Source organism: Phaseolus vulgaris, chromosome 4 (assembly GCF_051622355.1).
Source record: "Phaseolus vulgaris cultivar YP4 chromosome 4, ASM5162235v1, whole genome shotgun sequence".
Classification (NCBI taxonomy): Eukaryota; Viridiplantae; Streptophyta; class Magnoliopsida; order Fabales; family Fabaceae; genus Phaseolus; species Phaseolus vulgaris.
In genome coordinates, this window is record NC_143501.1 from 22,485,136 (window position 1) to 22,557,224 (window position 72,089).

General features: G+C 39.9%; 2 protein-coding genes and 1 pseudogene across 3 annotated transcripts in view; 2 read left to right on the forward strand and 1 right to left on the reverse strand.

Annotated features, from left to right (window-relative positions):
* The first annotated feature begins 14,146 nt into the window (after positions 1-14,146).
* On the forward strand, positions 14,147-15,784 carry LOC150027968 (uncharacterized; annotated as a pseudogene).
* Positions 15,785-24,957: 9,173 nt separating this feature from the next.
* On the forward strand, positions 24,958-26,052 carry LOC137838330 (uncharacterized). The gene is made up of 2 exons (XM_068647576.1): positions 24,958-25,319; positions 25,401-26,052. Exons 1-2 carry the CDS (start codon positions 24,958-24,960, stop codon positions 26,050-26,052), a joined length of 1,014 nt encoding a protein of 337 aa, XP_068503677.1.
* A 39,441-nt stretch (positions 26,053-65,493) lies between these two features.
* The window catches only part of LOC137837351 (protein GIGANTEA), an 18,062-nt gene continuing 11,466 nt past the window's right edge, over positions 65,494-72,089 (reverse strand). For both annotated transcript variants that reach the window (XM_068646331.2, XM_068646332.2), the window contains exons 10-15: positions 71,380-71,589; positions 69,739-71,271; positions 67,999-68,067; positions 67,571-67,789; positions 66,844-66,936; positions 65,494-66,257 (exon numbers count right to left, since the gene is read on the reverse strand). In XM_068646331.2, coding sequence (XP_068502432.2) covers positions 65,964-66,257; positions 66,844-66,936; positions 67,571-67,789; positions 67,999-68,067; positions 69,739-71,271; positions 71,380-71,589 — 2,418 coding nt within the window. In that variant the 3' untranslated portion in view covers positions 65,494-65,963. The remainder of the gene's footprint in view (positions 66,258-66,843; positions 66,937-67,570; positions 67,790-67,998; positions 68,068-69,738; positions 71,272-71,379; positions 71,590-72,089) is intronic.

Consider the following 72,089-nt stretch of genomic DNA (forward strand, 5'->3'; position numbering starts at 1 on the left):
CATAAATATTAACTAGTTGTCAAAATATATAATATAAAGTCATTACATTTGATCCGGAAAAAGATAAAAACATGTTAATTTGTTTGTAATTTTGAAATTATGTGAAAATGAAGAACATAATAATGTTAATTAGAAAAAGTAAAAACATCCCCACTAATAACATTTTAATCCTGGCTAGAATTTAAATATTTAAATAAATTTTGTATTCTCATTAATAAATCAAAATCTAGATTATTATAATATATAATTTAAATAAAATAAATTTTATTATTATAAATATATAAATATATTTTTAGGTATATAAATATTTTTATTTTATTAAAAATATATTTAATATTTAATATTTTTATTTTTATTATGAATATATTAAATATTTTTTGGATATTTACAGTTTATTTAGAATAAAATTAAGTGATTTTAATTTATATTTATTATTATTATTTAAATATATTTGGAATAAAATATATTTAATATTTTTTTATATGTGCAGTACGATTTAAAAAAAAAGAATGTAAATAATTTATAGTAAATATTGTGATAGAATAAGGGTATATAAGTCATTTTACATATTTATGAATCACTTTCTCTCTTCTCCTCCTCATTTCTATGCTACTTTGCGAAGAAGCATTTGACCTCCTCTCCCACCCTTCCGCGCCCTCCCACCTTCTCTCATTTGCGGATCCAAACAGGGGGCCTTCTTACTTTCCATCTTCGCCAACAGTAAATCTGTTGAAATAAACACACGGTTAGTGATCACAAATATCTTAAAGTAAAAATAGTTATAACACTTTATCTTAAGTGAAATTGTTGACACATCTCATGCTTGATTTCTTTTACTATCATGTTTTTTTTTAGTAAAGTAGGACTGCTTTTAAAAAATTTATAGATTTGGAAAAGTCGTGTCAGTTGACACGATTTTAACATCAACCTAAACTCGTGTTAAGTTGACACGATTTCTGTCATGTCAATATGAAGTCGTATCAAGTTTGCACGACTTTGTCCATGTCCTAAATTTTTCTTTGTATTTTTAAATTTTTTTATTTTTAAATAAATATATATTATTAATTATTTAATTATAATTAATTAAAATTGAGTAGTAAGTTATGTAATATTTAAAATTAATTTGATAAATAAATTTTTATGGAGGAATATTTGTTGATTAATTTAGGTTGTTAGTTGAATAAGATAAAGGAAGGCATAAATACATAGGTAAAGAAAATGAGGAAATTAATAATCAAAGTTGAGATTAAATTTTATTATCAAACTTGTCTGTATGAACAATTGCTTCTATTGTGACCTTCAGTTCTACAATATGAACATTTTTTTGCTTATTTGGAATTGGATCATCCATTTCGTTATAGATACTTTAAGTGTAAGGTCTTCTTGATTGACGTCGACGCATCATAGGGAATGTAACAAATTTGGTCCCATGTAAGTGGACCAATAATCCTGATTTCAAATTGGATTAAATTGGACCTCATAAGCCTTGAAAATATTGTGGAGACTGTAGACAAGGGTCACAAATGTCGTTTTTCTTTAAAGAGCTTGATTGATTTAGTTTTGGATTAAGCTAAGAGTGGATTGACAAATTCTAATCTACCCAGAACCCATGCTCATATTTGATGAAGACAAATCCTTGGTTTGCTTGGGATGTTCTATTTGAATTTGACAATACCTGCAAAACACAAAATATGCATGTACCAAAGGTAATTCTTTCCAGATTTCATTAGCACCACAAAACCATTTTTCACTTACTAATTTCCATAAGGAAAATAAGCAAAATCAGTGTGAATTTTTTTTTATTAAAGCAAGGGTGCAAATCAGAGTTTTATGCAGCAGTTTAATCAAAGTGAGCAACATATAAACCAAGTTAAAACAGAATTTAAGCACACAATACAAACCATAAACTTCTCCCCCTATTTGTCTTCACAATAGATTAAAGGAGATATAAAAACAACATTAAAATAAAGATTGTTCAAATGATAAACCATAAATAGAAAGAAAGCTTTAAATTTACTTCACTCTTCTTGTTCATATTGCAGTTCAAATAGCTGATTCTGCACAGCTTCAATCTGCTCATCTAAAACTTTGCCACACAGAATTCATGATGAGCTCTTCGTTCATGTGCAAAATTGTCCAACCTATAAACCACAAGCCTTTCAAATGGAGACATGGATGTGATCCTTTCTTCCATGTTCACATTACTTAGACTAGTTTCATGTGCACCAACAAATTCATTTACAGTAGCAGCAACTTCACCTTCATTTCCTTCTCCAACGTGAGCTTCACTTGATGCACCAACTTCACCTTCTTTGCTCACCCAAATTCCACCAATCTTGGTGAATCCTATTTTACTTAGGGACCCATTGTTGATTTCACTTGAGGTTTTGACAAGTTCAGATTGTTCTCCTTCCAGATCCACTTTAAAATAGTGTATAAATTTAGTGATTAAGACAGCATAAGGGTAATGATAGTCACCTAACCTTATGGACTTCTGCGTATGCTCCTTTATGATGTGAATCCAGTTAATCTTCACTTTATTCATAACACAGTAGATGAGCACAATGTCCTCTTTAGTTATAATGGAGTGATTGTTGCCTCTTGGGGTTAACATCCATGTGATAATGAAGGCAATGAGACTTTCATTCAGTTTCAGTCCTCCCACAAAGAAATTTCTTACTCTTGATCGAGGATTCTCTAAGCAACTTTTGTAGAACTGCATATTGTTGAATTCATCAACAACACCAATATTCCCTTTGTTGATCCTCAAACTAGCATGCTTTAAGTCAGTGATTGCAGCCCAAACTTCTTTAGTGAGCTCCATGTCTACTCCTTTCACATGTGAACAAATCTTGTCACCAATGATTTGAAAGTTAGTGTAAAAGACTCTTACCAAAAGGAACCTTTTCAGCATTTGTTCCTTCAGAAGATTCCTCACTTCCATTAGTTTTTGTTTCTTTAGCCAGTTGAAGGTGACAAGCTTTGGATTGTTGATCATCTTCCTGCTGGTTTCATGTAGATACTTCTCAATTTTCTCATCCTCTCCCAAGAACCATCCTTATAAGCGTTCACCTCTTTTCACACCACGAGTTTTCATTCTTTTGGAAGAACGAGGTGTAGAATCCATGGAGGAAGGAGAGAGTAACAGGAGCAAAGAGAGGAAGAAAACATATTTGATATGAGGGCTGAGAGGTAATCAATGAGTTGATTATGTGAAGAAAAACAACTGCACAAATATGGTTATATAGCAGTAAAAGTAGTTACACAATTTGGCTTTTAGTGGGTTGATTTCATCAGAAAAAAATTGTTCAGAAAAATAACTGACCCACGTCAGCCTTGACCAGAATTCACATGACTAGCACATGGAAAATTGACTAGTCATAAAAGCACTTAAACTTCCAATATTTATAGAATATATTCCCTTTAATACCAAGAATAACTTCCAATCAAGTTATTTTCAAAGAAAAAATAAATGCAACTTTGACCCAGTACTATTTGGAATTAAGAGAAACAGTTGTACCCAAGTACAAGATTTCAAAACAGCTTTAGAAGAAAACTGACAGAGTACAAACAATCGGTTGTTTCGTAAAAACAATCAATTGTTTTTCTACACCTGAGAAAAAAAAAACCTTTACGGATTAAAAAAAACTTTGGCAGTGTTAAACAAGCACTTTGATGATTTGACAAACCATAAAGTAGAGATATTTTTCACAACAGATGTACACAAGAGAAGCAATTCAATCAATGTCAAATCAAATCATAATAAACCAAGTACACATAGTGAAAGACAAGAGTTTCAATATTTGAGTGTTTGACTCTTATAACAGTAGTGTTATATAGCATAAATTGTATTTGTTCATTAAATTAGTCATCAAAGCATTCACACCAGATTTCTTTCTCAATTTGAGGCACCATCCTTTCCATCAAAAGAGTTTAAGCAGTCATGAACTCCTGCAAGGTACAAATATCAGCAGAAAAGATTTGGTCCCTTTTTGAATTAAGGTCCATTTGAGTTAAATTGGTTATAAGAACCCTTAAGATTCTTGGGAACCCATTTTAAAATTCCTCTGGGAACAAGAACTTTCCTCAATTTACAGAATCTGATAGAATGGCCTTTTCTCATACAATAAAAATAAAAAACAACCGGTTGTTTCAAATTTTCAATCGGTTGTTTTTCTGTAATGGTTGAAAAAGGTTTTGAAAATGTATTCTTTTTCCTTTGTGGATTAAAACCAAGTCCAGATTTTCCAAAGCCACACATTTGAGATGCTAAGACATTCTCAAAGTTGGATTTTCCTTTTGAAAGTTTGTCCACAGTTTTCACAAGATAATGAATCTTATTTTCAAGAGATTCATAGTTTTTACAAAACTTGAGTTACATTCATAAGAAGAGTTTTTGTAAAAATGTTCAAGAGTTTCAAAATCATTTCTGGAGTTTTCCAACTCTTCTTCTAAGGTTTTGACTTTGTTTTCCAACCAATTATTTAAACCTTTCAACCTATTGCTTATGAGGGCCAATCTATTAACTTCTTCATGAGTTTCTTTGAAAGATTCAAGAAGCTAACTATATTTTTCAACATTAATGGAAGAATTTGAACTTACAGTATGTGATTTATGTTCTTCCTTTGCCTTCAAACACAGATTTACTTCTGCATCTTCTAATGAGGAGCTAGAGGAAGACACCTCATTGTCTTGCCAAGCTATGTATGCCTTCTTGGCTTTGCCTCTTTTCTCACTTTTCTTGATTTCTGTTTTCTCTTTGTTCTCACTGTTGAGGCAATCTGCTTTGATACGTCCCTGCTCACCACATCCAAAACATGTACTTGTTAGTGTTAAAATCCTTTGACTTCTTGTTACTGTACCTATTAAAGGAGTGATTCTTGTTGGTGTTCTTCTTTAAGAATTTGTTGAATTTCTTGGACAACAAACTGAAGGTATCTTCATCACTATCATCACTTGATTCTTGACACCTCATTTGATCAGCAGTCTTTAGAGCAATGCTTCTAATATGTTTGTCTTCATTTTCTTGACAAACAACCTGTCATGGAAGTCAAATCTCTAGATTCTGAGATTGTTGTGACCTTTGGCTGTCGTGTTCTATCAAGACATTTGAGGATCTTGATATTGAGTTCCTCTTTCTCAAAAGTCTTTCCTAGGCTCATGAGATGATTAACAATATGAACATTTCATACTCTTGAATGAAAGCATGCTTCCTTGCCCTCTTCACATCATTTGTCCCTTCATGAGTGACTTCAAAGATGTCCCACATCTCCTTTGTAAATTTATATTGCGATACCTTGAATAATTCATCCGAACTCAAAGCAGATGTTATTATATTTTTTGCAATCCAAACAAATTTAACTTTCTTGCTATCAGACTCAGTCCATTCAGACCAAGGTTTTTCAACACACCATCTTTTTCAGTTTTTGAAATGAAAAGGTCGTTTTCAATAGCATCCCAAATTCCTTTATTTGTTGATTGTACAAAAAAATTCATTCTAATATTCCAGAATTGATAGTTTATACCACAAAACAGAGGAGGTCTATTTATAGAACCACCCTCCCTAAGTTTGTCAGCCATGAAGAAAAAAAAATTGAATCAAAACTTGAGTAACTTTCAAGCACCTAGCTCTTGATGCTAATTGTTAGAATTAGAGGCCTTAAACAAGATGGGAGGTGAATTGTTTAATGAAGCATTTTCGAAAATTCTGGACAAGAATGAATATTAGTGCAGAATCACAGAAGAAGCAATCAGATCAGCCAAACAAAAAAACTGCTTTAATTTGATTCCATAAAATCAATCGATTGTTTATACGAATCAATCGATTGTTTTTATCAACACTTTGGAAAATCACAGATCAAATAGTTTTAAAAACAGTGAGGGATAAAGAGATTAACACACAAGGATTATACTGGTTCACCCTCAACCTGAGCTACATTCAGTCCCATAAACCCATGGGTATTTTACTAAGCAATCAAATACAAATTACACAACACAAGCACATAAGAGGTGATCTTGAACCCTTCAAGAAAACTCAACCTCTTTGAAACACAACCACTACAGGTAAAAACACCCTCTAACTGTAGACACTAGTTTTTTACACTTTTACAATATGAATTGAAGAACAACAAAGAATAGGAAGGATCACACCTGATACAAAAATGAATACAGTAGATCCTCTTCCACTCTTAACCAATGCAGAGCTTTAAGGAATCTTGCAATATTTGGAAAACCTTTTTGATCTTTTGTAATTTGATCTCTCTGTTTAATTAGAGATTCAAAAACCAATTATATAGCCTAAAAAATAGCCGTTTCAGACTATCAATCAGGGATCAAAACAGATTTGAAATAAGCAAAAACCGTTTTAACATATTTAACCAATTCTGTTAAGTTTTCGAAAAAATCAACTGATTGAAAGTGCGAATCAATCGATTGAATTGGCTTTGACTGTGAGGTCAGCCAATTTCAGCTTTTTCAAATCCTTTCCAAAAATACCAAGTGTAAAACAACCGATTGAAACGACAAATCAACAGGTTGTTTTTCACTTTCTTTGAAAAGCACTTTTCTTTAAAGAGCTTGATTGATTTAGTTTTGGATTAAGCTAAGAGTGGATTGACAAATTCTAATCTACCTAGAACCCATGCCCACACGCAACAACCTAGTCCTTCAAGCAATCTTCATGGATTTGGAGACATCAAAGCTTCAAGTTCAATAAATAATCAATCAAGAACAAAATATTATACTATATTTAAATATCACCTTAATACATAAGAGATCGAACATATTACTCCCAATCCCAAAGGGTAGAATTAGCCACACATCTTCTAGCACCTTCTATTCTCCCAATTGGGTTACAAGTCACTCAATGGTATTTTCCTCTCAATCTGGAACTCTAGGGTTGAGCCTCTAGTCCCCTATTTAACTTAATTTGCTACGGTTATGTAACTTCCTACGTCACGCTAATGGGATTATTGATGAAAACATAAAATGGCCCAATTTTTATAATGCATTCTCACTCAAGCAAGATGTATCTCGCTCAAGCGAGAAAGACATCGATTTTCGAAAACATCACTGGAGCATGTTTATGCTTAATCCTCTTTTCATAAGTAGTCCTCCAGCTTTGTGTTAAAATCTTCATTTATAGTTGTAGATGGTCGTGCTTCAATTGTTGGATCTGCCCCCTTGAGATAGAACTTGTGATGGAGTTGTGCCTTCATCCCTTTGCAATTTCTTTGGTGGAGTAGTGGAAGCTTCAATGGAGGAGAATGAGCAAGGATCTCACGTAGAGAGCCGGACTCCTTGAAGGTGCATGCTAGTTGTGGAAAGTGAGTGGTGAGACCATCTCACTTGAAATAGGTGAAGAATGAAGACTAAAATGTTTATCCTAGGGAGGTAGGAGACAAAGAGCAAAATTGGCACAATTTTGGCAGCAATTCACTCTAGATTTAATCTTGCCATTTCATGAACCAAGCACCTCCTTTTATAGCAATGGAAGGCCGGAATTTGAAGAGCCAAATACAAGTGAAATGAAAAACTAAATTCAAATGAAGGTTGCATTTGAATTTGGCGCCTATTTGGACATAACACATGGAGCATGTGATGGAAAGCTTTTAGCACATGTAGAACATGTGCACTCTTCTCCATGGCTTAGTCATAACCGACCTTGGTTAAATTAGGTGTTCAAGGAACCCTAATTTAACCTAGGTTAGTTTTTAGGTACCAAATTTCACCTAAAAAAATAACAAATAAAATTTCCTATTCTACTTTGACAAAAATTAAATGCTACTTTACACTAGAGTTATGGAATTTTAAACATGCATAAGAAGGTTTCCCTGCCATCAATAGCAGTATTCCAATCTTCTTGATTCTTCTTGGCCATGACTCTAGTGGTAGGCCCAGATCTTCTCTTTGTTGGGCTTGTCCTTGGGCCTCTTCCATCATACCCTCCATCTTGAAAAGGATTTGTCCTCAAATCCAATGCTTCTACTTCTTTTTCTTCATTACTTCTTGCAAAAGGCATTAGATCCATAACATTAAAAGTATTATGAACTCCATATTCTTCAGGTAAATCAATAATGTATGCGTTGTTGTTGATTCTTTTGAGAACTTGGAAGGGTCCATCACCCTGGGGACTAAGTTTGGACTTTCTCTTAGTTGGAAATCTATCTTTCCTAAGATGAAGCCAAACTAAATGTCCTTCTTCAAAGATTATCTCTCTTTTCCCCTTATTGTTATGTTTTATATATTTCTCTATTTGTTGTTGTATTTGTTCTTTAATCCTCTCATGCATTTTCTTAACAAATTCAGCTTTTGTTACTCCTTCCTTATGCCAAATTCTTGTGGATTAGGAAGTGGCAACAAATCTAAAGGGGTAAGAGGATTAAACCCATAAACAGGCTCAAATGGAGAAATATTAGTAGTTTTATGGACTACTTTATTGTATGCAAACTCAATATGGGGAAGATACTCATCCCAAGATCTATGGTTGCCTTTCATGACTGCCCTAAGCATAGTACCAAGAGATCGATTTACAACTTTGGTTTATCCATTCGTTTGAGGATGACAAGAAGTTGAAAAATTCAATTTCGTTCCAAGTCTTGCCCAAATGGTTCTCCAAAAATGACTTATAAATTTTGGATCTCTATTAGACACTATGCTTCTAGGTAGACCATGAAGTCTTACCACGTCTCTAAAGAAGAGTCTAGAGATATTATTAGCATCATCCACCTTGTGGCATGGAATAAAATGTGTCATTTTGCTAAACTGGTCCACAACCACAAAAATGGAATCAAAACCTCTTGTTGTCCTAGGAAGTCCTAGAATAAAATCCATGTTAATGTTTTCCCACGGAGCACTTGCAAAAGGTAAAGGAGTATATAGTCCATGAGGCATTGTTTTAGATTTAGCTTTTAAACATGATATGCATCTAAAACAATGTCTCTGAACGTCTCTTCTCATATGTGGCCAACAGAATGATTCTTTGACATTTTATGGAATCAACTTGAGTTGGAGATTGAATAGGCACTTTTATAGAAATGGATCAATGTTCTATGTTTCAAGAACTCACCAAAACTTACACCAAACACCAAAACTCATATGGAAGCTCCATTGAACCGATTAAAAGATGCAAGAATTCAAATGAACCGATTAAATTGCCTTAAAAGTGAAATGAACCGAACAAAGCCATAAAAAAGGAAGATGAACCGATTATATTCAGCAAAGAAGAAGATGAACCGAACAAAATAGCCAAAGAAGCTTAAACACCGAATAGAAATACAAGAAAAGTCCTAAGACATGTTTAAGGAGTTCATATGGACATGGAAATGGAAGAAATAGATGGAGAAGAAGGAAGACTTATGTGGTTGTAGTTCTTGGTTGATGAACTCGCCACTTGAAGTATGAAAGCTCCAAGATAAGTGTGAATTGCCGCCACTTGAGGGAACCAAGACTCTCAAGATGAGACTTGGAAGAGGAGAAGGCAAGTTCTCACTACACTCAATCACCAATTTGGGAGAGTTTTGTTACTTCAAATATCAATTATGTTTTATGAAGACTCTAGCCCCTCCTTTTATAGAAGGATGATCGATCATGAAAGTTTAAAGAAGCTTACAAAGGAAGCTACCTAAAGTCCCTTGCACATGTCTCACTTATAACGCCTATAGTGAGCTATGAAGGGTCAATCTACTAGAATGTTCTAAAACTAATATCTAAAGATGCCTTTACATAAGAGGTGTCTTTAGGTTACCCTCTTTGCACCTACCTAAACACTATTCTATATTATTTACAAATTTATACAAAAGAAACTATAAAGAGAGATATTAATTGAAGCCTATTCCTGAGTCCTCTTTTGGCTTTAGGCTTGGTTCTCTCCTAATTTTAATTCTTCTTTAATATTTGAGAAGACTAGAAGGAAGAACTTCAAATGTGTGGGTGAATAACCTCTTCCTTCAATAATAAAAGCCTCTCCTATGTGATCTCCATCACATCTAAAACAATGTCTCTGAACGTCTCTTCTCATATGTGGCCAACAAAATTTTCCTTTTAAAAGCTCTAGAGTTTTGTCAACTCCAAAATGGCCCATGAGACCTCCTTCATGAGATTATTTTACAAGAAGTTTTCTATATGTTCCTTGAGGTATGCAGAGTTTTCTTCTTTAAAAAGATACCCCTCAAACACATAAAACCCTCCTTGTGCTCTATGTTCACATTTAGAAAAAATGGATTCAAAATCATGATCTTCTTTGTAAAGTTCAATTTTGTTTTCAAATCCAAGAATTTGGGCTCCAAGTTTTGAAAATAAGGCATGTCTCCTTGAGAGAGCATCAACCACAATGTTTGTACTGCCCTTCTTATATTTGATAACATAAGGGAATTGTTCAAGAAACTCCATCCATTTTGCACGACGTTTGTTCAACTTATGTTGACCTTTCAAATACTGTAAAGAATCATGATCACTATGAATGACAAATTCTTTAAGGCCCTCAGAAGTGCATAAAGCTCCTTATCATAGGTTGGATAGTTGAGGGTGGCACCATGAAGTTTTTCACTAAAATAAGCAATTGGGTGTCCACCTTGAAACAACATTGCTCATATGCCTAATCCCGATGCATCACACTCTAGCTCAAAAGTTTTTGCAAAAATTTGGTAAAGCTAGAATGGGTGCATTAGTGAAGCCTCTTGAAGGCTTGATCTTGCTTCTCGGTCCAACAAAATGGAGCATCTTTCTTCACTGACTCGTTGAGTTGTGAAGCTAGATTTGAGAAGTTAGGCACAAATCTCCTATAAAAGCTTGTTAATCCATGAAAACTTCTAACCTCTCCTACATTTTGTGGAATTGACCATTCTTGGATGACTTTGATTTTTTCGGGGTCAAGATGTACCCCATTTTGGTTAACTATAAATCCTAAAAAAACTACACTATCAACACAAAAAGTACATTTATCTCTATTAGCAAACAAACTATTGTTCCTAAGCACTAGGAGAACTTCTCTAAGGTGACTTAGGTGAGATTCTAGGCTTTGGCTATATACTAATATGTCATCAAAATAAACTACTACATATTTACCTATACAATCCCTTAAGACATGATTCATTAGCATCATGAAGGTGTTAGGTGCATTAGTGAGCCCAAAAGGCATCACTAACCACTCATATAGTCCAAATTGGGTTTTAAAAGCGGTTTTCCACTCATCACCTTCTTTAATTCTAATTTGGTGATATCCACTTTTAAGATCAATTTTAGAAAATATAGTGGACCCATGCAATTCATCAAACATGTCATCTAGTATTGGAATTGGATGCCTATACTTGATGGTGATGTTATTGATGGCTCTACAATCACAACACATTCTCCACTTGCCATCTTTTTTGGGCACCAACAAGGTACAACACAAGGACTTTGGCTCTTTTGAACCCAACCCTTATTGATGGAAGAGGGTCAAGCATAACCTCCCATGAAAGACAAGAGCCAAGACAAGAGCGTCTAGGGCCAAGTCAAGACTGTCTAGAGCCAAGCCAAGAGCGTCTAAACCAAGACCGTTTAGGACCAAGGCAAGGGCGTCTAGGACAAGGGCAAGAGCACCATGGACCAATTGCTGGTCCATGGCCAAAAGACTAAACGAAGACTTGGGTCAAGCTACGGATGGAAGAGAGGCCAATTTGTATATGTTCCATGAAGGCCCATCAAGTGTAGCTTAGTCTTAATTATGGTGTAAATAACATAGCCTTGTGAACCTTTGTTTAAATTCTGCAAATTAAGATTAAGGAGGAGTTAACCTAGATTAGCTACGGTTTCTAGAACCTCCCCACTAATCTAGTGCCGGCCATGTGCAAGTTAGAAGGCCATGTGCACCCATGTGCCATGTGCTCCATGTGCCTCCATGTGCTCCATGTGCCTCCATGTGCTCCATGTGCTACTCTTTTACATTTCATTTGGCTTGCATTTGCTCATCATTTAGGTCATCATTTACGGTCCTCCTTAGCCTATAAAAGGAGGAGCCAACCTCATGTATTGGAAGATTAAATTGAGTATTGTTATGCTGCCAAACTTGAGCCATAATCTCTACTCCTTGCCTAGCATCTAGGTTTTAGTCTTCAATCCCTACACCTTCAAAGGGGCTGGCCGAACCTCCCTAATCTCACACTCTTCATGCACCTTCAAGGCACCCACACTTCCTAGGAAGGCCTTGTTCCATCAACAACTATAAGCTTCCGCAAATCTCACCCCAAAATACACCAAAAGAAGACCTCAATGCCATCATTTGGTATCATGAGCTATGGTCTTCAAGAGAGAAGTATCTCTTCTCATTTTTGTGCTTGAGTTCTTCTTATTTTCAATTTGTTCATCTCGTGTTCATCTTGTCTTGCTGTTTTTATGAATATGATTTGAATGCTTTTCTATTCAATTCAATCGGTAGTTTTTGTTCAAATTGTGCTTGAACATCTTATTTCAATTTGTGTAGGATTCTTGATACTTTGTGTTGCTATTTTTAAATTTTTTAGGTTGCTTGAGTCTTGATTGCAATTTCATTCGGTTCATATTAATGTGTTTGAGTCATTTTATTTTATGAATCTATAAGTTTTGTCTAAGTCATGTGTTTCCAAATTTGTCAACAAATCCTAGTAGTACTCTTCTTGATTTAAATTGTTTCTTGTTTTTGGTTTGAGTGCTTGATATGAAATATATATTGTTTTGATCCTTTGGTGCATTTTTCTTTTTAGTTTGAGTTCATATTTTTGTGTTAGATCCACACAAATTCCATCACATCAATTCCATTGTGTTTTTGAAGTATATCTTTCTGTTTTGATTTTAGATTTCAGAATCCTCTGCTTTTCACAATTCTGTTTTGGCTGTTTTGCTTTATGAAAATTAAATACATCATAAGAAAATTATGAGCCTAGCAAAAGAACAAAAAAAAAGAATCAGTTTGATTTCACTAGTTTAAGGTGCTAGCAAAAGAACAAAAAAAAAGAATCAGTTGAAAAAAAGAAATAGAAAAAAAAGATAAATCACACAAGAAAAGTGTGTATTCTGGCGCTGGAACTAATAGTTTCGGACACTGATTTTAAAAAATTATCAAACTTAAATGGCGCATGTGATTTAAGTGAAACCAACGCCAGAAGTTTGTTCATAAATTGAATTAAGTGTGTTTAAATTTTCAGAAACCAATACAAAATAGCCAGCTCAATATAAATCTTTGAAGTCACGCATTCTGGACCACAATATCTTTTTTTTTTCAGTGGTGCTGTTTTTGGTTTTTTAAATCAAATCTAGTGCTATTCCTTAGGTTCCTTTTGTGTGCCATCCATTATTTGAGTGCCTATTTTTTTATTTGCTTGTCCAATTCATTCTGAATTCCTTCTAGTTGTGTCACAATTTTAATTCCAATTGTAGTGGTGTTGTTTTCAAAAGTTTATTTGTTTCTTGCTTTCTTTTCTTGACCTCTAAGCTTTGTTGGTGGATTATTATCAATTGGTGCTTGTTGAGTTGGATTTGACTTGAGGAGAGTCTAGATTTACTTAATAGGTGCTGTATTGAAGAATCTAATTAGCTAATTCCAAGAGGATCAAGGCAAGGGGCAGCAACAAACACCATATCAAAATACACCATACACTTTTGAAGGTCACAACCAAGAAGATCAACAACAAGCCAAGGGAGTGCACTTTAACTTGTGCAACTTAATTTCTTTGCAAATTACTTTTGTTAATTAGTAGCTTAACCACGCAATTAGACAGTGAGTGTGTCTTCAAAGGCTCCAAGTGTCTAAGAAGCCTCACCTAGGATCGACTAGTCTAAACTTTCTAGCTTAGCATTTGTTAATTGCTTTAATTACGCCAATTGCTTTTGTTCAGTTTAGCTTAATTGCTTTTGTTTAACCTTGTTTAAAGCTTTGATAATTTGCTTTATTTGCTAGATAGCTTGCATTGTTTTCTTGCATAAAATTTGATTTCTACATCCTCTTTGTGTTTTAAGTGATTTACCTAAAGAAAGATTTGTGTGAAGATCTTGAGGGATAGTTTTTGGCTAAGGCAAAGACTTGGTATTTAAGTAGTCCATTGTGATTCACCTCTCTTACCTGGAAAACTACCTTCATTAGCTTTCCTCATCTTTCTTAAAGTAAAACATTTCTATACACAAAGCTTTAGTCATGTCTTCTCACTCCTCTAAATCTATTGAAAGTGATGTGAAGTCCTTAACTTCTCTTTTAAAACAACTTGCAAAGGACGTTCAATTAATTTCATATAGACAATTGGAGAATGAGGCAAAAATTAATGAATTGACTAGAGCAAAGGAAGAGAAATATCAAAAAAAAAAAACACATACTCGTGGATCTAACTCCAAAGATCAAGATTCTCTAGGGGAGGAAAGCCTTAGAATTAATGATTACTATCAACCACCCCCTAGAAGAAATAGAAGACATGAGAAAGAAAGCCCAAGAGAGGTTAGGGTAGACCTACCCCATTTCCATGGTAAAAAAAACGTAGAAGTTTACCTAGATTGGGAGATAAAGGTAGAGCAACTCTTTGCTTGCCATAGGATGAGTGAAGAAAGAAAGGTGCCCTTAGCCACCCTTAGCTTTCAAGGAAATGCCATGTATTGGTGGACCTCTTTAGAGAGGGATAGACGTTTTCATAGGGAACCTCCCATTGAATATTGGAATGACCTTAGGGGAGCCCTAAGACATCGTCACATACCCTTCTACTACAATAGGGAGTTAATGGACAAGCTCCAAAGACTCCAACAAAGGAATATGAGTGTAGAAGTGTATAGACAAAAAATGGAGCTTTACATGATGAGAGCATCTATTAGAGAAGAAGAGGACACAACCATAGCAAGATTCCTAAGTGGCCTCTCTCTTGAGATAAGAGATAGAGTAGAACTCCTTCCCTATCAAGACTTGAATGATTTGGTTTAACTTTACATTAAAGTTGAACAACAAAATTTGCGCAAAACTTCAAGTCAAAGGATGGGTTCTTACTCCAACTTTTATCCCAAGAAAGACTTTAAAAAGGAAGGTAGCACATCTAGAGAAAAACCAAAGGAAGCTACCAAACCTTTTTCCAAAGACACCTCTACCCCACCCATCCGAGCTAGGGACACCGAGTGCTTTAAGTGCTTTGGAAGAGGGCATGTGCAAGCACAATGCCCAAACCAAAGATCTTTGTTCTTAAAGGGTGTAGACGAGTACACTAGTGGTGAGGATGAGCCAAGTGAGAGAGAAGAAGGGGGAGAGGATGAGAGGGTAAGTCCATTAGAGGGAGAATTGTTAATGATTAGGAGAACCCTCAACAATCAACCTAGCACATCCATGGAAACACAAAGGGAGAACATCTTTCATACAAGATGTAATGTTTTAGAAAATATATGTTCCCTCATTGTGGATAGTGGATCTAGTTGCAATTGTTGTAGTGCTAGGATGGTTGATAAGCTCAATCTACAAGTAGTTCCTCATCCCAAACCTTATAAACTACAATGGATCAATGAGAATGGGGAACTAAGTGTAGATAAGCAAGTGGAAATCAAGTTCTCTATAGGTAACTACAAAGACAAGGTTTTATGTGATGTAGTACCTATGGAAACTTGCCATATCTTATTAGGTAGACCATGGCAATTTGATAAGAAAACCTTGCATGATGGTCTAACTAACGAGATTTCCTTCACCCATAAGCATAGGAAGTTTGTACTTAGTCCTTTATCACATTCTCAAGTGGTAAACGACCAAATACAAATGAAACATAAGAGGGATGAGGAAAAAAAAAGCGCTAGAAAAAGAGAAAATCCTTAGGGATAGAAAGGCGTGGGAGAAGAGTGTTCCTTCCCACAAGGTTGTTCAACAAGAAAAACCTTTGAAAAATACCTTGGAAAATTTGCTTCTTGTTGAAAAACCTAGCCTAGTCTTTTGTAAAGGAACACTTACATGCATAATAGCTGTCGTTTTGCTGTCAAATTAATATGATTCTAGCGTAGACTTGTCTAACACTAGAGAAATGATAATATAGTTGTGGTCAGATGACCCCAAGTTGTCTCCCAATGAATCCAATAGTAATTTCAGTGAATAGAATTCAAAACCTATCTGCAAACAATGAAAATTAGCAATAATGGTAAAGAAATAGGGGTTGTGATCGCTTAGCAAGAAAATATAAATGATGATTTGAATCAGTAAAGAATGCAGATTGACTCCCAAGTTCTTCCACCAATGAATTCTTCACAGGCTCTCTAAAGATTATTCTTTTCTCAATCCTCAGCAGAGCTAAACTAGATTGAACATGCGCCAAACCTAATTCAACTGAAGCTCACCAGTAAAGCATGCGTCTACCGGTTTAATCAATACCCACTTTGTTCCATGCGTATACTCCATGGGAATGCTTATCTCCTCTCTCTTGAATCATGCGCCCAAGAAATTAATTAGAACAATACGAACTAACTAAGAAACCAAAGTTTAAGATAAGGAAGACTCTCAATCATGCGTTCAAGTACAACCTCTCACAAAAACTAGTTTTCCAGGAGATTAGACAATAAAAACAACTGCTATAGAGAATTAAAAATAGAAACTTTTATTGATCAAAACCTTAGAACTCAATGGGGAATCACAAATGAATCAACCAAAAGGTTTAGCTTTCCATGCGGAGGCAAAAGAATTACAAATAAGAAAAGAAACTAAGAAAACCCTATGAAGCTCCTTCTTTCTCCTTGATGCTTGTGTCCTTTTATAGGCTTTTCTGCTCCAAGGATCTTGGGAAAATATTGCAGTTTAGATTTTGTAAACAGTTCCCACTTTCCATAATTCTTTTTATTTTGCAGAAGATTTGCTTCCAATTCTGTTTCTGGAATCTTGTAGCTTTTATTTTCTCTTTCTTCTCCTCAGAATTTGTTTTCTGTTTTGATTCAAAGAAGCAACCTGGACTTTTGCATATTTGGCCCATTCACAAGGGTAGATGCTTCAGATCATTTACCCTAAAAACACAAAATTAACAATAATAATATATAAGGCCCAAATAAACCCAATTATAAGAATATTAATTAAAACAATGGATTTATTTATTATTATAGTCCAATAATCTATGATTAAGGCTATTGAGTGTGAATAAATATATGCTCATCAAATACCCCCACACTTATCCTTTTTGCACTCCTGGGAAAAACACTCTACAAATATTTAGAAAGCTAAAAGGAAAAATAATGAAAACTAAAATGCAGCAAATCAGAACAACTATATCAGCATGATACATTTTCAAGACAATCAAGGAATCAAAACTAGCGTGAATGGAATCCTATGAATTGAACTACAAATAGGTAATTGAATTCAAAGGTGAATCCAAATTTGATAAACTTCTCACCAAATGCTCTCTAACTCTCAAGTGTTTAGGTTTGTATTTACACTCAGCACCCATGCAGACAAACACTACCATATGCTTAGCAGGACTCTAATATTCACAACCATTGAAAAATATGCAATCAAAGATCAAGAGGACTTTATAAGGGATGTAATGGGGCTAAGGTAAAGGTAGGTAAAAGTGGGAAAATAGGCTTAAAAACCATAGAAAAACAAAGGAGCAATGAAGGATAAGTCTAAAAACAAGTGTAAGTATTATCACAATTCAACTCCTCTTTTTATTTCAAGATATAATTGTTTTTCATATAGTAGATAGTCAATCAATGTATTAGAAGATATACTCTTATTTTGTTTATTTTGCTTTGCTTTTCTTTTTCTTTTTGTATTCTTTTTTTTTTCTATCCCTTTTTTTTAAAAAAAAAAACTGAAGAGGTAAACTATGAAAATGGCATACACCCCCACACTTATTCAAAAATCTATTCCCAAATGATTTCAAAGTTCCTTTATCTTCTAAGGTAGGGACAAACATGGTTTTTCTTGTTTTGAGGCTGGGTTAAAAATAAGAAAAAGGTTATAGGCTCAAGGGGCTAACAAATGGATTATCATAAAGGTAGGCTAATATGGCTAGTGGGTTAATTTAAACAAAGAATGCCTCTATCATATCAGTTCATGCACGTAAATCACAGTTGTAAAACAAAGAATCAAGCTAAGTTCTAGAGTATAAGCAGACACAAGTGAAAACACACTAAAAAGAATATTAGACAATCTGTCAAGGAAGCTCAAAATCTCACCTGGGACAGTTTATCACAAAAGATTCAACTCTAAATTTCTCATAACCAACTTATTTTTCAAAACTTTTCTAAGAAATCCACACAACAAAGATCAAGAAACTCAAAATTTATCTAGAAACATGCATAATGCTTGTATTAGATGCTCTAAATGTTTGCTAGAAGAAAACAAAAAATATTAAGGAAATTTTATTTGAAAGCAAACCAAGTAAACTCCCAGGAAAGAGAGGTGAGTCACAAATGGACAAACTTAAATACCAAGTCTTTCCTAGCCAGAGTCTTCCCTGGATCACTTTTCAAAATAATTTTTTCTTTTTAAAAAAAAACATAAATAATGAATAAAAGAAAATAAAAATAAAAATAAAACAGTAAAACAAATCTTAACTACAATTCTCCCCCCCCCCCCCCCCCCCCCCACACTTAAATCATACATTGTCCTCAATGTAAAAACAATTAATATATGTGTATGATAAAAGCAAGGGTTGGGTTCAAAAGAGCCTAAGCCCTTGTGATGTACCTGTCTTATTGATGCCAAAAAAAGATGGAAAATGGAGAATGTGTTGTGATTGTAGGGCGATCAACAACATCACCATCAAGTATAGACATCCAATCCCAAGGCTTGATGACATGCTTGATGAGTTACATGGGTCAATTATATTCTCTAAAATTGATCTTAAAAGTGGGTATCACCAAATTCGAATCAAAGAGGGTGATGAATGGAAAACCGCTTTTAAGACCAAGTTTGGATTATATGAATGGTTGGTGATGCCTTTTGGTCTCACTAACGCACCTAGTACATTCATGAGGCTCATGAATCATGCCTTGCGAGATTGTATAGGTAAATATGTAGTAGTTTACTTTGATGATATCTTAGTGTATAGCAAGAACCTAGAAGACCATCTAAGTCACCTTAGGGAAGTTCTTCTAGTGCTTAGGAAAAATAGTTTATTTGCCAATAGTGATAAATGTACCTTTTGTGTAGATAGCATAGTTTTCCTAGGTTTCATAGTTAATAAAAGGGGGGTGCATGTTGACCCCGAGAAAATCAAAGCCATCCAAGAGTGGCCAACTCCGCAAAATGTAAGTGATGTAAGAAGTTTTCATGGGCTAGCTAGCTTTTATAGACGTTTTGTACCTAATTTTTCAAGCTTAGCTTCCCCTCTCAATGAACTTGTAAAAAAAGATGTTGCATTTTGTTGGAGTTAAAAGCATGAGCAAGTCTTTCAAAGGCTAAAAGCTCAACTCACCAATGCACCAATTCTAGCTCTCCCAATTTTTTCTAAAACTTTTGAGATAGAATGTGATGCATCGGGAGTGGGCATAGGTGCAGTTTTGTTCCAAGGTGGACACCCAATTGCGTATTTTAGAAAAAAACTTCATGGTGTCACCTTTAACTATCCCACCTATGACAAAGAGCTCTATGCACTTGTGAGGGCCTTAAAGACTTGGGAACACTATCTTGTGTCCAAAGAATTTGTTATCCATAGTTTTCACGAGTCTTTAAAATATTTGAAAGGCCAACAGAAACTCAATAAGAGACATGCAAAATGGATGGAATTTCTTGAACAATTTCCTTATGTGATCAAATACAAGAAAGGGAGCACAAACATAGTGGCAGATGCTCTCTCAAGGAGACATATGCTCTTTTCCAAACTTGGTGCCCACATTATTGGATTTGACCACATAAAAGAACTTTATCAAGAAGATCAAGACTTTGCATCCATCTATGCTAAGTGTGAACATAGGGCACAAGAAGGTTACTATGTGACCGAGGGATATCTCTTTAAAGAAGGAAAACTTTGTATTCCCCAAGGTACACATAGTAAGCTTCTTGTAAAGGAATCACATGAGGGGGGGTCTCATGGGCCATTTTGGAGTTGATAAAACTCTTGATCTTTTGAAAGAAAATTTTTTTTGGCCACACATGAGAAAAGATGTTCAAAGACATTGTTCTAGATGCATTTAATGTTTAAAAGCCAAATCTAGAACAATGCCTCATGGACTATATACCCCTTTACCGATTGCAAATGCTCATCGGGAAGACATTAGCATGGATTTCATTTTAGGACTTCTTAGGATTGCAAGAGGTCATGACTCTATTTTGTGGTAGTGGATCGATTTAGCAAAATGTCACATTTTATTCCTTGCCACAAAGTAGATGATGCTCAAAATATTTCTAGACTTTTCTTTAGAGAAGTGGTGCGACTTCATGGGTTGCCTAGAAGTATAGTATCTGATAGAGATCTCAAGTTCATAAGCAATTTTTGGAAAACTCTTTGTGGCAAACTTGGCACAAGACTACAATTTTCAACATCTTGTCATCCTCAAACGGATGGCCAAACCGAAGTAGTCAATCGATCTCTTGGTACTATGCTTAGGGCTATCATGAAAGGAAACCACAAATCTTGGGATGAGTACCTTCCCCACATTCAATTCGCTTATAATAGAGTAGTTCACAAAACTACTAATGCTTCTCCTTTTGAAGTTGTCTATGGATTTAACCCTCTTACACCCTTGGATTTGATACCTCTTCCTAATCCACAAGAATTTGTGCATAAGGAAGGAATTATCAAAGCCGACTTTGTTAAAAAACTACATGAGAGGGTTAAACTCCAAATTTAACAACAAAATGAAAAGTATGCAAAATACAACAATAAAGGGAAGAGAGAAATACTTTTTGAGGAAGGAGACTTAGTTTGGCTTCATCTTCGAAAAGATAGATTTCCCACTCAAAGGAAGTCCAAACTAAGTCCCCGAGGTGATGGACCCTTTCAAGTCCTCAAGAAAGTCAACAACAATGCTTACAAGTTGGATTTACCTATTGAATATGGAGTGCATGATACTTTTAATGTAATTGACTTAACTCCATTTGTAAGTACCAATGAAGACGATTTGGATTTGAGGACAAATCCTTTCCAAGGGGGAGGGGATGATGGAAGAGGGCCAAGCACAACCTCCCATGAAAGACAAGAGCCAAGACAAGAACGTCTAGGGCCAAGTCAAGACCGTCTAGAGCCAAGCCAAGAGCGTCTAAACCAAGACTGTCTAGGACCAAGGCAAGGGCGTCTAGGACAAGGGAAAGAGCACCATGGACCAATTACTAGGTCCATGGCCAAGAGACTAAACGAAGACTTGGGTCAAGCTACGGATGGAAGAGAGACTAATTTGTATATGTTCCATGAAGGCCCATCAAGTGTAGCTTAGTCTTAATTATGGTGTAAATAACATAGCCTTGTGAACCTTTGTTTAAATTCTACAAATTAGGATTAAAGAGGAGTTAACCTAGATTAGCTACGGTTTCTAGAACCTCCCCACTAATCTAGGGCCGACCATGTGCAAGTTAGAAGGCCATGTGCCTCCATGTGCTCCATGTGCCTCCATGTGCTACTCTTTTACATTTCATTTGGCTTGCATTTGCTCATCATTTAGGTCATCATTTACGGTCCTCCTTAGCCTATAAAAGGAGGAGCCAACCTCATGTATTGGAAGATTAAATTGAGTATTGTTATGCTGCCAAACTTGAGCCATAATCTCTACTCCTTGCCTAGCATCTAGGTTTTAGTCTTCAATCCCTACACCTTCAAAGGGGCTGGCCGAACCTCCCTAATCTCACACTCTTCATGAACCTTCAAGGCACCCACACTTCCTAGGAAGTCCTTGTTCCATCAAAAACCATAAGCTTCTGCAAATCTCACCCCAAAATACACCAAAAGAAGACCTCAATGCCATCACTTATCCAATAAATCCTGCACTTGTGATTCTATCTCCTTAGTTTCTTCAAGATTAGTTCTATAAGTTGGTCTATTAGGTAGACTAGCTCTCGGAACTAAATCTATTTGATGTGCAATTCCTCTAAAAGGGGGAAGTCCATTATGGTCTTCCTTAGAGAATATTTCATCAAATTCTTTTAAAAGATCTTTTACTTGAGGAGGTAGAACACAAGTTTCAGTAAGTGTGGCAATGCATGTAAGTGTTCCTTTACAAAATAGAAGGCTTGAAGGTTGTTCAGAGAGAAGTATTTTTTTAAATTTGTCTTCTTCTTTCTGAATGACCTTGTGGAAAGGAACACTCTTCTCCCACGCCTCTTTTTCCCTAAGGGCTTTTTCTTGGTTTTCTATTTCTTTTTTTCTCTTCCTCTTTTTTTTTTCTCATTTGCACTTGGTCCTTTACCACCTGAAAAGGTGATAAGGGATAAAGTACAAACTTCTTTTCTTTTTGAGTGAAATTAGTCTCATTGGTGAGACCATTGTGCATAGTTTTCTTATCAAATTGCCAAGGTCTTCCCAACAAAATATGACAAGCTTCCATGGGAACTATATCACATAAAACTTTGTCTTTATAGTTTCCCGCAGAAAACTCGACTTTTACTTGTTGATCAACTTCTCAACCATCCTAGCGCTACAACAGTTGCAGCAAGAACCACTATTGACAATGAAAGGACAAACATTTTCAAAAACTTTACACCTTGTGTGAAAAATGTTCTCCCTTTGTGTCTCTTGCTTCATACTAGGTTGGTTGTTGAGGGTTCTACGGATCATCACTAACTCACCCTCACATGGATAGGCCCCTTCACTATTTTCTTTTTCTTCTTCCCCACTAGCTTCATCACTTTGGCTACTATATACATCCTTACCTCTTAAGAATATGGTTCTCCTATTTGGGCATCGAGCATCTATATGACCTCTTCCAAAGCATTTAAAACATTTGGTATTTCGGCTACGGGGTTGTGGGGTTAACACTTCTTTATCTATATTTTTTGGGAGTTTCCTTAAATTTTTTTTTTTTTGTGATTTCCTCCCTTTTACACTCTTTCTTGGGATAGGAGTTAGAGTATGAACCTTCCCTGCGACTTGAAGTTTTCCTTTAATTTTGTTGTTCAACTTTGATACAAAGTTGAATTAAATCATTCAAGTCTCTATAGGGTAAGAGTTCAACTCTATCTCTAATCTCAAGATTGAGTCCAGTTAAAAATCTTGCTATGGTGGTGGACTCAGACTCCCTAATTGAGGCTCTCATCATATATAATTCCATTTTCTGCCTATATTCCTTTACACTCATAATCTTTTGTTGGAATCTTTGAAGCTTGTCCATTAACTCCCTATTATAATAGGAGGGAATATGGCGGCGTCTTACGGCTCCCCTAAGATCATTCCAATATTCTATGGGAGGGTCCTTATGAAGTCGCCTATCTTGCTCAAGGGCAGTCCACCAATACATAGCATTACCTTGAAAGCTTAGGGTGGCTAGGGGTACCTTTCTTTGCTCACTTACTTTATGGCAAGCAAACAATTGTTCTACCTTCATTTCCCAATCTAGGTAAGCTTCTACATTTTCTTTCCCATGGAAAGAAGGTAGATCTACCCTAACCTCCTTAGTGTTTTCTTTTCTAGCTCTCCTAGGGGGTGGTTAATAGTCATTAATTCTAAGGCTTTGTTCCCCAAAAGAATCATTTTCCCTAGAGCTAGATGCATGAGAACTTTTTTTTTATTTGTTGTATTCATCCCTTTCTTTAACCATTTTCAACTCTTCTTGCATCAAAGCAAAATGAGCATCCCTCTCTTTGAGTTGGGCCTCATGTTGCATTTGTCTATATGAAAGTGATTGAAAGTCTTGTGCTAGTTGTTTCAAAAGAGATTTAATAGACTCTCTATCATTTTCACTAGAGTGATGAGAATGAGAAGACATGGTTAAAGTTATGTGTTGAAAGAAATTTACCAAAAGAAAGATAAGTTGAGTATTATAGGTAGTGATCCGATCGGTCATCGGTAGTCGGTGACATCAGCAACAGATAGCCACGTGGACCGTTCTTAGTGGGACACGTGGGCCAGGGAAGCGGATGTGTCATTGAGAGAGTCACCCAGGGTGGTGATCGGTGATCAGTGGGCGGTGATTAGAGAGGATGCGCGATCACCGCCTAGATAAGCGCTTGGAAGCCGAAGGCGTGGCGCTATGGGGAACCGATCGGTCATCTGGGTGAGCGATGATCGATCGGGTTTTCGTGTTACGCGCAGTTAAGCTGGAAACGAAGCGTGATTCCCAGCGAGAGCGTTGCATACGAGCCTTGCGTGGTAGAGTATCAGAGAAAGGAGAAGTTATGTGCTTTGTAGTGTCGTGCACGAGAGTGGCCTAAGAGAGCTAGGAAGCCAGTCGGTGATTGGTGTTTTCTTAACCCATAACGTGCATGGTGCAAAGCAGAGGTGATCGTTCACACAGTAGGTGATTCCTGGTGCGTGCGCTTAGCCAAGCCACACTTGGTACTCGCACTGAGGTTGCACGAGACACCTAGTGGAAGGAACGCGCTAAGTTACTTCGTACACAGATTACTTAAGCGCGCAACATAGTATATAAAAGGCATTCCGTGCTCATACAAAGGGAGGTAAGATTCATTCTTGCAAGTTACTAGTTTACACACACACAAAGTACACACGAGTCTCGCAGAGATTCTTAGTTCTTTGGTGGTTTTGCAAAGGCTGACTTGAGCGTCGGAGTGCAATCGGCCGCTAGAGGCGCCGTTTGGTGTGTTTCGCAGGTTTGCTTGGAGTTCTTGTGGAGTGCTTGGAGCGTTCTTGCACTTGTCGCAGTTGAGGAGGTGGAAAATAGAGTTTGACGTGGTGAATCCTTCGACGTTCGAATCCCCTGCAAGATCATTTGGCGCCCACCGTGGGGCTCGTGTGAATTTGTGATCCCATCCACACTTTGCTGTCAGATTTCGCTTGTTCTTGAGATTCTTTGCTGAGAAAATGAGAAAGACAAGGCAAGCTTCACTCGCGCCATCAGCTGAAGAAGGAGTTGTGACGATGGCGCAGGTCTTGGAAATGATGCGCACGCTGCAAGACAATGTGGCAGCGTCGAGAGTTGGACAGAGTGAATTTGGCTGCATCACAAAGCAGAAACGAGGAGTTGGACAGAGTGAATGAAGAGTTGCGCAAGGCGCTGCAAGCGCAGAAGGAACGCGTAGCGGAGGAAAGAGTGGCGCCACCGCCGTCTCCCCCCAGGACTTTTCCCATGCCTTTCTCATCTGAGATTATAAGCGCAGTGGTGCCACCAAGCTTGGTGGGGGTGAAAGCCTCGTTTACCGGGGTGGAGGACCCAGAGACGCATCTGACAACGTTTCAAACCCAGATGATGCTCTCTGGGGGCTCGGATGCGGTGTATTGCAAGCTGTTCATGAGCACCCTGAGCGGAATCGCCTTGGAGTGGTTCGTAAGCCTACCAGATGGCCACATCACTTCGTTTCAGTAGTTCTCTAAGTTGTTCATGGAGGAGTATATCGTGAACAGGGCACCCCCAGTGGTGTCGTATGACTTGTTTGACGTGCGACAAAACCAAGGTAAAGCCCTCAGGGACTACCTTAGTCGTTTTGGAGCTCAAGTGGTGAGGCTGCCTAGCAAAGATGAAGATATGCTGGTGCATGCGTTCAAGAAAGGGGTTATGCCGGGCCCTTTCAGTGAATCTTTGATAAGAAATCACCCCAGCACCTTTGCGGAGATTAGGCGTCGTGCTGTGGCGCACATCGTAGCAGAGACGGAGGTTTCTGAAAAGAGGGGAAGCGCGGCCCCGACCAAGTCGCGCGGAGGACCGAGCAGGTCTCAGCAGCCGATGAGGGTGCATGAGGCCAAGGAAGGAAAGAAGGCTCAGGGGAAGCCTCGCCCTTACGAGCCTAGGAAGGACCAGGGCAGGGGGCGCGCGAGGGAGAGTAACGCGCCCCCCAGGTTTGACTTTGTGGTGGAATTGGCGGAGCTGATCGCCATTCCAGCCATAGCGGCACGGTTGCGAGCACCAGAGAAGACTGACAGGGTGCTTGGAAGGAAAAAGAACGTGTGGTGTGAGTTTCACCAGGCGTATGGCCACTCACTCCACTCTTGTTTGGCATTGGGACACCAACTCGCGGAGTTGGTAAAAAGTGGCTTTCTGAGCGATTACTTGCGGTAGTGCAAGGTGATCGGGCGTCGGGGCCACCAGCAGAAGATCCACAGCACGAGGTAGATGTGCACGGCGAGGTGCACACGATCGCGGGGGGCTTCTCTGGAGGGGGGTGTACAGCCTCTCAGAGAAAGAGGTACGCTCGGTCGGTGATGACTGTCGACTCGGTGGAAGAAGATCATACCCCCGATGCTGACATTACATTCACAAAGGCGGATCTCCGGGACAACGATCCCATAGTCATCTCCCTTGTCACGGCAGGGAGAAAGGTGCACAGGGTCCTCGTGGACCAGGGAAGCTCGGCAGACGTGATGTTTTGGCCGATGTTCAACAAGCTGCAGCTGTCCCTTGATCATCTGAGGCCGTACGCCGGGTGCTTGTATGGCTTCGCAGGGGACCAAGTGGAGGTGCGAGGCTACATAAAGCTGAGGACCGCGTTCACGGATGGAGCCGTGTCTCGCACTGAAAAGATCAAGTACTTAGTGGTTAATGCCCTATCCGCCTACAACATACTATTGGGAAGGCCGACACTCAATAGGCTGGGAGTTGTACCATCGACAAGGCACATGAAGTTGAAGTTGTCGTCGATGGAAGGGGTGGTGATCACCGTTAAGTCGGACCAGAAGGAGGCTAGGCGCTGCTATGAGAACAGCCTCAAGCAGCAAAGGAGTGTGTGCCATGTTACCTCGACACCACCGTCGGGTGTAGGCGAGAGGCGATCGGAGGTCACAGTGCGGGTAAGAGGTACACAAGGAGACGTTGGAGAATGGTGCTTATCGGCTGGAGACTTTGGACGGGGGGGCGATCCCCAGAACGTGGAATGCCACACACTTGAAGTTCTATTTTAGTTAAAGTTGTAAAGTAGTCGCGTTTTCGCGCTAAACAGTTTGAACAGTTCAGGGGGCACTCTTTTTCCAAAAGAGGGGTTTTAATGAGGCCACCCTATAAAAAAAAAAGATATCGGTATAAGAGTTTGCAAAGTTTTAAAGTTAAAATCCTCCCTGCCCCAGGCGCGAGGGCAGGTAATCGGTTAGGCCTCCCTCGCCCCAGGCGCGAGCATGGCAACCGGTTTAAAGTCCTCCTCACCCCAGGTGTGAGTGCAGGCAGCTAAGGTTCGAAAAGCCAGGGGTGCTAGTAAGCCCAAGAAGGGAAAGGAAGGATTTCGAGAAACGCCTTTACCCAAGTGGCATAGCATCAATATTGGCGCAGTAGAACTCTTAGTCAAAACCTGATGTGATTCCAATAGCAAAGGAGAGAATGATTCTTGACTTTCTTAGGAATCAACTTGAGTTGGACAATAGTTAAGCACTTTTTCTTAGAATTGGATCAATGTTCTAAGTCAAGAACTCACCAAAACTAGCACCAAATCCAAACTCATATGGAAGTTCCAATTATAGTCAAATTGAACCGATTAAAGTGAAAGAAGAAGCAATTGCACCGAATAGAATTAGCTAAAAACTGAAATGAACCAAACATAAAGGCTGAAAATGAATAAGAACAACAATGAACAACAAGGAAACAAAGGCACCGAACCAAAACTCCTAAGAATTGAAAACTGCCGAACAGAAATTCAAGAACAACAAGCTAAACATGAACAGTTGAAAGAGAAGGAAGGAAGGAGAGGAGAAAGCTCATGAAGATGGATGTATGGTTGGATGATCATGCCACTAGAAGGATGGAGACTCCTAGATGAGGGTGCAAGCCGCCACTTGAGGTAACCATGGAACCATCAAGATAAGACTAGAGAAGAAGGCACAAAGATCTCCAATGCTCTCTCAAAAATTGAGTATAGTTTCTTTAGTCTAAATTCAAATCTGAAATGTACAAGGGCAGCACCTATATTTATAGCCTAGAGGTGCTGAAAATCAAACTAAAAGAATTCAAAATTCCCTCCTAAAAGCTACTAGAACCGGCGCCTAAACCAAGCATGAGGAAGGTGTGACCTCTTCCTTCACTTTGGCACCTCCTTATTTACTCCTACACCTATCTACTAACGCACCCCCCCTCCTAAGAATCATAACTAAAGACTAAAAGATGCTTTAACAATAGAGGTTTCTAATGTTTCCCTCTAAGCACCTTCAAGCAAAGAAATTACAAAAAGAGTAAATAAACGTCCCCTAGCTCCTAAAGCTTTGAACATGCTTCTTGTAAGCCTTTGAGGTGGGCTTTGACCTCCATGGGCATCCTCCATTTGAGCCTCTACCTCTTCTTGATCTTGGTGATTGGCCTCCATGTCCACTTGAGCTTGATCTCCATCATACTCCCCGAGTAGGAGAGAATTCGACCACGAATTTTGGAGACCTACAGAAAAAGGAGTTAGATCGCTGACATTAAAAGTATGACTACCTAAGAATGTATCAGGCATATCTAACTCATAGGCATTGTCATTAATCCTCTTGAGGATTTGGAAAAGTCCATCCCCTCGAGGCATTAGTTTGGATATCCTTTGAGTAGGAAAACAATCCTTCCTCAAGTGAAGCCAAACCCAATCGCCCTCATCAAACAACAATGCTTTTCTCCTTTTATTGGCAAGTTCAGCATACTTGCCAACCTTCTTCTTAATTCTCTTCTTGATGTCTTTATGCAAAGTTTTCACAAAAGAAGCCTTTTCATCCCCATCTTTGCACAAGACATCTCCAAGAAGGGGAATAGGAAGAAGATCAAGAGGTGTTAGGGGGTTAAACCCATAGACAACCTCAAAAGGAGAATGTGAGGTGGTAGAATTTACTACACGATTATATGCAAACTCAACATGGGGTAGTAAATTCTCCCACACTCTAGGATTCCCTAAAATAAAACATCTCAATAGTTGTCCCAAAGTTCTATTCACCACCTCGGTTTGACCATCAGTTTGTGGGTGGCAAGTGGTAGAAAATAAAAGCTTAGTTCCAAGCTTGCCCCACAAGGTCTTCCAAAAGTGACTCAAGAACTTGGGATCTCTATCAGACACTATAGATCTAGGGATCCCATGCAAGCGAACCACTTCTTGGAAGAAGAGGTTTGCAATGTGGCATGCATCATCCACTTTGTGGCAAGGAATAAAATGAGCCATCTTTGAAAAACGATCCACTACCACAAAAATGGAGTCCTTTTCCCTTTGATGTCTTGGGTAATCCTAAGATGAAATCCATAGATATATCTACCCAAGGCATTGAAGGGATAGGAAGAGGAGTATATAGACCATGGGGATGCATCTTAGACTTAGCTTTGCGGCAAGCTATGCATTTATCACACAAACTATGAACATGTTTATGCATATGAGGCCAAAAGAAATGTTCATGCAACACATCCAAAGTTTTAGCAACCCCAAAATGTCCCATTAAACCCCCCTCATGGGCTTCTCTAACAAGAGATAATCTAATAGAGCATTGAGGAACACAAAGACGTTTTCCTTTAAAAAGAAAGCCATCTTGTATAAAAAAGTCTTTGTGTTCTCCCTTAAGACACTCTTGATAGATGAGAGAAAAGTCAAGGTCATCATGATAAAGTTAACTTAATGTGATCAAAACCAAGATATTGAGAGCTTAAAAGATTTAGCAAAGTGTATCTTCTAGAAAGAGCATCCGCCACAATGTTTACTTTGCCTTGCTTGTGTTTGATCACATAAGGAAATTGCTCAATGAATTCCATCCACTTAGCATGCCTCTTGTTAAGCTTGTTTTGGCTTTTCAAATATTTAAGAGATTCATGATCACTATGTATCACAAACTCTTTGGGAAAAAGATAGTGTTGCCAAGTAAACAAAGCCCTAACAAGTGCATATAATTCTTTATCATAGTTGGAATAATTGAGATGACTTCCCTTCAATTTTTCACTAAAATAGGCTATGGGGTGGCCCTCTTGAAGGAGAATAGCCCCAATACCTATGCTTGAAGCATCACACTCAATCTCAAATGTCTTAGTGAAATTAGGAAGGGCCAAGATGGGAGCATTAGTCAATTTTTCTTTCAAAGTTTCAAAAGCTTTTTGTTGTGCTTCTCCCCATTGAAAGACCACATCCTTTTTCACTATGTCATTGAGTGGTGCGGCAATGGTACCAAAGTTTGGGACAAATCTTCTATAGAAAGAAGCAAGTCCATGAAAACTTCGGACCTCATTCAAAGATTTCGGTGTAGGCCAATTTTGAATGGCCATCACCTTTGTTTTTTCCACATGGACCCCTTTGCAACTCACAACAAACCCTAGGAATTCTGTATGATCAAGAGCAAACATACATTTAGCAAGATTAGCATACAAATGTTCCTTCCTAAGGGTTTCTAAAACTTGCCTAACATGCAACCTATTGTCATCCAAAGATAAGCTATAAATGAGAATGTCATTAAAGTAAACAACAACAAACTTACCAATGAATGGTCTAAGTACTTGGTGCATTAGTTAGACCAAAGGGCATAACTAACCACTCATATAAACCAAAGTTGGTCTTAAAAGTCGTCTTCCATTCATCACCCGGTTTGATACGGATTTGATTGTACCCGCTTTTAAGATCAATCTTTGAAAAGATTTTTGAACCATGTAATTCATCCAACAAATCATCTAGTCTAGGGATGGTATGCCTATACTTAATGGTAATGTTATTGATGGCCCTACAATCCGAACACATTCGCCATGTGCCATCCTTTTTTGGCACTAAGATGATAGACATAGCACAAGGACTCATGCTATCTTGCACCCACCCTTTCTCAATCAAAGCCTCAACTTGTTGGCGAATTTCCTTGGTTTCACTTGGATTGGTCCTATATGCTGGACGGTTTGGTAAAGAAGAGCCCGGTATCAAATCAATTTGGTGCTCAATCCCTCTCAAAGGTGGAAGTCCATTTGGAGGATCTTGAAACACATCTTGAAACTCTTCTACCAAATTTTCCAAGCAATGAGGACTATCAACAAGTGATTCTACTCTAAGAGTTCTAGGGATGGCTAAGAAAAGAGGATGATGAGCCACTATTTCCCTTTCAATTTCATGCCTAGACACAAGGAGTGTAGGCTTAGAACTCTTATCTTTTTTATCTTTTTCACTCTCCCTCTTTTTCTTCATGATAACTTGGTCCTCATGGACTTCTCTTGGAGAGAGAGATTTTAAAGTAACCTTGTCACCATGGAATTCAAAAGAGAGTTTGTTGGTAAAGCCATCATGTAAAACTTTTCTATCAAATTGCCAAGGCCTTCCCAAAAGAACATGAGTGGCTTCCATGGGCACAACATCACATAATACCTCATCTTTGTATTTGCCAATGGAGAAATGGATGAGGACTTGTTTATTTACAACTATTTCTCCTACTTCACTAAGCCATTGTAATTTGTAGGGCTTTGTATGAGAGATAGTAGGCAATCCAAGCTTATCTACTACTCTTGTACTAGCCACATTTGCACAACTACCCCCATCCACTATCAAAGAGCAAATGTTGTTTTGAATAAGACATCTTGTATGGAAAATATTTTCCCTTTGACTTTCATCAAAAGGTTGTGAAACTTGTCCAAGAAGTCTTCTCACAACTAACAAATCCCCTTCAAGTGGACATTCACTCTCTTCCTCACTAGATGCACTAGAATGCAATGAATGCTTAGGAGAATCCGAATCATGCTCACTCACTACAATGCCTTCATGCATGTACATACTTCGTTTGGAAGGACAATTAGCAGCTATATGACCATAACCCATACATTTAAAACATTTAGTATTAGACGTTCTAGTGGGTGATTTAGGCCTAGAGGTAGATGGCTTAGTTTCCTTGGGTTTGAAAGAAGAATCTTTGGAAGGAAATTTAGAAAAAGACTTTTTGTTCCTCCAAGACTTGTTGTAGTAACCATCATTGGGAGCATTTTTGAAAGAATTTTTCTTAGCAAGTTGGGCTTCCACCTTCATTGCAAGATGAACTAAAGAACCCAATGATGAATACTCTTGTAACTCAACAATGTCTTGAATATCCTTCCTAAGACCACTCACAAACCTAGCAATCATAGCTTCTTCACTTTCTTCTAATTCAATTTTAAGCACAAGCGTCTCTAGCTCCTTATAATATTCATCCACATTTAGCGTGCCTTGTTGAAACCGTTGGAGTCTCAACATGAGGTCTTTCCTAAAATGTGGGGGCACAAATCTAGTGCGCATGTGATCCTTTAAAGAGTTCCAAGAGTCCACGGGAGGACCCTTGTGATAGATAATGTCCTTTACAACACCATGCCACCATTTCATGGCATAATCACTAAACTCTAGGGTGGCTAGCTTAAGCTTATGCTCATCTTGGATCTCATGGATCTCAAATATTTGTTCACACTTAGCCTCCCAATCTAAATATACATTAGGATCACTAGAGCCATTAAAACAAGGAAGCTTGACCGAAGGAAGCCTAGACTTTGCATCTTGGTAGAAGCCATTGCCGTAGTGATGTCTCTCCCCTTGGTGATGATGTCTTTGTCCATGAAATTAGGGTGGAGTTATCCTTCTCCTATGCTCTTCTTCACGGCCAAAATCATTTGAAGAGGCTCTTGTTGAAGGTCTATGTGAATGATGCTCATCATGGATAAAAGGAGATGGTCTAGCTTGTTGTACCTCCATCTTTTGCAATTTCTCTTCCAAGCGTCTAATGGTTCTTTGTGCTTCATGTAATTCACCAAGGATTGAAGCTTTGGAAGGAGAATTCTGCTTGTAGGATGCATCACTTGAAAAGCCAGCCATTTGTAATTAAAAAACAGTAAACACACAAAAACAGTAAACAAGTCAAGAAACAAAAATTAGCAAAAACAGTGAGTGTTTCAAGCAAAATGCCGAAGTGAATTTGGGCAGAAAAATTAGGTCACTCTCAAAGAAATAATGTCCTTGCACCAATCTGATCTTGAGGTCTTGGAATCCTGAAATGAAAGATGTCAAAGCAAGGCACACCAATCTCAAAGCCAACCACAACAAAACCAATGAAGCAATAAAGACAAACAAGAAAACGTATAAACAATGAAAGGCTAGAACAAAAGGAATACTAAATGTTTGACAAACTCAAAGATTAATGAAAAAAAGAAAAGCAAGAAAAATAAGGAACTCAATGAGAAAGTAGGCACAAAAAAGAATACTTAAAGAAAAGTACTAGAGTAGATGAAGAAAACAAAAATTAGCTACTGGAAAAAAATATTTTTTATGCAAACTGTGCTTGATGTTCACTGATTTAACTGGAATGATATAGAGCGAACTGGATTATGAAATTTAAACCACAGAAACTTCAAGATGTTAACTCAATAATGGCACTGGAATCACTTAAAAACAGTAAGCCAATTAATTGAGATAAATTTTTCAAAATCGCTGCCAGATTACCGTATTTTTTTTGGCAGAATTGTACACTTTTTGTATTTTATTTATCATTTTTTGTGTACTTTGAATTTTTGAGTACTTCTTTTTTTTATGCTTTTATAACACTTTGAATAACACAAATCCAGAATTTCAGAATTTTCTAGTGAGTAAATCAATTGCAATAAGGAAAAACAGTAAGCACTTTTCAGAAAAACAGAGGAATCCTAATAGGAATGAAAAACAGAATTATGAACTAGCAAAGACATAATGGAAAATGATGTGTATGAACTTGTATAGGTCTAGAATACAAGTATGAACTCAATTCTAAAACAGAAAATGCACAAAGGATCAATATCAAACTCAGAAAATTATGACACTAAAGCAAGAAACAACAAAAGCAATAAAAGTACTACAAGAAGTGATGACAATTATGGAAAAACAAGACTAAGACAAAACTTGTATGGATTCAAAAAGGAAAATACTCAAATATATGATAGGCAAAAGAATTAAAACAGCAAGCAAACTCAAATAAGCCTAAAAACAGAATCATAAATTGCAAGAAATTAAAGAGCTCTTGAAATTAAAGTGCTACACAACTCAAAAATTAAACAAGAACACACCTAAACTCTTGACTTCTCACCCCAGGAGTGGGAAGGTGGAAGTACGACCCGATGTGTTAAGGGTTGATGACCTTGGGGCAGGCAAGAGGGATTACCGAGAAACACTCTTCTCCCCAAAACAGGGCATCATCCTTGAGCGATCGGTGTAGGAGTCCTCTACGCACTTAGCGCTGGAACGACAAGCAATCTAGAGAGATATAAGGTGGAAGCAGAGGCGCGATGACTGATGAGTGGGTGGCTGTAGCATTCTGATCGGTTATCGGTGGTTAGAACGTTGTTTAAGAAGTTTTAGACAAGTTCTTGCGCGATAGGCTTGAGCAAGCAAAGCCACGCCAGATCAGTTATCAATTGCCGTTAGTTGTGATCGAAGTCAGAAGTAGAGAAGTCAAGTACAGTGAAGATTTGTGCCAAGTTCGAGCAGGTTAGCAGTTAATCGTCCATGACAAGAGATAAAAACTAAGAGATACACAGCAGAAGAAACAGTAAGAGGAAAGTGGCATTTTATATATGCAATAAGAGTTTTTACATTCAAAGTTTATGTACAAAAAGGTATAAACAAAACAGCGAATGATCAAGGGCGAACGATCTTGCCGTCCACCACTTCGAAGTCGATGGCGAACTGAGAGCAGTCAGCCTCTAGGAAGACGCACTTAACTTGCTCAAGGGCCAAGTCAAAACCCTCAGCAAAGGTGTCAGCAGCCTCTTCCCAAAGCTTGGTCTTCTCAGCCTCGAGCTCAGCCTTGTCGGTCTCGAGCACGACCTTCTCAGTGACAAGGGTGGCGATGGTGAACTCGACTTCCTTAAGCTTGGACCCCTGATCATTGGCACGCCTCTCGTTCGTTGCGAGAGCCTCCGCCAGATTTGCGATCTGTTGGCGCAGAAAGGCATTCTCAGCTTCAAGCTGGATGGCCCTACCCGTGGTCTCGATCAGATCAGCGTCAAGAGCGGCGACGGCGTCCCCCATCAACATCTCCGTCTTGATGGTTTCTTGGACTTGCAGGGCGCGCCCTCTCTTGGCTTCCTCCACCATATACCTCAGCATCTCGTTGGTGCTCTCCAGAGCCTCGTAGTCGCTTTGTAGCGACTCTTTCTGGTTGATTAGCTCGCCCATCTTTCCCTCCAGCTTCTCGATGCAGCGATGCTGGGTGGAGAATTCCAGAGAGAGCACCAGCTGGCGGGCCAGATGAAGGTCCACCTCGTTCCCGCTCCATTTGACCAGCTCGCGGTTCTGGAGCAGTTGCCTGGTCAGCTGGATGACCCTGGTGAGCCCCTCGGTGCTGGAACCCGAGGCTCGGTGGGAACTCTCACCACCACCCTCGGTCGTGGCGGCAGAGGCTTGAGGACGTGGTGAGCTCGAGGGGTGAGAGGTTCCCTCCGAGCGAGCAGCCCTGCTCCTAGCAGTTTGAGATGGCAGGGTGAGGGGTTGGCTGGCTGGGGGTGGGGAAGGAAGTTGTGCAGGGGAAGGAAGAGGGGCTGGAGAAGGGGGGCGTGTAAGAGAAACCTGTGCTGGGGGGATTGGAGAGGCATCTCCCTCAGCGCCCTCGGCTCCCCTCTTTCTTCGTTGGACTAGAGAAGACCCCGAGCTCTCCTTCTCGACGGATACGACGGTGGTGGGAACCTTCACCAACCGTTTCCTTTTCCTCTCACCCCTGGTCTCGGGGCCTTCAGCTGGCGCGACCGAGATGGGGGAGGCAGAGATAGGCTCGGAGGTGGCCTCAGTCCCCGAGGACGACCCGACAGCTCGTCGACTCTTGGCTAGCGCGATTAGCTTCTATCGTCGTTCTTTGTTGGAAGTCATATCTGCACCAGTTAAACACGGCAAAGGGTTAGTACACAAACAACCAAGAAAGCAAACAAGGTGCAAAAGAGTGAATCAAGGTAATCGGTACAGTAGTAGCATGCAGAGAAGGTGTTAACATGTGCAAGTGTGGCAAGTTGAAGGGAAGGGGAGAGTGCAAATCAATGTATTTTTTAAGCATCTCCGCGTTGAACTCGTGCTTGATGAGGTTGGAGGAGCCGAACTTGGCGCCCAAGCTCGAGAGTAGGCCGCACAGCTCGCGCTCGTAAGGTGCCATAGCCTCCAAGCCTCGAGGTTTTTTGAACTCTACCTTGGGAACCCACTAGAGTGGGAAGCCCTCAAGTAGAGTCGGGCTATGCTCGTTGGAGGTGATCATGTAGAACCTACCCTTCCAGTCCTTGAAGGATTGCTGGTATAGGCCCAAGATCACTCTCCCTATCACGCCGTTCAGGCTCACCCATGACCGATCGCCTGAGTTCTTGGCCTCGAAGAAGTGGAGGAAGACGTCGGTTGAAGGAGGGTGTCCGAAGTGGTTGCAGAGAATCTCAAACACTCGGATGAAGGCCCAAACGTTTGGATGGAGTTGGCAGGGAGCCACGTTCAGCTCGGTGAGTAGGTCCTTCTCAAAGAAGGTGAAGGGGAGTCGGAGGCGCAACCTCTTGAAGATGGCAAAGTAAACGAAGGTGAAGGGCACTCCGTTGTTGGCCCTATCATCCACGCATATCGGCATGCCTCGAGGGGGGATGCACACATTCAAGTGTGAGTCATCCTCCCTGTCAAGGGCGCAGATGGGTTTGTTTGTATCGCCGCTCAGTAGGTTGGTGAGATGGTCGTCAGGGAGTTGTGTAGACGTCTCGGCGAGCAGGTGGAGGGGAGCCCACTGGTACACCCGCGCATAGTTATGCTGGGGAGGCGCCGCTTGGGGGCGCGCACTTGTCGCAGGCGGTGGTGTTGCACTCGCGGAAGGCTGTGCACCAGAGGAGGAGGCAAGACGCGCAATGGTTTTTGTGCGAGCCATTGTCCAGTAGCTACAATGGAGAAAGAAAAGAAGGAATGAGAGATCATTTGAAAACAGGGTACAGCAAAAAGGAAGAGGAAGGTGAGGAGAACAAAAATGCTATGGTTTGAAGGGATTAGAGAAGCAAAAGCGACGAAGAAGAAGAAGTGAAACACAGAAAAACCAGAAGAAACCCTGGTACAGTGCAGGGAAAGGGAAAACAGCCCACAACGTATGCACAGTACAGTTATTGGATGATGCAATCGGTAGAAAGTATTCAAATGCGCCATAGATGGAGAAAAGGGGTACCTTTTGATGATCGCAAGTGGTTTCTGGAAGCTTGAGGTTGGGGAAGACGAATCGCAGAGAGGGAGTTCGAGAGTTTCAGAGAAGAGCGTTGGAGAAGGTGATGGAACAGTGGAGGCGCGTAAGTTTTTGAATATGAGAAACGCAAACGACGTTTCATGCTAGCCGTTGATGCGTACACGTGTCGCAAGATTAACGAAGGAAGGCGTAACGTCACTTAAAACACAGCACGTGATGTGGCATCACTTGCCACGTGGCCACTGAGGACGATCACTTAGTCTCTTCGCTGAAAACAAGTGTACAGCTCGAGACTGGGGGGCTTGTGATCCGGTCGGTCATCGATAGTCGGTGACATCAGCAACAGATAGCCACGTGGACTGTTCTTAGTGGGACACGTGGGCCAGGGAAGCGGATGTGTCATTGAGAGAGTCACCCAGGGTGGTGATCGGTGATCGGTGATCAGTGGGCGGTGATCAGAGAGGATGCGCGATCACCGCCTAGATAAGCGCCTGGAAGCCGAAGGCGTGGCGCTATGGGGAACCGATCGGTCATCTGGGTGAGCGATGATCGATCGGGTTTTCGTGTTACGCGCAGTTAAGCTGGAAACGAAGGGTGATTCCCAGCGAGAGCGTTGCATACGAGCCTTGCGTGGCAGAGTATCAGAGAAAGGAGAAGTTATGTGCTTTGTAGTGTCGTGCACGAGAGTGGCCTAAGAGAGCTAGGAAGCGAGTCGGTGATTGGTGTTTTCTTAACCCATAACGTGCATGGTGCAAAGCAGAGGTGATCGTTCACACAGTAGGTGATGCCTGGTGCGTGCGCTTAGCCAAGCCACACTTGGTACTCGCACTGAGGTTGCACGAGACACCTAGTGGAAGGAATGCGCTAAGTTACTTCGTACACGGATAACTTAGGCGCGCAACATAGTATATAAAAGGCATTCCGCGCTTATACAAAGGGAGGTAAGATTCATCCTTGCAAGTTACTAGTTTACACACACACAAAGTACACACGAGTCTCCCAGAGATTCTTAGTTCTTTGGTGGTTTTGCAAAGGCTGACTTGAGCATCGGAGTGCAATCGGCCGCTAGAGGCGCCGTTTGGTGTGTTTCGCAGGTTTGCTTGGAGTTCTTGTGGAGTGCTTGGAGCGTTCTTGCACTTGTCACAGTTGAGGAGGTGGAAAATAGAGTTTGACGTGGCGAATCCTTCGACGTTCGAATCCCCTGCAAGATCAGGTAGATTCCCAAGAAAGGAAGGTGAATGACTTGGATTACTTAAGTACCAAGCCTTTCCTAGCCAAATTCTATCCTTCAAAGCTTTCACAAACCTTTCTCTAAGTAATTCACTTCGATCACAATCAAGAATGAAAACACAATTTTTTTATATTCAAACAAACACTACAAAGCAATAAAAACACTTAATAGAAAAATTGCTATCTAGAAAAGCTTGTAAACTAGGCGTTTCCTAAGGTAAGGCTTCTTGGAACTTTGAACCTTGAAGACACACTCACCATCTAATGCGCAATTAATCCACTAATTATTCAAGGTTTTGCAAATTACAACTCAAAGAAAATACAAAGAAAATTGAATTGACAAAATTTAGAAATTCCTATTCTATGCAATCCTTCTTTTCTTTTTAGCACTCCTTCTTTGTGTAAGTGTTTAAGCTCACTTGTTGTTGTCCTCTTGCTCAACCTCTCAAGGATATTCAACTTAAAGAATTCAAATCATCACCTACTAAGTGATAAAGATCTCACCAAATATGTTAGCTCCAAACTTAACAATGCACCTTTGAATTACTTATCCACCAAGAAATGAGGTCAACAAAAGTTAAAGCAACAAAAATCAATTTGAAATTGGAATATAGCAAAAGGAGTTGATATGACAACTTGAAAGAGAAATTGAACAAAAATTGACAAGCAAACAAAATAAGGTACACAACAAAAGGATATCACACAAATTGAACCTAATGAATGACACTAGAATTGGATTAATAAAACCAAAACTGTACTACTGGAATTTTGAGGTTTCAAATGCGTGACTTAAACAATTTACGCTGAGCTGGATCATTCAAATTTGAATTTGAATTTTATACCACATATAGCTCAAGATCTTAACTAACTTTTGGCGCTGGAATCATGCTAAAAGAGTGCATCAATTAATTATGATAAATTTTTCAAATCTGACTTCACCGTTTATTTCGCGCCAAAATTGCACACTGTTTGAATTTGATTTATCATCTTTTTTCTATTTCCAATTTTGCTTCACTATTTTTTGCACTTTTCTTCTAACAGCTCAATGTGTTTAGATCCAGAATTTCATAGTTTTTCTCCAACGAATTTTAATTTCATAAACAGAAACAGCCAGCACAGAATATAGAATCCTAATCTGGAATTAAAAACAGTTTTAAGAAACTTCAAAATCACAATAGAATTGATGTACAGGAACTTGTGTGGATCTAGCACACAAGTATGAACTTAAATCTAAAAATAAAATGCACCAAAGAATCAAACACTGAATTATAAAACTGGACTCAAAATTAAAATCAATGAACCAAAATTATCGAGAAAAGTACTACATAGAAGTGATGAGAATTTAGGAAGCACATGACTTGACAAAACATATATAGATTCAAAAATCAAAATGACTCAAACACAACAATATGAACCGATTAAAATTGCAAGAAAGACTCAAATCTAGCAAAATTAAAACAGCAACACCAAAACTTAAAGGAATCCTACACAAAATTGAAATTAAAAGCTCAAGAACAATTTGAACACATTGCACCGATTAGATTTATCCAAACAACAACTAAATCAAAATTAAAATGCAAACACAACAAGACATTCAAGGATACAAGATGCACGACAAGAAATCATTAAGAACAACACAAAATTAAAATGAAAAGAAGAAGGCACACTTAGCTCTTGAAGAAGCTAGGCTCCTGATACCACTTGATGGAGTTGTGCCTTCATCCGTTTGCAATTTCTTTGGTGGAGTGGCGGAAGCTTCAATGGAGGAGAATGAGCAAGGATCTCACGTAGAGAGTTGGACTCCTTGAAGATGCATGCTAGGTGTGGAGAATAAGTGGTGAGGCCATCTCACTTGAAATAGGTGAAGAATGAAGACTAAAAATTCTATTCTAGGGAGGTATGAGACAAAGAGCAAAATTGACACAATTTTGGCAGCAATTCACTCTAGATTTAATCTTGCCATTTCATGAACCAAGAACCTCCTTTTATAGAAATGGAGGGCCGAAATTTGAATATCCAAATACAAGTGAAATGAAAAACTAAATTCAAATGAAGGTTGCATTTGAATTTGGCGCCTATTTGGACGTAGCACATGGAGCATGTGATGGAAAGCTTTTAACACATGTGGAACATGTGCACTCTTCTCCATGGCTTAGTCATAACCGACCTTGGTTAAATTAGGTGTTCAAGAAACCCTAATTTAACCTAGGTTAGTTTTTAGGTACCAAATTTCACCTAAAAAAATAACAAATAAAATTTCCTATTCTACTTTGACAAAAATTAAATCCTACTCTATACTAGAGTTATGGCATTTTAAACATGTACAAGAAGGTTTCCCTGCCATCAGTAGCAGTATTCCAATCTTCTTGATTCTTCTTGGCCATGGCTCTAGTGGTAGGCCCAGATCTTCTCTTTGTTGGGCTTGTCCTTGGGCCTCTTCCATCAACCTGTCCCCATGCTAAGCTACATAAGCTGCAAACTAATTAGGAGGCATGTAGATACCAGTTGCCTTTGAGAATTTATTTATTTATTTCTAAAAATTTCTCGCTTGAGCGAAAATTCTCTCTTGTGCGAGATTTCCCGTAAGGAACTCATTTTTTTCTTCGTAAAACTCGCTTGAGCGAGATTCCCCACATGAAAATCAAATTATATGTCATCAAACTCGCTTGAGCGAGATTTGTCTCGCTTGAGTGAGATGACTCCAGAGAGCTTCCCACTTTTCGTTGTTCAACTCACCTAAGCGAGATTCGACTCACCTAAGCGAAATTCGACTCGCCTGGGCGAGAATCCTTGCAAGAAAACATGATTTTTGAAAGGTAAAATCAAAACAAAAATAAAAAAACAATATAAAACTAAAATGTGGACTGGGTTGCCTTTCATTAAGCGCTCGTTTAACATCATTTAGCTTGACGCCTGTTTATTTCAAGGTGGACAACTCCCTTTGTAACATCCTTTTGTACAAATTCTTCCCCTGCATTAAAATTTTTTAAACCATAAAATAGATTAAAAGTTACCTCCTCATCTTGAGCTCTAAGTTGAAGTTATCCTTTATCAACATCAATTATGCTTTTAATAGTCTTCATAAAGGGTCTGCCAAGTATCAAGGAAACCTCCTCATCTTCTTTCATGTCCATTATAACAAAATCCATAGGGAATATGAACTTTTTCAGCTTCACAAGAACATCTTCAACCATACCATAAGGATATTTGATGGATTGTTCTGCCAACTGTAACTGTATCTTGGTGGGTTGAACCTCCAAATCACCTATCTTCCTTAACATTTCCAACCAAAGGCATTAAATTGATGCTTGCCCCTAAATTCAGTAAACCTTTTTCCACAAATAAAACACCTATAGATATTGGAAGATTAAAACTCCTTGGGTCCTTGGATTTTTTAGGCAAGCCTTTCTGAACAATTGCATTGTATCCAGCCTCCAACTCTACATTTTTCTCTTCAATATAGCTCATATTCTTCCGAAATCTCTCAAGTGTTGAATCTTGCTTTAGATTTTCTGCAAAATAATTTTTAGGGAGCAAATTGTCAAAAAAATTTCTTTCCTTCTCTTTTTTTGAAGGTGCATGAGGGTATGATAAATCTTTTTCAAGAACACCTCTCTCCTTATTTTTAATTTTTTTTCTCCCTCACTTGTTTTCTTTTCTCTCTCTTTCTCAGCACTCTTCCCCTCTGTCTCATCTTTTTCTTCTTTTTTAGTCCCTACATTATTGTAATGCTCTTTTGGATCGGTTTGGCTGTTGACTGAAAACTAGCCACTTTGTCTCTCTGCTAATTGTTTGGCAATCTGTCCCATCCGAATCTCCATATTCCTGATCGGTGTCAGATTGTTCTCTTGATTACCTATAATGGCTTTGACGAGTTTCTCCATGGTGTCTTCAAGTTTACTCATTCTTTTAGGAACGGATGGATCCTCAGCTTCAGGTGAATTGTGCTGATAAGTACAGTGACCATTAGGATGATCACCTCCACAAAAATCAAACCTAATTGATTGACTCTGGCTTTGAGATAAATGAACAACATGTAATTGTTGGGACAATTTAGCCATTTGTGTGGTTAGTTGCACAATCTATTATGTTAAACTTTTATTTTAAGGCAAGAGTGCATCTTCTAACAACCCTTTCTTCTAAATATGTTGTATGTAATGTTGGGCTTGATAATCAGTTGATGCCAATGCATCAATAGTCCTTGTCGCTTGTTCTACATCAAGAGACATCATTGTGTCGCCAGCTATAGCATCTAGGAGCATCTTTGTATCAGATCTGAGACCATTAAGGAATATGCTCAGTTGAGCAATGTCTTCAAACCCATGATTTGGCCATTTTCTAAGCAACATTTTAAATATCTTCCATGTCTCACAAAAAGATTCATTGCTCCTTGTCTAATTATAAAAATTTCAAACTTTGCTTTGATGTAGCGAGATTGGAGAAATTCTTTGCAGAAATTTTTCCTCTACATCATTCCAGCTAGTGAGGCTCTAATTTGGATATGATTTGAGCCATTCCTGCTAATGAAAAAGGAAACAAGCGCATATAAACATTTTCAATACCACCTGATTGAAAGCTCATTGTTCCCACCAATTTATAAAATATAGAAAAATGTGAATATGGATCCTAATGATCCAGTGTTGTACATTAATGGGTACTGATGAGAGTGAGAAAAAAGGGTTTCATTTCCAAGGCCTTGGCGGTAGTAGGTATTGCAATACTAGAAAAAATATTTGGCCCTTGGTACATGACATAATGTCTAAGTGTCCTCCTAAGAGGTGGTACTTACTCTTTTGACATGTTGCTTTCCTCTTGAAAAATATTAGTGGGAAAAGAAAAGTGGTGGACGATTCCTCCCTAATGTCTCCTTGCCTCTCTTTTGTCTTTGTCTTTCTGTTTCTTTTAGCTGCCCTTTCAATCTCAGCTTCAAATAATAATTGATCTTTGGGAATTTGACCTCTCAATATCATATAAGACAGCTAATTCAAGGGTTACCACAAGGATTCACTAGAGTAACAACGTATTTTTTTTTCTTTCAGAAATTTAAAACAAATAAAAGAAAATAAATTCAAACTAATTTGAAGATAAAATAAAAACAAATTATTTTTTTTAAAATTAAAATAAATAAAAAAACAATAAACAAAATAAAATAAAAATTAGTAAACAAATATAAACAAACTACAAATATATAAACAAGAATTAAGAACTATTAACAAAAAGATAAAAACAGTTAGAATATTCACAATATTTAGGAATTCATACTCAAAAATAAAATTGTTTTCCGACAACGATGCCCCAAACTTGATGACATTTTACGGCAAGTGCACCGTGTTATCAAAAGTAATAATTTATCCATGAGGACGAATATCGATCCCACAAGGAATAGTTGAATTATCAAATACTGTATTCGTTAAATATGAAACAGAGCAATAAAAAATATGTTGAAAGTGATTGTGTTGGCGATGATTAATAAGAAAATAGGTAAAGAATTAGTTGCTTGAAGTTGGAAAAATAGGGATTAGGTTTCATCTTTCTCACTCTCATTTATTTTGATTAGCATGATAACATTATGTTCATGTTTCCTAAATATTGATTCCTAGAATATTTATAAAAACAACTTAGAGTCAAGCTCATATGTTGTAGCAATTAGCATTTCAAGTTTATTCCTAGCACTCAAATATTTTAAGTATTGTTGTTTAGGTCAGAACCATAAAAATACTTTCCAGTCATATTTAAGATTCTAGATGAAGAGTTAGAAACAAAACAACAATACCAATAATCAATCAAGAACAAAATAGTATACTATATTTAAATATCTCCTAAATACATAAGAGTTTGAACAAATTACTCCTAATCTCAAAGGGTATAATTAGACACACATCTTCTAGTACCTTATATTCTCCAAATTGGGTTACAAGTCACTCAATGGTGTTTTCCTCTCAATCTGACACTCTAAAGTTGAGCCTTTAGCCTCCTATTTAACTTAATTTGATAGGGTTAGGTGACTTTCTATGTTGCGATGATGGACTTATTGATGAAAACATAAAATGACCAATTTGTCTAACGCATTCTCGCTCAAGTGAGTTGTAGCTCGCTCAAGCTAGAAAAGCGTCGATTTTCAAAAACATCATTGAAGCATTCTTGTTGCTCAAGCGAGAATAAGCGAGATTCCCTGTTGCAAAGTAGGCTTTTTGGCGCTTTTAGTGTTTTGGGACCTTCCAGCCTTATCTTTTTAGCTTGTATCATATTCGCTAAGTATGAAACAAAAAAATAAAAAGTGTGTTGAAAGTGATTGTCTTGGTGATGATTAATAAGAAAATAGGCAAAGAATTGGTTGTTTCAAGTTGGAAAAATAGGGATTACGTTTCATCTTTCTCACTCTCATGTATTTTTATTAGCATGATAACATTATGTTTGATCCTGCCTGTTGACCGAAACGCTGGAGCCCTGCCTCGTCAAACTTGGATCGACTTCTACGTCGTGTTAGCCTCCGTCCTTCACCGCGATCCACCTCAAGAACCTGCAAAAGACGAAACGGCGCCGCTGCGGCCGATCACGCTCCGACGCCCAAGTCAGCGACTGAACCACCAATTACTTAAGAGAAAAACTCAAGAACTCTAAGGAACCGTGACAAGTTCTCTCTCTCAGTGTACTCTCGTTCTCGCAGTTGTAAAGAAGTAATCTAAACGCGTGCGTACCTCAGAAGTCCGTTAGAAACTCTTATATACCTGGGCACTTTCTCTCTCCTGGCAGTTACACATCTGGACACGTGGCTCGCATCCAGCTGTACACCTGCCATCATCTGGAGCATCCTTGACTTGGGCGCTACTTCTTACTCTTCAGGTTTTTTGGCTAAGTTACTTAAGCATGATACAACTTAGTGCATAGCTGCCTTGGAGCGTGATCTCTTATGGGTGGCGAGTTCGGGTGCCTTCGTACACACCTTCCCTATGGTCTCGCCGGCCGCCTTCATGATCTGCCCTACCTGCTTCACCGTATATGTTCAAGTAAGCTGTCTCCCGACCTCATCCTCGGGCCAGTTGGGAAATGACAATCTGCCTTCATCTTCGGCGATGTCCTTGTTTCGGCAATCTATAATTACTTGGTCGCCTGGGTTCACATCTGGCGACCTCATCTTCAACTCGGTGACCGACGGTTTAGGTATGCTGGAGATCGGAGCACGCCAACTTAATAACTGGCGACTACACGAACCCCCTGACTTCCTTCCCTTCTGCCAGCCAGGTGTCCCGTCCAACACGCCTATATTATAGCTCGATGCCACGTCATCACTTCCGACTACCAGGGCGGTACACAAGCCCCCCAGTCTTAAGCGAAGACTTGTCCAGCGAAAAGACTAAAGAGGTCACGTCACTACCGATCTACGTGGCGCTGGCGCAGAATTCCAAACGTTCGTACTTTCTACTTTCCTGACGCTCCACCAAACATTCTCCCAATCGCTCGACACGTGGCTTCATCAACGGTCATCTTTAGTTGTCGTTTACGCATCCAAAAACCATTTGAAAAACCCTTAAACCCATTTCACTTCTACTGTTCCATCACCTCTTTGCCTTCTCAAACGCTCTGAGTTTCTTCTGCAAAAACCCACGACGCTCTTCAACCTTCTGAATCCTCAACTTCCTTCAGCGTTCTTCTGATCATCGAAAGGTACTCCCTTTACTCCTTCTATTGAGTTTTCCTGCATTTTAACCGATTCGCATCATCCATTAACTGCCTGGTGCATACGCTGTGGGTTGTTTCTTATGCTCCTCCCTTCTCGTAACTTAGGGCTTCGTCTCCACTACAACGAACTTTCGTTCGTTCGTTTTTCACCCTTCCTTCACAATCGAGTCAACCTCTGCAACCTTCGCTCACCTTTCCCTTTCTTTTTCCTTTGCAGTTTCCGCGATGGCTCGTTCAAAGATCACCCCGAATCCTCCTCCCTCGTCACGAAACCCTCCATCTCAAGCTCATAACCCACCGCGAGCACCTGGTGCTTCCTCCTCCCAGGCTGAGAGGCCTGGAACCTCTCATCCCAACCTTGCTCAGGCAACTCCACCCATCGCCGGAGGTGCCTCCATTCCTTCCCCCGACTACAAGAAGCTATACCCATGGGCCACCTCGACCTTGCTGAAGGAGACTTCTTCAGTAAACTCTGCCGGGGCAGTGCTTCGATTGAAGAAAGGGGACGAGCCCCACCTGTCGTTCCACAAGGAGCACGATGATAAACTAACCGAGCTGCCTTGTCCCCCCGAAGTGCCGGTCTGTGCAGACGACAAAGGGAACAACGGCGGGTTGTTCTGCTTTGTGTACACCACTTTATTCAAGAAGGTGAAACTTAGGTTTCCCTTTACTCGTTTCGAAAGGGAGCTACTAACCGAGCTCGACATCGCCGCCGCCCAGCTCCATCCCAACAGCTGGGCATTCGTGCGGGCGTTTCAGATCATATGCGTGCACTTGGGACTACCGGCCTCGGTAGACGTGTTCCTCTTTCTGTTCGAGGCCAAGAACCTTGGGGATCGCCTTTGGGTGAGCTTGAACGGGATTGCTGGGAGGTCGATCCTCTCTATCTTCCAGCAATCCTACAAGGATTGGAAAGGCAAATTTGTCCAAGTGCGCCAAAACGACCAGGACGCTTCGCTGCTCGACGGCTTTCCCTTGTACTGGGTAAACAAGGGAAACAAAGACTCCAAGGGAAGCTTCAGGAAGCCAAGAAGCCCTGACAACATGGGCGATTTGGACAAGGACTTGTGCCTTTTCTGGAAGAGTGTGGCAGACGCTAACATCACCTTCCTCACCACTGCGCTCATCTCCTTCGAGTTCTTCGAAGACCAACTCGAGGCTCGCATAGGTTAGTGCTTACCTTAACATCTAAGTCATTGCCCTGTGCTGCACCTCTGTTAACTGTTGCTGGGCGTCTTGCCTGTTGTGCACAAGACTTGGTTTTTATTTTTTGCACCACTTGTTTGCCTCATTTGCATATCTACTCACGTGTTTATCTTTCTCTTCGAGCTGACCTGTATACCTTTGTATTATGCAGATCTCATGCTGGGCAAAGGAAAACTGGCTGAATTGAGAGCGCTCGCCCGAGCCCATGGGTTGGCGTCGGGCTCCCAGACTATGCCCAACTCGGTGGTGGAGATCGCCGCTGCCCAGGGCAGATCGCCCCCTAAAGGCCCAGCTCCTTCAGAGGCCCTGCCCGCCCCACAACGTAAAAAACTCATCCTTAGGAAGCCAAAGAGGAAAACCCCTCAGGTGGTCCATGAGGATGAAGAAGAGGACGATGAGGCGACCGAGGACGGCCTTATTACCAAGAGAAGAAGGGTGGCGCCTTCTTCACCACCTGTTCCACCTCCTCCTATAACATCAACACTTTCCCCACCACCAGCTCCCACTCCAATACCGACTTCTCCGCCAGCTGCAACACCGCCGGTTCAAGCGGTTCCCTTGGCGGCTGCACTCCCCGTGATTGAGGCTACTGAGCCTAACTTCATGGAGAACCCCCCAAGCGCCTCCACGCCGTTTGTATCTGCTGGAGGGGGTCCTCCTTCAACCGCCTCAATCGCCGAAACTGCGGCAGGTGGGGATGAAGGGGCTCACAACTCACCCATCATCATCACCGAGTCCCCCTCGTCACCACCACGCCAAGAAGCCCCAACTCACCAACCAATTCAAGAAGGTGGTGGCGAGAACCAGAAACAGGCTCCCCCAGTGCTTCCACGAGCAAACCTCTCCCTTGAGGTCAAAAGGGTGTGGGAACCCTTCTCAGCAAAACTCAAGATGATGGCAGAGGATTTCCCCTCCATCATATCAAAAGCTGTGGAGAGTTCCAGCAAGAAACTCCAGGATGACATCTCCGTGCTCCAAGAGGAGAATCACCTAATAAGGATCGAGGCGGAGAAGTTGTCCTGCAACCTTATGCTGGCGGAGATCGATCATTCGCGAGTGGAGGATGCTATGAGCACCGAGCTGCGGGTGGCGCGCAAGGAGGCCACCGATCTACGCCATCGGGTGCACCTCTTAGCTCAAGAGAAGATTGAGCTGGAGAGCAAGTTGGTCCCCTATCGTCTCAAGGTGGCTAGCCTGGAGGCGTCGATTAAAGCAGATGCCGCCAAGGTAGAAAACCTTGAGAAGAGGTCCGTAGATCGGGAGGTCCTCTTAGGGAAAACCGAAAAAGAGAGAGATGACACCATGGCCAAGCTCGCCGAGGCCAAAAAGAAAAATGAAGGGATCGCTGCAGAGCTGGTCCAAGCGCAGGCGGAGAACAAGAGGGTTACTGAAGACCTTCTTCAAGCTCGGGAGAGGGCTGAAGAACTAAAACAGCAGAACGAGGGGCTCAAGAAGCAGATTGAAGAACTCGAGCTGAGCTCTGCCCAAATCCTCGCCGCTGGGTTCGACGCTGCCTTGGAACAATTCGCCTGTCAGTACCCTGACTTGGATCTCTCCATGGTGTCGCTAAACAATGAAGTGGTGGATGGGAAGATCGTTCCTTCTGAAGACTAGCTGCTTGCTACTTCCCTCCATCACTTACTCATTTGTCTCTTTCTTACTCAACTTACTTGTAATAATTTTCCTCCTTTTGGTACATGTAATTTGAACTGATACACTTTATTATAAAGCTTTTCTGCCTCTTCTTACAATTTCTCTGTTTGCCTTATCTCTCCTTGTACAATTTACTTCAAACGAAATTAACTTGGCAACTCTGCGGGCGCAACTTGTTTACTTGCTGCTTAAACTATCAACTTCCGAATAACAGCATTCTAATAACTCGTAAACTTTTAAAAGCAGCGAACCTCGTCGTAAAACTATTCACTAAACAGCAAGTTTTACTTCAACTGACAGCTTAAGGCACAACTTACCTGATCTGCTCCATCAAATGGGCCTTTGCTCGTGCCACCGTCCGAATCTGATCACCAGAGGGTCTCGGCGATGTAGGCTTCCTCTTGCCCTCACAACTTGGCCATTGTTCCCTCATCTGGGGGTAGGGGCGCCTTTCGGATCCTTCTCTACCTCCCTAAGCTTCAGAACAAGGAACCGGGTGGCTGGGCGTTCTCTTCGAACCTACCTTAGCCACCCTCTGAACTTCTTCCACCCTTTACACCATACCTGAACTCGTTCAAGACGAGAAGGATTTTATCTTGTCTGAACTCGCTCGACAGCGAGAAGGTCTTTAACTCGCCTGAACTCGCTCATCGGCGAGAAGGTCATTAACTCGCCTGAACTCGCTCATCGGCGAGAAGGTCTTTAACTCGTGCCTCCACATTGCCCCAGGGGCTACATCTTCTCTCCCCCGGAAGCACTGAGGACTTTTTACTGGTGCCTCTACATTGCCCCAGAGGCTACATCTTCTCTCCTCTGGAAGCACTGAGGACTTTTTACTCTTTCTAGCCTGCACTCGCTCGACGGCGAGGAGGTCTTTATCTCGCCTCAGGACGCGCGAGGGCGTTGAGGTCTTTTAACTGGTGCCTCCGATCGCCGAAAGACGATGGGGACTTTAAACTTTAACTAATGCCGCCAATCGCCGAAAGACGATGGGGACTTAGAAACTTTTTAGAAAGCATGCAACATAACTTCAACTCGCCTTAAATCACATATAAGTGACAAGGTCTTTCTTCAAAACTTTCGGAAAACAACAAGCATGCAATCGAAAACACTTTAAACTTTGAAACTCTTCTTTATTGGGCGGCCTCATTAAAAACCCTCCTTAGGGAAAAAAGAGTACCCCCTTCAAACTGTTTTAACAGAAACATTGTAAAGCTCTTCGTGTTTGTTTTTACTTACAAAGTTCTTAACTGTAATATAACTTGAGGTGCGTGGCGTTCCAAGTGCGAGGAATCGCCCCTCCTTCCAACGTTTCTAAGCGGTAGGCGCCGTTCCCGAGCGCCTCGGTTATCCTGAACGGTCCCGTCCATTTAGGCGACAGCTTGTTCTCCATCTCGTACTGGTGGGCCTTCCTCATCACCAGGTCGCCTTCTCTGAACTGCCTTGGCATCACCTTCGAGTTATATCTTTGTTCAATCCTTCTTTTCACTGCCTCAGCTTTTAATCTCGCCTCCTCCCTGACTTCATCCAGTAAGTCCAGATTCAACCTTCTTTCCTCATTCGAGTCTTCCGCCACAAAGTTCTGGAATCTTGGCGAGCTCTCCTGGATTTCTACTGGAATCATTGCGTCGCATCCATAGACCAGGCTGAACGGGGTCTCATGGGTTCCTGACTGCTCGGTGGTGTGGTACGCCCAGACTATACGGGGTACCTCCTCGGCCCAACTTCCTTTGGCTTTCTCTAGCCTTCTCTTCAAACCTCTCAGCAATACACGATTGGCTGACTCTACTTGGCCATTCGTCTGAGGGTGCTCGACAGATGCAAATACTTGTTGAATTCCCACCCCTTCGCACAGCTTCTTCAACAGGTGACTTGCAAACTAAGTCCCGTTGTCTGACACCAGGCGCTTGGGCACACCAAACCGGCACACAATGTTCTTCCACACGAAACCCTCGATCTTGTGCGCGTGATCTGAGCCACTGGTTCTGCTTCGATCCACTTGGTGAAATATTCAATCGCCACCACCAAGTACTTCATCTGCCTGATCGCCAGCGGGAATGGTCCCAGGATGTCGATCCCCCACGTATGAAACGGCCAAGGGCTGTAAATCGACTTCAACTCTTCAGGAGGCGCCTTGTGCCAATCGGCGTGCTGCTGACATTGCTTGCAACACTGCGCGTACTTCTTGCAGTCTTCCCTCATTGTTGGCCAGTAGTAACCTGCACGGAGAGTCCTTGCAGCCAGAGCTCAACCCCCGACGTGACTTCCGCATATCCCTTCATGGAGCTCTGCCATAATTCTTGTACATTTCTCGCCATGTACACATTCCAAGAGTGGGTGAGTGAACCCAAACCTGTACAACTCGTCATCAATCATCGTGAACTTGCTGGAGTTCTTCTTTATCTTCCTGGCCTCCGTCGGATCCAGCGGGAGAAGGCCATCCCCCAGGCATCGCTTGTACTGTGTTACCCAGGTGTCTGGCTCAAGGGTAGCGCAGACCTGTGCCACGTTCACCTCCTATTCCCGACGTGCCCTTATTCTTGGCGATCTCAAGGTCTCCTGAGTCAAAGACCTGTGACTCCTCGCCGCTCTCTCCGTCGACTTGCTTATTTGAAGAACCAGGTGATCTGCCACAAATGCTCTGGGCGTCTTCAGAGTTTCTTGGATCACCGTCCTCTGCCTACCCCCCTTGCCCGAACTGGCGAGCTTAGCTAGCAAGTCTGCTCGGGCATTCTGCTCCCTGGGCACATGCACCACTTCAAAGGAGGCAAAGGAACTCTTCAACTCCCGCACATACTCCAGGTAAGCCGCCATTTGTGGATCTTTGGCCTGGAACTCGCCTGTTACTTGTCCCGTGACCAGCAGCGAGTCACTCTTAGCCATTAGCACCCTAGCTCCCATCTCCTTGGCCAGCAAGATACCGGCGATCATCGCCTCATACTCTGCTTGGTTGTTGCTGGCCTTGAAGGCAAACCTCAGGGACTGCTCGATTAGCACGCCGTTGGGCCCTTCCAAGATGACTCCAGCACCACTGCCCTGCTGGTTCGACGATCCATCCACCGAAAGCACCCAACGAAAGTCATTCCCCTCAACTCGCGTGGCTTCTGACGAGAACTCGACCACGAAATCTGCAAAAATCTGCCCCTTAATCGGACCTCGAGGCTCATACTTGATGTCGAACTCCGACAGCTCCACAGCCCACTTCACCATCCTCCCAGCTACGTCGGGCTTCTTCAGAACCTTCTGGATGGGCAAGTCGGTCATCACCAATATTGTGAAGCTATGGAAATAGTGGCGTAACCTTCTTGCCGAAAAGACTACTGCCAGTGGAGCCTTCTCCAGGGCCTGATACCTCACCTCCGGGCCCTGCAGCACCTTACTAACAAAATAGATAGGCCTCTGGACTTGATCTTGGTCTTGGGCGAGCACCGCACTTACCGCCCTCTCAGTCACAGCAAAATACAACCTGAGAGGGGTCCCCATCAGCGGTTTGCACAAAATCGACGGGCTCGCCAGGTACTCTTTAAGTTTGACGAAGGCTTCTTCACACTCCTTCGTCCAGGCAAATTTGTTATTCCGCCTTAAACACTGGAAATACGGATGGCCCTTCTCTCCGCTAGCCGACACGAAGCGAGACAGGGCGGCCATCCGACCCGTGAGCTGCTGCACCTCCTTCACGGTCGTGGGGCTCCTCATCGCCAAGATGGCGGCACACTTATCAGGGTTGGCTTCTATTCCTCTCTCAGTTAAGAGGAACCCCAAGAACTTCCCAGCCTCCACGCCAAAGATGCACTTTTCGGGATTCAATTTTAACCTGAACTTGGCGATCGTAGTAAACAATTCCTCCAAGTCCGCAACGTGCTTGCTCTTCTCTGGCGAGGTCACGACCATGTCATCTACGTAGTCTTGCACATTTCTTCCCAGCATTGGTGCAAGTACCCGATCCATCAACCTCTGGTACATGGCCCTCGCGTTCTTCAGCCCAAATGGCATCACCTTGTAGCAGTAGCACGATCTCTCGGTCATGAAGGCAGTCTTCTCTTCATCCATGGGATGCATCTTGATCTGGTTATACCCCGAGAAGGCATCCAGGAAACTCAACAACTTACACCCTGCAGCACTGTCCACTAGGGCGTCTATGCTTGGCAAAGGATACGAATCCTTTGGGCAAGCCTTGTTCAGATCAGTGAAGTCGACGCACATGCGCCACTTCCCATTGCTCTTCTTTACCAGCACGACATTGGCCAACCACTCAGGGTACTGCACCTCCCTGATATGGCCTGCAGCGAGGAGCTTCTGGGTTTTGTCTCTAATCGCCTGCCTCCTCTCCTCATTGAACTTCCTTCTCCTCTGTCGTACCGGTCTCACCTAGCTGTCCATCGCCAAATGATGGCACAAGAAGTCAGGATCGATCCCGGGCATGTCCGAAGCGGACCACGCGAACGAATCCAGATGCCGCTCTATCACCTTGGCGATCTGGTCCTGGAGCTCAGTCTCCAGAGATCTTCCCAGCTTGAAGATCTTTCCCCCGATTTCCCTTTCGAGCCACTGCTCGACGGGTTTTGGTCTGGTTTCTCTGGCGATCACCGCCCTGGCGATTCCCAGCTCCCTCGCTTCCTCAGGGCGATTCCTCGCCTCTTCTTCCCGCTCGGCGTTCTCCTCCCCCGACTCAGCTTCCACCATCACCACGTCGCTTCCGGCGGTCTCCTCTATTACCGTCGGCCTGGGCTTCACACCGGGAGGCGGGGTGGTCGTCGCATAACTCACGGACCTCTTGTTCTTCAGGCTATTCTCATAGCACTTCTTTGCTTCTTTCTGGTCGGATTTGATGGTGATCACCACCCCCTCCATAGATGGCAGCTTCACCTTCATGTGCCGGGTCGAAGGTATGGCGCCTATTCTGTTGAGCGTGGGTCTTCCCAACAGAATGTTGTATGCTGAAGGAGCGTTCACGACAAGGTACTTGATTTTCTCTGTTCTCGAGCCTGCCTCGTCCGTAAACGTAGTTCTCAACTCAATGTACCCCCTAACCTCCACCTGGTCGCCAGCGAAACCATACAAACACCCTCCATAGGGCCGAAGGTATGGCGCCTATTCTGTTGAGCGTGGGTCTTCCCAACAGAATGTTGTATGCTGAAGGAGCGTTCACGACAAGGTACTTGATTTTCTCTGTTCTCGAGCCTGCCTCGTCCGTAAACGTAGTTCTCAACTCAATGTACCCCCTAACCTCCACCTGGTCGCCAGCGAAACCATACAAACACCCTCCATAGGGCCTCAGTTGGTCAAGGGGTAGCTCCAACTGCGTGAAAGTCGGCCAGAACATCACGTCTGCCGAGCTTCCTTGGTCCACCAGAACCCTGTGGACCTTCCTTCCTGCCGTAATCAGCGAGATGACTATGGGGTCGTTGTCATGAGGCACCACGTCCCGAAGATCTTGCTTTGTGAACGTAATGTCCACATCCGGCGAGTGGTCCTCGAACATGTCCACCGTCATCACAGACCTCGCATACTTCTTCCTCTGTGACGCGGTGCATCCACCACTCGAGAAACCTCCTGCAATGGTGTGGATCTCTCTGTGAGTGGGCATCTCGTGCTGCTGAGCCTCACCACCTGCGGGCTGGGAGCTCGACGCGCCCCCCGTCCTTCTATCCAGCAAGTAGTCGTTTAGGAACCCACTCTTGACCAGGTCGTCGAGCTGGTATCCTAAAGCCAAACATGAGTCCACGGTGTGGCCAAAGCCCTGGTGGAACTCACACCAGGCGTCTGGCTTTGGTCCCAACACCTTGTCGCCCACCTTCTCGGGCGCCTTCAGCCTAGCTGATATATTGGGAATGGCGATCAGATCCGCCAACCCCATGACAAACTTATGCTTTGGTGGGCGATTGTACTCCCGACGTGCTGGTTGAGGGCGCCCTGGGCCCCTGCCCTTGTTCTTCCTTGGGTCATAAGGATGGCGAGTCCTCTGATCCCTCTTGGCCGCCGCTGTTTCCAGCACCCTTTGTGGCTGGATCCTGGTCTGGGCACGTGGCCTAGCGGGGGCCACGCTTCCCCTCTTCTCGGCGACCTCACTTTCATCAGCGATGTGGGCCACCGCAAGTCGCCTAACCTCAGCAAACGTGGCGGGGTGAGCCCTAATCAACGCCTCACAGAAGGGTCCCGGCAGCACGCCCTTCTTGAATGCATAGACCAGCATCTCTTCGTCCTTGGCCGGCGAGCGGACCATCTGCGCCCCAAAACGATTCAAGTAGTCCCTGAGGGACTCTCCCTGGTACTGCCTTATGTTAAACAGATCATAAGACACCCTAGGCGGCGCCTTGTTCACTATATACTGCTCGACGAAGATCTTCGAAAACTGTTGGAAGTTGGTTATGTGACCTATAGGCAGGCTCACAAACGATTCCAGCGCCGTTCCCTGGAGTGTGCTCATAAACATCTTGCAGTACACGACATCCTAACCTCCTGACAGCATCATCTGCGTGTGGAAGGTGGTGAGATGTGCCTCAGGATCCTCCACGCCGGTAAAAACAGCCTTCACAGGTACCACACTCGCAGGGATTGGCGTGTCTGTAATCGCCCGAGCGAAAGGCATAAGGAAAACGCGAGGCGGCGTTGACGGCGCGACCTCTTCAGCGATTGGACGCCCTCGCTGCTCCTGAAGAGCTTGACGCAGTTCCTCAGTCACTCTGCTAAGCTCTTCATTCCTGGCCCGAGAGGCGACCAGGTCCTCGTGCATTCTTGCCTACTCTATACGCGAGGCTTCCACATTCGCCTGCAGCGAACGCATGATTTCCACCATCTGTGCCATAGTCATGGCACCTTCAGCAGCAACGGGCGCAACTGGACTTGAACGGTTGCTTCTCACTTTTCTCATAAAAACCTGACAGATCACAAGAGCGATGAACAACACCTTCTTCAGCGACGATCGATTCAGCGATCAATCGGTCAGAACTTCACAGAACTCCAACGAGCTTCAAGAACGCAACCTCAACAGCAAACCTTCACAGGAACTCACGTCTCCACCACAAACCATCGCTTCCTCCGCGAAAATCCAAACGAGCGGCGAAACTTAGATCTTCACCGATTAAAATTCGCGTAAGCAGCGAAAAACCTCACCTCACCGAACAAGAAGTCAAACGAACGGTGGAAAACGCGAAACTACCGAAAAAAACTTAGATGAACAGCGGAAAATGGTTGCACCAGCACACAACCACACAGAAACCGCAGAAGCTTCCAAGAACTCACGCTGTGGATGGGAACAGGTTTTACACGGCCCCACGGTGGGCGCCTGATGATCCTGCCTGTTGACCGAAACGCTGGAGCCCTGCCTCGTCAAACTTGGATCGACTTCTACGCCGTGTTAGCCTCCGTCCTTCACCGCGATCCACCTCAAGAACCTGCAAAAGACGAAACGGCGCCGCTGCGGCCGATCACGCTCCGACGCCCAAGTCAGCGACTGAACCACCAATTACTTAAGAGAAAAACTCAAGAACTCTAAGGAACCGTGACAAGTTCTCTCTCTCAGCGTACTCTCGTTCTCGCAGTTGTAAAGAAGTAATCTAAACGCGTGCGTACCTCAGAAGTCCGTTAGAAACTCTTATATACCTGGGCACTTTCTCTCTCCTGGAAGTTACACATCTGGACACGTGGCTCGCATCCAGCTGTACACGTGCCATCATCTGGAGCATCCTTGACTTGGGCGCTACTTCTTACTCTTCAGGTTTTTTGGTGAAGTTACTTATGCATGATACAACTTAGTGCATAGCTGCCTTGGAGCGTGATCTCTTCTGGGTGGCGAGTTCGGGTGCCTTCGTACACACCTTCCCTGTGGTCTCGCCGGCCGCCTTCATGATCTGCCCTACCTGCTTCACCGTATATGTTCAAGTAAGCTGTCTCCCGACCTCATCCTCGGGCCAGCTGGGAAATGACAATCTGCCTTCATCTTCGGCGATGTCCTTGTTTCGGCGATCTATAATTACTTGGTCGCCTGGGTTCACATCTGGCGACCTCATCTTCAACCCGGTGACCGCCGGTTTAGGTATGCTGGAGATCGGAGCACGCCAACTTAATAACTGGCGACTACACGAACCCCCCGACTTCCTTCCCTTCTGCCAGCCAGGTGTCCCGTCCAACACGCCTATATTATAGCTCGATGCCACGTCATCACTTCCGAGTACCAGGGCGGTACAATGTTCTTTGATTGAAATTGATGCCCATATAAAATTCATTTATATCGATTCCTCGCATTTAAAATTATTAAGAATGTTTCATAAATATCGATTCATCGCATATTTATAAAAACAACTTAGAGTCCAGCTCAAACGTTGATAATAATTAACATTTCAAGTTTATTGCTAGCACTCAAATATGTTAAGTATTGTTGTTTAGGTCATAACCATAAAAATACTTTCTAGTCAAACTTAAGATTCTAGATCAAGAGTTAGAAACAAAACAACAATACCAATAATGATTCAAGAACATAACATTATACTATATTTAAACATCACCTCGATACATAAGAGTTCGAATAGATTACTCCCAATCCCAAAGGTCAGAATGAGCCACACATCTTCTAACACCTTATATTCTCTCAATTGGGTTACACTTCACAATGGTGTTTTCCTCTTAATCTGACACTCTAGGGTTGAGCCTCTAGCCCCCTATTTAACTTAATTTGCTAAGGTTAGGTGACTTTCTGCATCACGCTGATGAGCTTATTGATGAAAACATAAAATGGTTCAATTTGTCTGACGCATTCTCGCTCAAGCGAGAAAGGCGTCGATTTTCAAAAAGGTCATTGAAGCATTCTTGTTGCTCAAGCGAGAATGAGCGAGATTCCCTATTACAAAGTTGGTTTTTTGGCGCTTTTATGCATTTTGGGACCTTCCAACATTATCTTTTTAGCCTATATCATATTCGCTAAATATGAAACAGAACAATAAAAAGTGTGTTTAAAGTGATTGTGTTGGCGATGATTAATAAGAAAACAAGTAGATAATTGGTTACTACAAGTTGGAAAAATAGGGATTAAGTTTCATCTTTCTCACTATCATGTATTTTGATTAGCATGGTAACATTATGTTCTTTGATTAAAATTGATGCCCGTATAAAATTCATTTATATCAATTCCTCACATATAAAATTATTAAGAATATTCCCTAAATATCGATTCCTCGCATATTTATAAAAACAACTTAGAGTCAAGCTCAGACGTTGATAATAATTAACATTTCAAGTTTATTCCTAGCACTCAAATATGTTAAGTATTGTTGTTTAGGTCAGAACCATAAAAATACTTTCTAGTTGTTGAACCAAGTGGTGTTCAAGCTTTGAAAAATCCAAACCCTTTGAAGGATGTTGAAGGCTTGGCTGTGCTTGCTGTTGCTGAGCTGTCTTAGTTAGAATTTGGGGTAGTTTGAGTTTTGTAATCCACTCTAGATTGAATCCAAAGCATAGGCATTCTCAATCTTTTAAAAGAAAAGTGTTTTTCAAACTAAGTGAAAAACAACTGATTGTTTTGTCGAAACAACCGATTGTGTTTACACTTAGATGTTTGTAGAAAAGATTGAAAACTGTTTTTCAAATGGTTGAGCTGTTAAAACCAAAACAACCGATTGATTCGAGGAAACAACCGATTGTTTGTTTTGGTACCATAACAGAAAAACTGTTTTAGCTTTGACTGAGCTTTAAATGTTTTAACTGTTTATGCTCTAGTCTTTAATGCTTTGACCAATCTTTAAATGCAATGAATAAGTTTGTTAAGATTTGATAACAAACAATAACTTTGAATAAATTTAGAAAAACATATTTGAGTAATAAGATTTGAACACAAGTCTTTGAGTTTTTCAACGAGTTGAGATTGCTTAGAGATTGAGATTGATCAAAGAGTGTGAGATAGGATTTCTGCTTGTATTGATTTCAGATTTGCTTTTGTAACAAGTGTAATCCTTGTATTCTGTTGAACAAGTTTGTTTGTGTGTTTTCTGAGAAGTGTTGTGTGTTCTTGAGGGGATCAAGATCAACATTCTTAGTGTTGGTGTGTTGGCCAAGAGAAGTGTGTGTCTTGAGGGGATCAAGGTCACTTTCTTGGTTGTGTTGTAAGTGATCTAGGTTTGATTGCTTAGTGGAATTCCTCAGTGGTTTCTGAGAAGACTGGATGTAGCTCTGGGTTTAGAGTGAACCAGTATAAACATCTGTGTGCATTCTCTCTATCCTTAAACTCTTTAAATTCAGTTTTGATATTTGTAAATTGGTACAAACAACTGATTGTTTCTGCGAAACAACCGATTGTTTTTCTGGTGCTGTTGTTTTTGCTTATTGTTTTGGCAAATTGGATTCCTTATCAATTGTTTCTTGAAGTAATTTCATTCTTGACTTAAAAGTTTGCGAAAACCCTCTTTAAACCATTCACCCCCCCCCCCCCCTCTAGTTTAAAGCCATCCATTCTAACACTAGTCAGATTTAAGATTCTAGATCAAGAGTTAGAAACAAAACAATAATACCAATAATCAATCAAGAACAGAATAATATACTATATTTAAATATCACCTCAATACATAAGAGTTCTAACAAATTACTCTTAATCCCAAAGGGTAGAATTAGCCACACATCTTCTAACACCTTTTTATTCTCTCAATTAGGTTACAAGTCACTCAATGATGTTTTCCTTATGTCATTGCTAAGGTCATGCTTGGGAAGGTTTTTGTTTGCGCTTTCTGTTGTGACTTCCTCATCGTCGTTGTCGCCTTGCTCCGTCATATATTTACTTTTCATTGGAGAATTTTTATTTGCGTTTTTTGGACTTCCATTGGGATGAAATACGAAGATGTATAATATGCACCAAGAGATAAAAAGAAATGCTAAAATAATGACCATGTTCTTCGGAAAAGATCAAAGTTGAGAACTTTGATTAGAAACCAAATTAACAGCGAAAAAGAAAAGAAACCCTAAGCGTCTCTCGTAACTGCGATTTATAAATGTGGCTATGTAAATAGCCGCATTTATAAATCGAATTTATGAATGCGACTATATATATAGCCGCCTTCTTATCTCTTCCATTTACAAATGTGTATATTGTCACTCAAGTGTTGGGTGTATCTATGTTATAGTATATGTTGATGACATTGTTCTTACAGGCAGTGATCACCATGACATCTCACAAGTAAAACAACACCTTTGTGAACACTTTCAGACCAAAAATCTTGGCAAACTCATATTTTTTAAAATTGGCTTGATGAATTTGAAATTTGTTGATACTCCCATGGATCCCAATGTAAAATTTCTACCCAATCAGGGAGAGCCTCTTTCAGATCCTAAGAAGTACAGAAGATTAGTTGGAATTGAACTATCTCACTGTTACTCATCCTGATATTTTCTTTGGAGTCAGTGTGGAGAGCCAATTTCTTAATTCTCCATGTGAAGATCAATGGAATGCAATCATTTGTATACTGAAGTACATTAAAGGCTCTCCTGGAAAAGGTTTGTTATATGGCCATAATAACCATACTAAAGTCATTTTTTATTCAGATTTTGATTGGGCAGGATCTCCATCTGATAGAAGATCAACTTTCGATTATTGTGTTTCCATCGATAATAACTTGATCTCTTGGAAAAGTAAGAAACAAAGTGTTGTGGCGAGATCTTGTGCATAAGAAAAATATAGAGTTATGGTCTCGGCTACTTGTGAGCTTATTTGTCTTAAATAGTTACTTAAAGAATTGCAAATTGGAGAAGTCAATCAAATGATACTTATATTTGATAATCAGGTTGCTCTTCATATTAGTAGAAATCCAATTTTTCATGAAAGGACCAAACATATTGAGATTGATTGTCATTTCATTTGAGAAAATATTATATCGGGAGATATCAAGACTACGTTTGTTAATTCAAATAATCAATTAGCATATAGTTTTACTAAACCCTTACGAGGGCCTAGGATTGATTACATTTGTAACAAGTTGGGTACATATGATCTATATGCACCAGATTGAGGGGTAGTGTTAGATATTATTAGATAAAATTAGATATTATTAGATATTATAGATATTGTTAGATATTTATAATTATGTAATGTGCTCAACCCATATGTTTCTTTTCCTATATAAACATAACCCTATGTGTTCAATATACACAAGGGATCTACCCTATTCTTTCTTTTCTTTTAATAATCTCACAAGTCTTGGATTTATCAAGGTGTTACCCAAATTTATAAGGATATTACCTTGATTTATAGGATGTTACCATACTTGTCACATATTCTTTATTTGTTCTTTAATGTAGTCAATCCTCTAGTTGGTCGGGCACCGATGCCGAGTGACGTGGCTCATTCGATTTCGATCGGTATAAGTATAATTGGCTGGTTCAGCACCATCATTTACCTCCTATGACTATCAACATATTTAACTAAAAAGCAATTTTCTGTAGGTAATAGAATAAGAGAAGGAGAAAATGTCAAACATTCCTTACGTCAGTGCAATTGGTAGCCTTATGTTTGCAATGATGCACTAGACTTGATTTAACATATGTTGTTAGCATGGTTTGCATATATAAGCACAATTTTGACAAGGATTATCAAAATGTTATATATGCATAATCTTGGCAAGGATAGTTGGAAAGTTGTGAAATAGATTTTTCCATATCTGAAAGAGTACTTTATGTATTGGCTTGGTATTTGGCAAAAGCAAGGCTGCAACCAATGATGTTCTACGTTTTGTTGACCTGGACTATGGTGGTGGTGTTGATCTTGACTGGAGAACATCTCTCTGTTATATCTTTATTCTATGTAATGGTACTATTAGTTGGAAAATGACACTTTAGTCTATAACTCCATTATCTATAACTAAATTAGAATATGTTGCCGCCATAGAAGGTGTGTAAAGGGCTCTTTGGCTTCGTGGTTTGGTCAATGAACTTGGTCAAGCACAAGATACTCTTTTTGTGTTTTGTTACATCCAGAGTGTCATTCATTTAACCAAGTTAGCTAACAACAAGACCGAACTTTATCCTATATGTTGTTGTTATTGGTAAAGTAGTGAAAAAGGTTCACTCGTATGAAAATCTAAAAGACATGCTTACTAAGCCCCTTCCAAATGTCAACTTTCAACATTATAGATTTGGTTGGTTTCTATAGAGTTTGAAGACATTGTGCGAAACTAGTTAAATTCAACCCAAAGTGGAGATTGTTGAGTGTATGACTTTCAAAGCAAGTGGTTCTTATTGGTTGTGTATTTTTACTCCCTAAATGTATGGTTATTGTTTTAGTTTCAATATTAGCAATTAACTAGTTTGTGGTTTAGTTTATGCTTTATTGTAGTACATTTCAATTCATTCCACTTTTACAAATACAATTCTCATGTCTTGTCTAGTCTTCTATATTTTCTCTTCTCTTTATTAGAGATAATATATTTTGCTTCTCACAATTCTTATTGTTTTCTATCTCCTAATACACCCTAACAGTAATATATATATATAGAGCATAATCATGAAGAGTATGTTGGTTTAAGTAAACATACACACATAATAGAAAACTAGTTCCTTTACACATCATGAAGCAAGCTGGTTTAAATAAACATAACAAGCATAATACAAAACTATTTTATATACACGGTCATCAATGTTTGATATCATGTTTGGGGAAAAGAGGAATGGGACAACAATTTGGGAATACAATGCTCTTATTCAAGTAATGATCATAAAATATATAAAAAGGTATAAATTCATAAATTAGGAATTATTTTATATGTAATTTAAAAATTAATACTCATAAGCGCCTATATTTTAATATGAAATATTATTTATATTAGGCAGTTATAAGTCTTGATGGTACTATTGATCGTCTCAAACTTCGTTTTGTACTTAAGGGTTATACCTAAATTTTTGGTTTAGACTATGGTGATCCTTTTTCTTTAGTGGCAAAGATGGCTTTTGTTCTCTTATTTATCGGCATGACAGCTCTTCAACAATGGTCTCTTCATCAACTGGATGTCAAAAGTGTCTTTCTTAATGAGGATTTGTAGGAAGAAATTTATATTGAGCAACCTCCCAGTTTTGTTTCTCAAGGGGAGTCTTCTAAATTGGTATTTCATCTTCGCAAATCCTTATATGGTCTCAAACAGTCTCATATGGCTTGGTTTGGAAAATTTAGCAATGTTGTTCAATAGTTTTGTATGGCTCACAGTGAAGCACATCTAGTTCAGCTTTTTATCATCACTCAAGTGTTGGGTGTATCTATCTTGTAGTATATGTTGATGACATTGGTCTTACAGGTAGTGATCACTGTGGCATCTCACAAGTAAAACAACACCTTTGTGAACACTTTCATACTAAAGATCTTGGCAAACTCATATATATCTTGGAGATTGGGTTGATGAATTCGAAATCTATTGATATTCCCATGGATTCAATGTCAAACTTCTACCCAATTATGGGGAGCTTCTTTCAAATCCTTAGAAGTACAGAAGATTAGTTGGAAAATTGAACTATCTCACTGTTACTCATCCTGATATTTTCTTTGGAGTCAGTGTGATGAATCAATTTCTCAATTCTCCATGTGAAGATCAATGGAATGCAGACATTTGTATAGTGAAGTACATTAAAGGATCTCCTAGAAAAGGTTTGTTATATTGTCATAATAACCATACTAAAGTCATTTGTTATTCATATGTTAATTGGGCAGGATCTCCATCTGATAGAAGATCAACTTCCGATTATTGTGTTTCCATTGGTGATAACTTCATCTCTTGGAAGAGTAAGAAACAAAATGTTGTGGTGAGATCTAGTGCATAAGAAGAATATAAAGTTATGGTCTCGGCTACTTGTGAGCTTATTTGGCTTTAATAGTTACTTAAAGAATTGCAATTTAGAGAGGTTACTCAAATGATACTTATATATGATAATCAGGTTGCTCTTATATTAGTTGAAATCCAATTTTTCATGAAAGGACCAAACATATTGAGATTGATTGTCATTTCATTTGAGAAAATATTATATCGGGAGATATTAAGACTGAGTTTGTTAATTCAAATAATCAATTAGCATATATTTTTACTAAACCCTTACGAGGGCCTAGGATTGATTACATTTGTAACAAGTTGGGTACATATGATCTATATGCACCAGCTTGAGAGGGAGTGTTAGATATAATTAGATATTATTAGATATTATTAGATATTATTAGATATTATTAGATATTATGAGATATTATAGATAGATATTGTTATATATTTATAATTATGTAATGTGCTCAACCCATAAGTTTCTTTTCCTGTATAAATATAACCCTATGTGTTCAATATACACAAGGGATTTACCCTATTCTTTCTTTTCTTTTAATAATATCACAAGTCCTGGATTTATCGAGGTGTTACCCAAATTTATAGGGATGTTACCTTGATTTATCAGATGTTACCATACTAGTCACATATTCTTTATTTGTTCTTTAATGTAGTCAATCCCCCAGTTGGCCGGTCACTGATGCCTAGTGACGTGGCTCATTCGGTTCCGATTGGTACAAGTATAATTGGCTAGTTCAACACGATCATTTCCCTCCTATGACTATCAACATATTTAACTGAAAAACAATCTTCTGTAGGTAATAAATCTTTTGTAGGTAATAGAATAAGAGAAGGAGAAAATGTCAAACATTCCTTACGTCAGTGCAATTGGTAGCCTGAATGATGCACTAGACCTGATTTAACATATGTTGTTAGCATGGTTTGCATATATAAGCACAATTTTGGCAAGGATTATCAAAATGTTATATATGCATAATCTTGGCAAGGATAGTTGGAATGTCGTGAAATGGATTTTTCGATATTTAAAAAGGTACTTATGGTATTGGCTTGGTATTTGGCATAAGCAAGGCTGCAACCAATGATGTTCTAGGTTTTGTTGACCTCGACTATGGTGGTGGAGTTGATCTTGACTGGAGAAGATCTCTCTGTTATATCTTTATGTAATGTTACTATTAGTTGGAAAATGACACTTCAGTCTATTGCCCCATTATCTATAACTAAATTAGAATATATTGCGGCCATAGAAGGTGTGTAAAGGGCTCTTTGGCTTCGTGGTTTGGTCAATGAACTTGGTCAAGCACAAGATACTCTTTTTGTGTTTTGTTATAGCCAGAGTGTCATTCATTTAACCAAGTTAGTTAACAACAAGACCGAACTTTATCCTATATGTTGTTGCTATTGGTAAAGTAGTGAAAAAGGTTCACACGTATGAATATCTAGAATACATGCTTACTAAGCCCCTTCCAAATGTCAATTTTCAACGTTATAGATTTGGTTGGTTTCTATAGAGTTTGAAGACATGGTGCAAAACTAGTTAAATTCAACCCAAAGTGGAGATTGTTGAGTGTATGACTTTCAAAGCAAGTGGTTCTTATTGGTTGTGTATTTTTACTCCTTAAGTATATGGTTATTGTTTTAGTTTCAATATTAGCCATTATGGTTTAGTTTATGCTTTATTGTAGTACATTTCAACTCATTCCACTCTTACAAATACAATTCTCATGTCTTGTCTAGTCTTCTATATTTTCTCTTCTCTTTAATAGAGATAATATATTTTGCTTCTCACAATTCTTATTGTTTTCGATCTCCTTATACACCATAACAGTAATATATAGAGCATAATCATGAAGAGTATGCTGGTTTAAGTAAACATACACACATAATAGAAAACTAGTTCCTTTACACATCATGAAGCAAGCTGGTTTAAGTAAACATAACAAGCATAATACAAAACTAGTTTATATACACGGTCATCAATGTTTGATATCATGTTTGGGGAAAAGAGGAATGGGTCTTTTTGTGACTTGCTAAAAGAAACTAACAAAACAAGAAGGTTTACTTATTTGCAAACCATTAATTTCCTAAACATAAATCTACAAATCTTATAAGAGAAGTGCTAGCAACATTGTCTAAGACACCTTTTCTAAGACACTTTCTTATTGGTCAGAATTTGTTAAAAATTACAAAATTACGAGATTCATTAAATAAGACGTGAAACTTACAATTTTGTGTTTTTCAATAAATTTTAACCAATAAAGGAGTGTGTCCAAAAGTGTGTCTCAGAAAAGGCGCTTTTCGCATTGCTACTTACGGTAAATGCCATAGACTAAATGGGTAGCATGGTTTCATTTTAGATAGAAATTCCAAAGCCTAAATCCCTCGCAGCTGTGTTAAGATATTCAATAGACATTCCATTTAAAAGCTGGCTGTGAGCTTCCCATGTCAAGCATTTGTTTATGTCAGCTTGCCAGTCAATGACATCCAAATTGAAGTATTGATTATGGATGTCATTCTTTTGCGGTCTCTTAGGACTGTATCTTCTAATTGAACAAGTATGCAAAATATCACGAAGAACTGAAGTGCTGAGAGCACGGACATGTGCACTAGGATGAGAAAGGCATCTGATTGTAGCTGGTAGGCGACACTGCATGTGAACGTGCACAAGGAGGTTGGTAACCATTATATTTTATGTACAGAACATGCACACGAGTTACTTTTGTTTTCTTTTCTTAAATAGAGCAGTTTTTACCCGAAGAAATGCTTTGTAGGCTAGGAAGCACAGTTGAGGATACAGAAATTTAGAGAACTTTAGGACATGAAAGGACTATACCATACTGTATAACAGTAATTTCAAATTAACAGAAAATAAAATTTGAAAATCACAAAAGATAATTGATGTTTTAAAAAATGGGCATAATTAAGTATAAGGCAAAAATGTGCTTTAGTCCCCATATTTTTTTGTCAAATTTGGTTTTAGTCTCTGCACTTCTAAATTAATTCACATAGTTTTTAAAATTGGATGATTAATTCGTCAATTTCAAAGATAGAGACCAAAACCAAGTTTGATCAAGAGTATACGTAAAAACACATTACAATACAAGATGCTACTATTTAGAAGTGTTTACATGTACTGTGTCCATATGAAGTTGTAAATTAGAATCAGATTTGAGGTTAAACTAACAACTTTCATTCAGAGTGGGCTCAGTTCAAATGAGGGAAGTTTGTTTTACCTTTAGCAGGTTTGAAAGGCCATCTGCCACCGCGAAACCAGATTCTCCCAACTCAATCACAGGCTGAACCGCTTTAGCGGTTGCTTCCAATAGCTGGCCAGTTTTACCAAAATTTGAAATATGAATATCAGAAAAGCTTAAAGATAATCCAGATAACATTGCTCAATGTTTTATAACTGAAACTTGATTTATGGAAGACAATTATTTTAGGTTACTATCTAAAAGTTTTGAATTAAAAAGGTACAAAAGGAAGCAGTTGTGATATACTTGAGCACAATTCCACACTATATTGCATAAATTTATTTCATATATAATTTTTTTTACACAAAGTCTTCCATATAGCATTGTTATTTTACCTCCAGGGAAAGAGCTATATAAATATTACCTTCTAAAAAATCTACTATTTCTCATGTTAAGACATGAAGAAGGGCCAAGGAATTGATGAATATATACGTATGGGGTCTATCTATGTATGTACCAAAAAATACTGATAAATATTTATCTGCAAAAAAATCATTTGATATGCCTATATATTTATCAAAATGAATTCAATATAAAAATTTGAAGGAATGAAATTAAATATTAAAGGACATGAAGAAAAGAAAATTTTAGAATTTATTTTGAAAGAACTTTTATTGACATGCGGCCATGAATTGAAGACAGGTTTCTTGTTGGAAGACATTGAAATTTTGAAACTGCATGGATAAGTAATGTATGAACATGGTACCTTAAGCTGTGTTAAAGTGCAAGCTTCTCCATCCACTAGCATACCGTCGGTGGCTCGTAGTAGTAAATCTGATGCACTTGCCACAACTACTAATGATTCTAAACTATCATGATTCCTCATTAGTTCAATTATCAATTTTACAATCCGCTGATTGATTCTCCACATCTTCTGACCAAGATTGTCATCTTTAGCAATCCATGGCTGCAATTCCTTTTCGGCCTGACAAGCAAGAAGTCGACTATGTAATTATAACAAAAAATATCTTAAAAAGGGAAGCTGATTTCGAAAGCTGGTTAGATGAGCTCTTCTGCAACAGATATTTAAGCTTCCTGTACATTAGAAAACAACAGTACTAACAATCCTGGCTAAAAGTCATATCCAGAGTCATTATTTATGTAACCATTTTTCATAAAAAGACAAATGTAGACCTGAAGAACAACTGCCGTAGCTGCTTTCATAGGTGATGCAGATACAACCTGGCATAATGCATCAACAACCTACATCACATTAAATCACCTAATGATTAATAATGGACCTTTTTCCCATGGAAAATAGAAATATAATAGAAGTATTTAATCCACACAAACATTTATAAATTTTTGTAGATTAATTGAGTTTTGTGCTACATACTTATGTCTTATACATAGTATATAATCATCACAATCAATCGTGGAGTTTATTACTAGCTGATTTTTGCAGCTCTCAGCTACGTTTTTACGCATGCGCTACATCAGACAATAACTATAATTAGCTTTTCATTTTCAAGTATCTCATTCATTGGATGCTTTTCGTTTCATTTACTCCCTCTAAAAATTATCAAAATAAGGCTCTATTTTCTTTGAATTATGACTTTGATGTGAGTGTTGAAGCTTACAAGTTTATGGACAGGTCATGGTAAAAAATTAAAATATTGATAGATGCATATGATAAAATAGTACTCTATTTTTTATACCAATATTTAGAAACACTACCAATATTTCTATTACAAGGTCAAGGCTCCACATGAGAAGGATCCTCAGTTTAAGGCTTGGGATGATGACGATTTATTTCTTGTGGCTATAACACTCTATGAATCCAGTTATTAGCTGGGAATTACATCTTCTTGTTTGAGAGTTGGAGATCTTCAAATACTAAGCAAGGAGTCTTGTCAGTGACCAACAATTATGACTCCTAAGATTGACAAGGCCTAGTTTAAGAGATTAGGAAATTCGATATCGTTGATTCCTATCAGAACAGACCTAACATTTTGTTGGTTTTGTAAGATAGTTCACGCAAGACCTAAGGGAAAGACACTTGCAACTTGTTGATTGAATTCTACGATAACTCAACCACTCTAGGGAGAGGAGAGGACCACTAATCAAAAGTGGTAGAAGTTTGATTATGAAAGCCAATTAAAAAGCCAACTATGTGAGTCCAATAGCAGATAGAAGATCAACTTCATGTTAGTGCTTGTTTTTAGGACAAAATATGGTCGCATGGGGATGCAAGGAGCAAGATGTAGTTGCTTAGAGCAAAAGCTCAACGAATTTGTGAGCTATTATGGATGAAAATCATCCCAGATGATTTTAAGATAAAGTATGAAGGTCATATGCAATTATGTAGTGACAACTATTAGAAATCAATATGGCCCATAATCATATGCGACATGATAGGACAAAACACATTGAGGGAGTCTTGAAAGTCCATAATTTAGATCATAATATTTTGCCCACAATTAGCACTAACGTATGACTTTGATTGTTAGCCTGTAATTATTAGGAGATTGTATTCCCTGTTTTCTTGATTGCCATTTAACCTATACTTTTAAATAAATATATTCAGATTATTCCCTTTGTAATATTTGTTTTTTCAACTACGAATGTTACATGACCTGTATTATCTTTAAGGATTTTCAACTCGGATTTTTCTGTGTAAGCTATTTGGTGATGCTTCATGTATCGCTTGTGGAATAAAGATTCACTCTTCTGGAGTCAGTTACTATTATGAATTCCAATCATCTGAAGTCTTGATTTTCACTAGTAACTCAAAAAACATAATAATAACTTGTTTTATAGAATAACAACATGCATAGTTCTGGCACGAGAAGAATAGAGAATGACAAATGGTTCGCAATTAAAAAAAAGCGCAGAGGATAGTAGTTGTAGGAAGTATAACATATGTAATAGTACCTGTCTCCACCCCTGTTGAGCAGAAGTGCTTTCTGCACAAGGTTGAGTCTCAGGAGATGCAATCAACTTCTGCCATAGTAGTGATACTACAGAGAAGCATAACTCTTGCTTCTCTGCGAGCCTGGATCTAAGAAAAATTTGGGCACTGCAATTGAATCCTATATGCCTGTCCATAGTTAGGAAGTTGGCTAGATCAGAAGCATCGAATGCGAGACTTGTGGCTCCTTTTCCAAAGGTACATCCCGATGCTTCATTTGAATATGAAGTTCTATCACATCTTTTACCGAGTTCCAAGGGGGATGAATCTGTAGAGATTGAAGTAGATGTCTGCCCAGGGTCCAGGTGGCTACTATTTTCAAACTGGTTTTGTCCTTTAATACTACCACAGGGGTCTTTACAAATAGGGGTATGAATTAAGGTTGCTCCGAATGGTTCTGCCTTGTTTACTATGGATGCAACAGCTTTGCTGTGAATATCTATGAGATTGTACAATGACGATGCCCTAGAGTGAATTTCATCATCCCATTTGCAACGTATCAAAACAGACAGAGCACGCATGCAAGCTTTTGACCGTCTAAATAGTTCAGAAATATGTGCAGCAACCATAGCTGCTGCAACTATTTCATTTGAGCTGTAACTCCATGAGGTACCAACAGAAGAGGGCTTCAATGAAAATAGCGCCTCTAAAATTGCTAAAATTCTATGGGTATGGCGTATTGCTGAATCTATGCATTTCTGCAATGCATGGGAAGATTCATCTATTTTGGAAGGCTTGGCTATCTTTTCTACTTTATTGAGGACTGAACGATTGTTTCCTCGCGAAACCGTAGGGAACAACTGAAGCTCACAGGCAAGAGCACAAACAGCAGCCAGAACGTAAGAATCAAATGCTGATACAGGACCTTGCTTCTTTATTTTCCGATTTTTTGTTTCTTTCTGGCTTTCAGACACTGGAAATAAATCCTCAATCACTTCCTCCAAATAATTATCTTCACCTCTTGGTTTCTTGCTTCCATTGAATTTGACCTCATGACTAACACAGACAGTTAAGACAACAAATAGTAGGCGTGAAGCAAGCTCAACAGATGCACATGATTCTAAGAAAAGTGAATGCACCATGGTACGAAGTTCTGCCACGGCAAGGTTTTTAGAGGCAGAGCCCACAAAATAGTATCGTGTTTTTCTTTTTTGATCACTAATGGGCTCAGCTGGAAATGTCCTCTGAAGAATAGCTTCCACTGTAGCAACAAATATTTTCATGAGACATGCTTCAGATGGACTTCCACGAGGAAGATATTCCAAAACCTTGAGTAGGGGTATGTACAAATTCCATGAGAGTATGGGAGGTTGAAGTGGTGTTGCGACCACAATTTCTGGTAGATCAACAGCTGAAGAATTTAATGGAATCAAGCCATAAGCAGCCTCCCATATGGTACAAATTCTCCACTCAACCTCTGGACCATGAGCACAAAGCATTGAGGCAATGCCCTGGGCTGTGGCTTCAATGGTGGCTTCAGCAGCAGCAGCTTCAATCTGATCAACAAATATATATTGTAAGTCTTCATCATGCACAGAGAATGAGCTCTATGGTACCACAAAAATGAGAAAAAGAAAATGAGGCAACTTGCATAGTGTCATAACCTGCTTTCTGTTGGAAGAAATATAGCCACCCAAAGGTTCATGTTGAATTTCAACTCCATCAACTTGCCTTAATGGAGGGAAAAGTAAAGCAGGCTGAGAAAGTATTCGGAAAAGCAATGCAGCTGCAGCATCTGCAGCTACACCAGATCTCATGGACATTGCAGTGCCTATGGCCCGCAAGAAATGAAAATGCATCCAATTTCTAGGGAGCTGTATTAACAATCAGAGAGAAGGGAAACAGAAAAAGTAAATCAGTCAATTGGATTGAAACTTTCACTTTTAGAATGTTACTGCAGATGAAAACATCAAAATGCACATTACTATGCCATCACCACTGCATATTTATTATATACCGCATTAATTCAGAGATTACGAAAGAAGAATGAAAAATCAAAGCATATTGTGCACTTCATATGCTTTTTTTACCCGCCGACATTGCAACAATCTACATGTACTATCCATGTGACTTGCACCAACCATAAAGTTACATCCCACACAACCTGCAACTTTAGATATTAGCTCTAATGACTCGCTCATACCACTCAGACTGTACACCATCAAATTTTCCTCATTTTTCTTACAAGGGAACAACAAATGAACAAAAACACAATGGTATCACTTCATTCATGTAGTGAACCCAATCTTGTCAGAAAAGGCTTTTGTATTGTTGTTCTCTCTACGAACCCAGTTTCATCATATTTTAATTGCAA

Bases quoted from the DNA above. Each gene is read 5' to 3' on its own strand.
- LOC137838330 (XM_068647576.1), top strand. From the start codon at position 24,958: ATGTGGCAGCGTCGAGAGTTGGACAGAGTGAATTTGGCTGCATCACAA. The intron at 25,320-25,400 runs GTTCGTAAGCCT...TATCGTGAACAG, and splicing joins AGCGGAATCGCCTTGGAGTG to GGCACCCCCAGTGGTGTCGT.